General features: G+C 43.6%; 1 protein-coding gene across 1 annotated transcript; it reads left to right on the top strand.

Annotated features, from left to right (window-relative positions):
- The first annotated feature begins 25,570 nt into the window (after positions 1-25,570).
- LOC141102408 (uncharacterized) lies at positions 25,571-57,514 on the top strand. The gene is made up of 6 exons (XM_073591368.1): positions 25,571-25,642; positions 27,486-28,697; positions 33,432-33,607; positions 49,294-49,667; positions 52,253-52,491; positions 56,764-57,514. Exons 2-6 carry the CDS (start codon positions 27,518-27,520, stop codon positions 56,910-56,912), a joined length of 2,118 nt encoding a protein of 705 aa, XP_073447469.1. The 5' UTR covers positions 25,571-25,642; positions 27,486-27,517; the 3' UTR covers positions 56,913-57,514.
- Positions 57,515-72,089: the final 14,575 nt, after the last annotated feature.

Genomic DNA, 72,089 nt, shown 5'->3' with positions numbered 1-72,089 from the left:
GCGAGTCCCATAAATGCAGTTCAAGCTGGTGAGGTGGCAAGCACAAGTAGTGCCCCGCTGCCACCAAGAAGACAAACACAGGCCCGTCGTGTCCATAGTGCCCTTCCTGCTGCATTCGCCAATCCTAATTGGGAACCCACCGCTTCTGCAGCGCCCGTACTTCCCCCATTCACATCCCCAACCAAATGCAGTCGGCTGCATGAGAGGCATTTTCTTTATGTCCTCCCGAGTACTCCTACCCAACGAACCCCCCCAAAAAAGATGTTGTGTCTGCAGCAAGCGCGGATATAGGCGTGACACCCGCTATTATTGTCCCTCCTGTCCTGACAATCCTGGTCTTTGCATTGGTGAATGTTTTGAACGCTACCATTCACTAGTTGAGTATTAGCGTAGGGTACAGCATTGCACAGACTAGGCACACTTTCACAGGGTCTCCCAAGATGCCATCGCATTTTGAGAGACCCGAACCTGGAACCGGTTACAGTTATAAAAGTTAGTTACAAAAAAAAGTGTAAAAAAAAAAAACACAAACAAAAATATAAAATAAAAAAAAAATAGTTGTCGTTTTATTGTTCTCTCTCTCTATTCTCTCTCTATTGTTCTGCTCTTTTTTACTGTATTCTATTCTGCAATGTTTTATTGTTGTTATGTTTTATCATGTTTGCTTTTCAGATATGCAATTTTTTATACCTTACCGTTTACTGTGCTTTATTGTTAACCATTTTTTTGTCTTCAGGTACGCCATTCACGACTTTGAGTGGTTATACCAGAATGATGCCTGCAGGTTTAGGTATCATCTTGGTATCATTCTTTTCAGCCAGCGATTGGCTTTCATGTAAAAGCAATCCTAGCAGCTAATTAGCCTCTAGACTGCTTTTACAAGCAGTGGGAGGGAATGCCCCCCCCCCCCAACGTCTTCCGTGTTTTTCTCTGGCTCTCCTGTCTCAACAGGGAACCTGAGAATGCAGCCGGTGATTCAGCCAGCTGACCATAGAGCTGATTAGAGACCAGAGTGGCTCCAAACATCTCTATGGCCTAAGAAACCGGAAGCTACGAGCATTTTATGACTTAGATTTCGCCGGATGTAAACAGCGCCATTGGGAAATTGGGAAAGCATTTTATCACACCAATCTTGGTGTGGTCAGATGCTTTGAGGGCAGAGGAGAAATCTAGGGTCTAATAGACCCCAATTTTTGCAAAAAAGAGTACCTGTCACTACCTATTGCTATGATAGGGGATATTTACATTCCCTGAGATAACAATAAAAATGATTTAAAAAAAAAAAAAAATGAAAGGAACAGTTTAAAAATAAGATAAAAAAATAATAATAATAAAGAAAAAAAAAAAAAAAAAAAAAAAAAAAAAGCACCCCTGTCCCCCCTGCTCTCGCGCTAAGGCGAACGCAAGCGTCGGTCTGGCGTCAAATGTAAACAGCAATTGCACCATGCATGTGAGGTATCACCGCGAACGTCAGATAGAGGGCAGTAATTTTAGCAGTAGACCTCCTCTGTAAATCTAAAGTGGTAACCTGTAAAGGCTTTTAAAGGCTTTTAAAAATGTATTTAGTTTGTCGTCACTGCACGTTTGTGCGCAATTTTAAAGCATGTCATGTTTGGTATCCATGTACTCGGCCTAAGATCATCTTTTTTATTTCATCAAACATTTGGGCAATATAGTGTGTTTTAGTGCATTAAAATTTAAAAAAGTGTGTTTTTTCCCCAAAAAATGCGTTTGAAAAATCGCTGCGCAAATACTGTGTGAAAAAAAAAAATGAAACACCCACCATTTTAATCTGTAGGGCATTTGCTTTAAAAAAATATATAATGTTTGGGGGTTCAAAGTAATTTTCTTGCAAAAAAAAATTATTTTTTTATGTAATCAAAAAGTGTCAGAAAGGGCTTTGTCTTCAAGTGGTTAGAAGAGTGTGTGATGTGTGACATAAGCTTCTAGATGTTGTGCATAAAATGCCAGGACAGTTCAAAACCCCCCCAAATGACCCCATTTTGGAAAGTAGACACCCCAAGCTATTTGCTGAGAGGCATGTCAAGTCCATGGAATATTTTATATTGTGACACAAGTTGCGGGAAAGAGACAATTTTTAATTTTTTTTATTTTTTTTTGCGCAATGTTGTCACTAAATGATATATTGCTCAAACATGCCATGGGAATATGTGAAATTACACCCCAAAATACATTCTGTTGCTTCTCCTGAGTACGGGGATACCACATGTGTGAGACTTTTTGGGAGCCTAGCCGCGTACGGGACCCCGAAAACCAAGCACCGCCTTCAGGCTTTCTAAGGCCGTAAATTTTTGATTTCACTCTTCACTGCCTATCACAGTCTCGGAGGCCATGGAATGCCCAGGTGGCAAAAACCCCCCCCAAATGACCCCATTTTGGAAAGTAGACACCCCAAGCTATTGGATGAGAGGTATAGTGAGTATTTTGCAGACCTCACTTTTTGTCACAAAGTTTTGAAAATTGAAAAAAGGAAAAAAAAATATTTTTTTTTCTCGTCTTTCTTTATTTTCAAAAACAAATGAGAGCTGCAAAATACTCACCATGCCTCTCAGCAAATAGCTTGGGGTGTCTACTTTCCAAAATGGGGTCATTTGGGGGGGGGGTTGTGCCACCTGGGCATTCCATGGCCTCCGAAACTGTGATAGGTAGTGAGGAGTAAAATCAAAAATGTACGCCCTTAGAAATCCTGAAGGCACTGATTGGTTTTCGGGGCCCCGTACGCGGCTAGGCTCCCAAAAAGTCCCACACATGTGGTATCCCCATACTCAGGAGAAGCAGCTAAATGTATTTTGGGGTGCAATTCCACATATGCCCATGGCCTGTGTGAGCAATATATCATTTAGTGACAACTTTGTGCAAAAAAAAAAGAAAAAAAAAAAAATTTGTCACTTTCCCGCAACTTGTGTCAAAATATAAAACATTCCATGGACTCAACATGCCTCAAAGCAAATAGCTTGGGGTGTCTACTTTCCAAAATGGGGTCATTTGGGGGGGGTTTATGCCATCTGGGCATTTTATGGCCTTCAAAACTGTGATAGGTAGTGAGGAGTAAAATCAAAAATGTACGCCCTTAGAAATCCTGAAGGCAGTGATTGGTTTTCGGGGGCCCCGTACGCGGCTAGGCTCCCAAAAAGTCCCACACATGTGGTATCCCCATACTCAGGAGAAGCAGCTAATTGTATTTTGGGGTGCAATTCCACATATGCCCATGGCCTGTGTGAGCAATATATCATTTAGTGACAACTTTGTGCAAAAAAAAAAAAAAAAAAAAAAAAATTTGTCACTTTCCCGCAACTTGTGTCAAAATATAAAACATTCCATGGACTCAACATGCCTCAAAGCAAATAGCTTGGGGTGTCTACTTTCCAAAATGGGGTCATTTGGGGGGGGGTTTATGCCATCTGGGCATTTTATGGCCTTCAAAACTGTGATAGGTAGTGAGGAGTAAAATCAAAAATGTACGCCCTTAGAAATCCTGAAGGCAGTGATTGGTTTTTGGGGGCCCCGTACGCGGCTAGGCTCCCAAAAAGTCCCACACATGTGGTATCCCCATACTCAGGAGAAGCAGCTAATTGTATTTTGGGGTGCAATTCCACATATGCCCATGGCCTGTGTGAGCAATATATCATTTAGTGACAACTTTTTGTAATTTTTTTTTTTGTCATTATTCAATCACTTGGGACAAAAAAAATGAATATTCAATGGGCTCAACATGCCTCTCAGCAAATTCCTTGGGGTGTCTACTTTCCAAAATGGGGTCATTTGTGGGGGTTTTGTACTGCCCTGCCATTTTAGCACCTCAAGAAACGACATAGGCAGTCATAAATTAAAGGCTGTGTAAATTCCAGAAAATGTACCCTAGTTTGTAGGCGCTATAACTTTTGCGCAAACCAATAAATATACACTTATTGACATTTTTTCTACCAAAGACATGTGGCCGAATACATTTTGGCCTAAATGTATGACTAAAATTGAGTTTATTGGATTTTTTTAGAACAAAAAGTAGAAAATATCATTTTTTTTCAAAATTTTCGGTCTTTTTCCGTGTATAGCGCAAAAAATAAAAACGGCAGAGGTGATCAAATACCATCAAAAGAAAGCTCTATTTGTGGGAAGAAAAGGACGCAAATTTCGTTTGGGTACAGCATTGCATGACCGCGCAATTAGCAGTTAAAGCGACGCAGTGCCGAATTGTAAAAAGTGCTCTGGTCAGGAAGGGGGTAAAACCTTCCGGGGCTGAAGTGGTTAAGTTGTAAGAGTGTTAAAATAGAAGTGGGTGCACTGAAGGACTCGGTGGAATGGCCAGTGAGCGGATTCAGTGGGACAGCCAGTGGGCGGGTCCAGGAGAATGTTGGTGGTCAGGACCAGGGGGGCCAGGCCTAAATTTGTGTATGGCTGTAAAATTTCTGAAGGCTGCCCTGGGACTAGGCAGATGTTATAAACCATTGCCAAGTTTTTATTCCTGCCAGCATCCCTGCTGGGGAGATGTCACTTCTTTTCTTCCATACTGACACCACGAGTGACAGGATGTTGCCAAAACAGGAAGTGAGGGCAATTCCCTTCACCAGACAAAAAAAATGGCAAGGATGCTGACCCTTTTCACCTCTGTCCAAAATTAAATAAAAATGATTCAGCTGGAGTTGGTATTTTAGTAGTGGCGGCTGGTGAAGCTTTAGGATGGGGGGGTGCCAGACCTGCCCCTCATTTTTGACCCCTCCCACTTATAAGCCCCACCCCTTATAGCATCCACCCACTCCGTCCCCTGTATTCCACTTGCTTCCACCCATAGTGTCAGGAGAGCTCAGGAAAGCTCATCACAGGACAGAGTATACAGCCCAGACTCACAGCAGAGTATACAGCCCAGACTCACAGCAGAGTATACAGCCCAGAATCACAGCAGAGTATAGCATATAGCATTTCTCATAAATCCTGGTATATAATGTAGCAATAACTCTCGGTGGAGCTGCTGGTTTAAAGCGGGCTGTTACCGTCACCTTCGTTACCTCAATTTCACCAGAACCGGGTCTAGGGTCCCGTTGAGTTTAATACCAGTCAATGTAGGCACCGGACACTTGAGTATGTTTTCCAATGCTTTAATAAACATAACTGAAGGAAGTAGCAGGAAAGAGGTAGAAGAAGAGTTGCAGGGAAGTTCAAATACCTTTTCTTAGTGTCTGAGCTTTGATGAAGGAGCGCGGCTACCGTGCCATCGTAGCCCGCACGCTCACGAAACGCGTCGCATTCCAGTGACGTCACAGCTCCGCGCCTGCCTTCCATCAGCGTCCCAGGCCTCGCTCTGGAACTCCATCACCGCGGCCGGCTTCAGCGGTGTTCAGGCACAGCCGCACGCACAGCAGGACCCAGCGCTAGTTGTGACGGATCTGACGGACCCCTCTCCTCCTGGACTTTTAGCCACATTACATGCCCAATGTTATTCTACAAAATGTGAGTGTTTTGCACAGAGTTTTTTAATAAATCTGGTTTTAATACTGCACTTAGAGGCGCCTTCTCTCCTTGTGTTCTTTCTTAGTGTAGTATTAGAAATTGGAATCTTGTAGATGAATGTACTTTCCTCTTAGAGTTGAATCTTTGCCCGCCCAGATAGGTTTCTCTCACTAACCTAGCAGCCAGTACGCAGCACGAACAAAAGTCTCTGCCACAGACTTGAATGGAATAGAAACCCGTACGATCCTCTGCCACAGGATGTAATGGTTTACAATGGATAGCAAACACAGCACTAGAACCTTTAAGCCGACCCGGCAGTACTATGCGGTAGGATAACTTTAGGATACGTCCTCCAAATGAGTCACCAGGCCCCTCTCCAGACCAGCACTCTGCATGATCCTTCCATGACGGGTCCTCCCCTGGGATATTCTCAGTTGTCCAGCTTCTTCCCGTAGGACAGACAGCCCAGGACCATTCCCCTGCCGCTGTGGTAGGCCCCAGACAGACTTCTGGGCCCACCCACACGCCACAGCTGTGTAGGCCTCCCGGTCGGAGGATCACGCGGTAGTACTCCTAACACATACCTGTCAGCCAGGAGGGCCAGCAGGTGGAACGAAAAGAACCCTAGAACATGGCGTCTGTCCCATAAATACCCTCTCCCAGAATGCAACTCGGAGGACCACCTCCACCGAGTTATCTCCAGGACAGAGGAGCACTCATACACTTCAGCGTGTTGCCTTTCCAACACCGACCCATGGTGACAACGACACCCACAGGCACAGTGTGAAACTACATGCAACTCAGCCAAGCTGGAACAGAGGCAAATCTGACTATATATGAACAGATAACCCACTAAATTTACCTATAAGCAGTAGATTGAAAAATCTACCAGCGCTACATACTCCCCCCACTACAATAGATGTTGTCCTCAACGTCTGTCAAAATAACTCCCAAGCCTGAGAGTAGGTATTTGAACTTAAAAAAACTTGGATGAAGAAGAAGAAAAGACAGTATGGAAGTATGACAGTTTTAACATTTATAGAACAACATATTCACATCCGCAAAAAGAAATCACATTTAGAACTGTTACAAACCCCACTATCTATCTAGCTGAAAAGCCTAACAGCTTGATAGGAGATCCAATTGTTCCTGAAAAAAAAACAAAGTTAGACACACACTAAATATGTACAGTATCCTCACTAAACAGTTTAGGAGCAAAGCCTCATTCCAAAAGAAGAATGACACTCTCTTCCTGTATCTTTTCCTTTTAATGGAAACAAACTAAAATAACTTGAAAAGTCCATCCCTATCTTTAAGCGAATTACATCCTATCAATCAAGAAAATCCAGCTAGCAAAGAGTCTTTGGATTTGAGAACGCTGGGATGAATATTATCTCTTGAGCACGGAGATCTCTAGACACTGACACTTTCTAACTATACACCCCAAAGTTTTTTTCATAATCACCAATACAACCGGGGATCTGGCAATGTCAATTTCTTTCCCAGTTTATCCACAGTAGTTATAAAGTACACAACATCATCTTTTCCAGGTCTGCAAATGACCACTTTGTCAGCATAGATGTGCTGACCATAGTTCCAGTGTAGGAAACATCCACTGAAGCGTTCATCCATGGCAACAGAATATCCAACTTTCCGGAAAGGTTTTGGCACAGACAAATAGTCCCAAACAGCTTCACTGTACCACTGTTCCCGGTTGGCCTCAATTTCCTGCATAATTTCCTGGGTAACATAAGGCAATTCCAGACCATATTCTGTGGCAACTCGTTTAGTGAGCATTCTTTGCAAACAAGCAAGTTTAGGCAAAGGTCTATTTTTCCCCAAACCTGGAGGCACACAAGAGTTCGGTGATTTATTCACCATAGACCCGACGGGTGTCGGAAGCAAACTAGCAACTTTAGACAATGTCTCTTTGGTAGTACTGTGCGGCTCCACACAAGGTGATGTCTTCCTAGAATCCAGGGCTGTCCACTCTGAGAAAGTAAGGGCAGAAGCAACATCTTCACCCTGGGCCCACAACAGTTCCTGTGACATTGTCTCAAACAAATCATCATCACCGGAGAGATCTGACATAGAATCTATCTCCGAGTCTCTCAACTCTTCTGCTGGCAAATATTTACAAAGAGTCCTAGATATGTTCCCCTTTGATCTCTCACCCGTTCCTGACGTGGACCTCTCCGGATTCAAATACTTCTCCGGCTCCGGTTCGGGTAGCCTCTGGGGTAGGCCTTGACTACGGCCCCGGGAAGCCTTCACATATCCCACCTTCCTCTGGACAGGTGCAACGGGGATAGGTATAGTAGATGTAGAAATGAAGGTGATGTCCGCTGAAGAAGCAGTAACAGCGGCATCTTCCTCAGAAGCACTCAGGGTTGCAGACGAGATCACGGCCTGTTGCTCTCCAGCAGCAATGGCAGTAGTTTCCACTGTGGCAATTCCTGTAACCCAATCCACACGATAAGCACGGGGCGACATGGTAGGTTGCTCCACTGTGAACAAATATTCTCCGCACTGCAATACAGTGAACAAATGGACGGAGATGTATGGCCAGTCCTTCACACTTGTGGCAAAGCATGACCGGTCCTTCGATATCTCCGACTGTGTATAGCACAAACCTCCCCTGCGGCTTCAGATGAATGCCGGTATCTGTCAGCAGGGTTCCAGTCAGCATAGCACCCACAGCGGTACTCGTAGGAAACATCCTGGATCCCATAGTAGACGGTACCAATGGAAAAGAAGACATGGCCACACTCTGATCCTCTTCAGCACGATTACGAGGCCTCTCTTTTCCTCTGGCGCCAAACACACACACGCGTCCCACCCGGTAACAAGTAGATTAGGCTCCTCCCACTTGTTCCTCTGATCACGTAGCTCCCGGACTTTTACTTCTTACCCACAGCCTATGCAGTCAGAATTATAGTCCTGCAATTTAACCCGTTCTTCTCCTGGAAAATGACAAAGTCCAGAAACTTCTTTTAACATAAACTCCCGGTGAAATACTTCTCAGGGTTGCGGGAGGTTGACGGCTAACAATCTAGGACGACACCCCCACATGTAACAATAACTCTCGGTGGAGCTGCTGGTTTAAAGCGGGCTGTTACCGTCACCTCCGTTACCTCAATTTCACCAGAACCGGGTCTAGTGTCCCGTTGAGTTTAATACCAGACAATGTAGGCACCGGACACTTGAGTATCTTTTCCAATGCTTTAATAAACGTAACTGAAGGAAGTAGCAGGAAAGAGGTAGAAGAAGAGTTGCAGGGAAGTTCAAATACCTTTCTTAGTGTAGTATTAGAAATTGGAATCTTGTAGATGAATGTACTTTTCTCTTAGAGTAGAATCTTTGCCCGCCCGGATAGGTTTCTCTCACTAACCTACCAGCCAGTACGCAGCACGAACAAAAGTCTCTGCCACAGACTTGAATGGAATAGAAACCCGTACGATCCTCTGCCACAGGATGTAATGGTTTACAATGGATAGCAAACACAGCACTAGAACCTTTAAGCCGACCCGGCAGTACTATGTGGTAGGATAACTTTAGGATACGTCCTCCAACTGAGTCACCAGGCCCCTCTCCAGACCAGCATTCTGCATGATCCTTCCATGGCGGGTCCTCCCCTGGGATCTTCTCAGTTGTCCAGCTTCTTCCCGTAGGACAGACAGCTCAGGACCATTCCCCTGCCGCTGTGGTAGGCCCCAGACAGACTTCTGGGCCCACCCACACGCCGCAGCAGCGTGGGCCTCCCGGTCGGAGGACCACGCGGTAGTACTCCAAACACATACCTGTCAGTCAGGAGGGCCAGCAGGTGGAACGAAAAGAACCCTAGAACATGGCGTCTGTCCCATAAATACCCTCTCCCAGAATGGAACTTGGAGGACCACCTCCACCGAGTTATCTCCGGGACAGAAGAGCACTCGTACAGTTCAGAGTGTTGCCTTTCCAACACCGACCCATGTTGACAACGACACCCACAGGCACTAAATGCAACTCAGCCAAGCTGGAACAGAGGCAAATCTGACTATATATGAACAGATAACCCACTAAATTACCTATAAGCAGTAGATTGAAAAATCTACCAGCGCTACAATAACATTTCTCACAAATCCTGGTATATAACATTTCTCACAAATCCCGGTATATAGCATTTCTCACAAATCCTGGTATATAGCATTTCTCACAAATCCTGGTATATAGCATTTCTCACAAATCCTGGTATATAGCATTTCTCACAAATCCTGGTATATAGCATTTCTCACAAAGACTGGTATATAGCATTTCTCATTGGTCTCCCCTTCTGCTTGAGTCTGTCGCATGGCTACAAGTGTAAGTTTACCTTTACAGAAAAATCTGCAAGATGAACTTACACAGGTCCCCCTCCCCAGGGCCGATCCTAGGGTCACAGACGCCTGGGTGCAGAAATATTTGTGGCGCCCCCACATGGGCGTGGTTATCTTACCAACTCCTCCCCTTTACAAATGATTCTATGGCAACGACTCAAATACAGAGCTGCTCCCCTAAGAAGTCTTTGTTACCCTGAAATCCTCCCATGATCTCTTAACAATAAAGAAAATACAGGAAGAGAGAACACTAATGAGACCTGGAGGGGAACCTCTCTGATGCACACAGAGAGGGCTTCTGTTAGAAAGCGTCCCCAGACATAATACAGGATACGGTCAAAGACTGCAGACATGATACAGGAGTTGGTCAGAGACTGCAGACATGATACAAGAGATGGTCAGAGACTGCAGACATGATACAGGAGATGATCAGAGACTGCAGACATGGTACAGGAGATGATCAGAGACTGCAGACATAGTACAGGAGATGATCAGAGACTGCAGACATAGTACAGGAGATGATCAGAGACTGCAGACATAGTACAGGAGATGATCAGAGACTGCAGACATAGTACAGGAGATGGTCAGAGACTGCAGACATAATACAGGAGATGATCAGAGACTGCAGACATGTTACAGGAGATGATCAGAGACTGCAGACATGGTACAGGAGATGATCAGAGACTGTAGACATAGTACAGGAGATGATCAGAGACTGCAATAATGGTACAGGAGATGATCAGAGACTGCAGACATGATACAGGAGATGATCAGAGACTGCAGACATGGTACAGGAGATGATCAGAGACTGCAGACATGATACAAGAGATGATCAGAGACTGCAGACATGATACAGGAGATGATCAGAGACTGCAGACATGATACAGGAGATGATCAGAGACTGCAGACATGGTACAGGAGATGATCAGAGACTGCAGACATAGTACAGAAGATGATCAGAGACTGCAGACATAGTACAGGAGATGATCAGAGACTGCAGACATGATACAGGAGATGATCAGAGACTGCAGACATAGTACAGGAGATGGTCAGAGACTGCAGACATAATACAGGAAATGATCAGAGACTGCAGACATGTTACAGGAGATGATCAGAGACTGCAGACATGGTACAGGAGATGATCAGAGACTGTAGACATAGTACAGGAGATGATCAGAGACTGCAGACATGATACAAGAGATGGTCAGAGACTGCAGACATGATACAAGAGATGGTCAGAGACTGCAGACATGATACAAGAGATGGTCAGAGACTGCAGACATGATGCAAGAGATGGTCAGAGACTGCAGACATGATGCAAGAGATGGTCAGACTGCAGACATGATGCAAGAGATGGTCAGACTGCAGACATGATACAAGAGATGGTCAGAGACTGCAGACATGATACAAGAGAAGGTCAGAGACTGCAGACATTATACAAGAGATGGTCAGAGACTGCAGATATAATACAGGAGATGGTCAGAGACTGCAGTTCCTATGGACGTTAGTAGATAATGGCCGATCGGCCCTCTCACCTGACCCAGCGATGGTTCCTCTGATCAGGAGTCAGCTCACTCTGAATTGCCCGTGGCGACTCTGCTGGGTAGCACCCAGATCTGTATTGCAGTGATTCCATTCCTTTCTCTGCCAGGGATGGCGCTAGGCTGTGTGTCTTTCCCTCTGGTGGCGCAGGGCAGTGGGGTTTCCTCTCTGATGGTGTTCCCTCAGCACTGCCCTCTCTCTCTGGAGTCCTGGGTGTACTTCCCTGAAAGCTTTCCCAGGCTCCTGTATCTCTCTCTCTCCCATTCAGCTGAGCATGCTGTGTGGGCTGCAGTTTCTGTGTTACAGTGGGGCTGCCAGTCCTCGGGACTACATGTCCCTCAATCCTATTCTCTGCTCCTTTTTCTATTCTATTTTTTCACTGGCTAATATGAAGGCGGGGGAAGAAACATAGTGGGAGGCTGTGCTGGGCAGCGCCGCTCACTAGTATAGCAGTGCACGTGCGGAGGAGAGGGAGAGGGAGGGGAAGGGGCGAAAGAAGAGCCTGCAGCTGCAGTGACGTCACTAGGGTTGGTGTCACCAGGTGCGGTATAACATGGTGTCACCCCCCTTCCACCAACTTTAGTCGGCACTCAGTACAGACCCCCCTCCACTAAGTATAGACCCCCCTTCGTCAGTGCAGGCCCCCCACTAAGTATAAACCCCTCTCTCAGTACAGACCCCCCCTTCATCAGTATAGACCCCCCAGGACAAACCACCCCCCTCCATTAGTAGACCCCCACCAGGACAACCCCCCCTCCATTAGTACAGATCCCCCCAGGACAAAGCCCCCTCCATTAGTACAGACCCCCCACAGGACAAACCCCCCCTCCATTAGTACAGACCCCCCACCAGGACAAACCCCCCTCCATTAGTACACACACCCCCAGGACACCCCCCCTCCATTAGTACAGACCCCCCCGGACAAACACCCCCCCCTCCATTAGTACAGACCCCCCCAGGACAAATCCCCCCTCCATTAGTACAGACCCCCCAGGACAAATCCCCCCTCCATTAGTACAGACCCCCCAAGGACAAATCCCCCCTCCATTAGTACAGACCCCCCAGGACAAATCCCCTCTCCATTAGTACAGACCCCCCCAGGAGAAACCCCCCTCCATTAGTACAGACCCCCAGGACAAATCCCCCCCTCCATTAGTACAGACCCCCCAGGACAAATCCCCCCTCCATTAGTACAGACCCCCCCAGGACAAATCCCCTCTCCATTAGTACAGACCCCCCCAGGAGAAACCCCCGTCCATTAGTACAGACCCCCCAGGATAAATTCCCCATTCATTAGTACAGACCCCCCAGGACAACCCCCCTTCATTAGTACAGACCCCCCCTGGACAACCCCCCTCCATTAGTACAGACCCCCAGGACAAATCTCTCCATTAGTACATACCCACCAGGACAAACCCCTCCCCTCCATTAATATAGACCCCCCAGGACAACTCCCCCTCCATTAGTACAGAACCCCCAGGACAACCCCATTAGTACAGACCCCCCCAGGACAACCCCCCCATTAGTACAGACCCCACAGGACAAACCCCTCCCCTCCATTAGTACAGACCCCCAGGACAAACCCCTCCCCTCCATTAGTACAGACCCCCCAGGACAAACCCCTCCCCTCCATTAGTACAGACCCCCCAGGACAAACCCCTCCCCTCCATTAGTACAGACCCCCCAGGACAACTCCCCCTCCATTAGTACAGACCCCCCCCAGGACAAACCCCTCCCCTCCATTAGTACAGACCCCCAGGGACAAACCTCCCTCTATCAGTACAGACCCCCCAGGACAACCCCCCCATTAGTACAGACCCCCCCAGGAAACCCCCCCCCATTAGTACAGACCCCCAGGGACAAACCTCCCTCTATCAGTACAGACCCCCCAGGACAACCCCCCATTAGTACAGACCCCCCCAGGACAAACCCCTCCCCTCCATTAGTACAGACCCCCAGGGACAAACCTCCCTCTATCAGTACAGACCCCCCAGGACAACCCCCCATTAGTACAGACCCCCCCAGGACAACCCCCCCATTAGTACATACCCCCCCAGGACAACCCCCCCATTAGTACAGACCCCCCCAGGACAACCCCCCCATTAGTACAGACCCCCCCAGGACAACCCCCCCATTAGTACAGACCCCCAGGGACAAACCTCCCTCTATCAGTACAGACACATTATTAACACCCGGGCGGCAGCTAGAGAGGACAGTGTGCAGCCGCGCCGCCCAGGTGAAGAGCAGATCGAGACAGCCAGGGAGCAGCTTAGGCGGGAGTGAGAGACAGAGTGGAGGAGAGCGGAGAGAACCTGTGTCAGGCTGCAGGCACGGGCCGCCCCCCCCCCTCCCCAGCGAAGTCACTGCGCGGCTGGTCTCTCCCAACACAGAGACCAGCCGCTCCGATCTCCGGCGGCTGCTCTCCTCTGACAGGAGGAGGAGGGAGGGGGGACAGGCTCTAGCAATGTAAAGCACAGCGGCGCGGCCGCTCCGCAGCTGTGACCTGCTGCGGACAGACCTACTTCTGCACACGGAGGGGAGGAGGAGGAGGGAGGGGAGCACTCTGGCTATTCAGCGCTCCCACCTCTCTGGCGCCTGGGTGCACTACACCCCGTGCACCCGCCTGGGACCGGCCCTGCCCCTCCCATTTGTGCCTACTAGTGCCGTCTCATTTGTGCCCACCAGTGCCGTTTCATCTGTGACCACCAGTGTCATCTCATATACAGCTATATATACCAACCTTCCTTCCTGTATATAGAGACCTTCCTCCATCATCACTGACTGCAGATATACATCATTTGTCCTGTATACAGATATATATATACAGTAACAGGACAAATTATGTATATCTACAGGGAATCCCAATAAAAAAACAAAAATAAAACTTTGTGAGAAGTGTGTGTGAATATGAGCAGCAAAACGACTTAATTCTTGTCACATTATAAAGAAGAAGAGAGTGCGCTGTATTAAACCATTTTTAACATTGCAGCGTGACGAAAGTGCTGTATCCATTGCGAACGCTAAGTTTACCAGAACGAGCTGTTCCGTCTTGGAATTTCTTCTGAGCATGCGTGGCACTTTGTGCATCGGAACAGGCCACACATGGTCGGAATTGACGCGATCGGATTTTGTTGTCGGAAAATTTTATCTCCTGCTCTCCAACTTTGTGTGTCGGAAAATCCGATGGAAAATGTCCGATGGAGCCCACACACGGTCGGAATTTCCGACAACACGCTCCGGTCGGACATTTTCCATCGGAAAATCTGACCGTGTGTACGGGGCATAAGTCCTCACAGTTACTCTTGGTGGGCGCAGAAACGGGCCCTGCTGTGAAATATTAGATCAAGAATTCTAATTACATGTCCCTGTTGAACAGGGGCTGAAAAATTGGGCCTTAGGCACTTGTGCTGGTACCACAACGCTGCAACCTCTCACAGATACTCTAGTTGGAGCGCAGTAACTAGCCCTGCTGCAAAGAATTGCATCAAAAATTGTAATTACATGCCCCTGTTAAACAGGGGCTTAAAAATTGGGCCTTAGGCACTGGTGGCGGTGCCCAGAACCAAAAATGTTCTTACAAGCTATCAGCATGATCATTGAGGAGGAAGAGGATAATTACTCAGCATAACAGGATAGTCACTCAGCATCAGCATAGGCAGTCTTTGAATGGATCTGACATTTCAAAAAAAATTATTCGGTTACATCAGCATCAGGTGCTTGGTAGCTGGTGGTGATCCAAGACTGATTCATTTTTATGAAGGTCAGTCGATCGACCGAGTCGGTGGACAGACGCACCCTGTGATCGGTTACAAAGCCTCCAGCAGCACTAAATGTGCGTTCCGAAAGAACGCTGGATGCAGGGCAGGCCAGTAGCTCAATTGCATACTGTGCAAGCTCTGGCCAGTGATCCATCCTCAAGTCAGATCTTGCCCCTAGGTATTCCTACACCATGTAAAACAGACGATGGAGATAGTTGCTGGAACCGATCATACCTTGGGGCTGCGGACTAAAAAATTGTCTGAACGCATCGGTCAGATGGCCACCTTCTCCACCGCTCTTTCTTTGACTGACCGAAGCCTCAGCAACACGTTGTCCAGAAACAGGAGTTTGTAACCTCCCAGTCTCTGGGAATGCGTTGCACAGACCTTTCTGCAAGGCCTCCCGAAGATGTTTCATCCTCTGCTCCCTCTGCGACGGCAAGATAAGGTCCGCAACTTTACCCTTGTAACGTGGATCAAGGAGGGTTGCCAGCCAGTATTGGTCCTTCTCCTTGATACCACGAATACGAGGATCCTTACGCAGGCTTTTCAGGATCAGGGAGGCCATGAAGTGTAGGTTTGCTGAGGCATTCGGTCCGGAGTCCTCTGGGTCACTAAGGACGACATGATCCACAGCCACCTCCTCCCAGCCACGTACAAGTCCATGTGTTTCTTGGGACTCTAAATGATCCCTTAAAGACTGCTGCTGATGCTGAGTGCCAGGCTCCCCCTCCATACTGACACAATCCTCCTCCTCCTCCTCGACCTCTTCCTGTGTGATCGGCGGGCACGCAGGAACACTGTCTGGATAAAGGGGGCCTTGAGAGCTAAGGAAGTCCTCCTCTTCCTGCCTCTGTTCTGCCTCAAGTGCCCTGTCCATTATTCCACGCAGCGTGTGCTCCAACAGGTGGACAAGAGGGACAGTGTCACTGATGCATGCACTGTCACCGCTCACCATCCTCGTGGCCTCCTCAAATGGTGACAGTACAGTGCATGCATCCCTGATCATGGCCCACTGGCGTGGGGAAAAAAAACAAGCTCCCCTGACCCTGTCCTGGTGCCATAGTCGCACAGGTACTCATTGATGGCGTCTGCTGCGTGTGCAGCCGCTGCAGCATGGCCAACGTTAAGTTCCACCTGGTGGGCATGTCACAGATTAGGCGGTTCTTGGGCAGGTTAAATTCCTTTTGGAGGTCTGCCAGCCGAGCACTGGCATTATATGACCGGCGGAAATTCACACAGACTTTCCTGGCCTTTCTCAGGACATCCTGTAAGCTCGGGTACCTGCCCAAGAACCGCTGCACCACCAAGTTAAGGACATGAGCCAAACAGGGCACATGGGTCAGTTGTACCTGTCGGAGGGAGCGGAGAGGAGGTTGGTGCCATTGTCGCAAACCACCATTCCTGCCTTAAGTTGGCGTGGCGTCAACCACCTCTGAACCTGTCCCTGCAGAGCTGACAGAACCTCTACCCCAGTGTGGCTCCTGTCCCCCAAGCACACCAGCTCAAGCACCTCATGGCATCGTTTGGCCTGCGTACTTTCATAGCCCCTTGAACGCCTACGGAGCATCGCTGGTTCCGAGGACAAAGCACAGGAAGAGGCCATGGAGGAAGAAGAAGAGGAGGGGGTGGAGAAGAGAGGTGTGTCACAATCATTAGTAGTGGCATTTTGGAGGCGTGGTGGCGGAACAACCTCCAACACTACTGCACCTTGTCCTGCATCCTTCCCAGCTGCCAGCAGAGTGACCCAATGCACCGTGAAACTTAGGTAACGTCCTTGTCCATGCCTGCTGGACCATGAGTCAGTGGTAATACGAACCTTACCGCTGACCGCCCTGTCCAGCGAGGCCAAGACATTGCCTTCCACATGCCAGTAGAGAGCCGGAATCGACTTCTGTGAGAAAAAGTGGCATTTGGGTACCTGCCACTGAGGAACCGCACATTCCACAAACTCACGGAAGGGGGCAGAGTCTACCAACTGAAAAGGTAGCAGTTGAAGTGCTAGCAATTTTGCCAAGCTAGCATTCAACCGCTGGGCATGTGGATGGCTGGGAGCGAACTTCTTTTGGCGGTGCAGCAGCTGGGGCAGGTAAATTTGCCTGGTACAATCTGACGTCGGTGTACCGAAAGCAGATTGCCCACAAGTACTTGGCTTTGATACGAACCTTACCGCTGACCGCCCTGTCCAGCGAGTCCAAGACATTGCCTTCCACATGCCGGTAGAGAGCCGGAATCGACTTCTGTGAGAAAAAGTGGCGTTTGGGTACCTGCCACTGAGGAACCGCACATTCCACAAACTCACGGAAGGGGGCAGAGTCTACCAACTGAAAAGGTAGCAGTTGAAGTGCTAGCAATTTTGCCAAGCTAGCATTCAACCGCTGGGCATGTGGATGGCTGGGAGCGAACTTCTTTTGGCGGTGCAGCAGCTGGGGCAGGGAAATTTGCCTGGTACAATCTGACGTTGGTGTACCGAAAGCAGATTGCCCACAAGTACTTGGCTGTGACACACCTAATTCTACACCTTCATTCCTCTCAGTGCAGGTCTCAGAGAGGACTGAAGGTATAGTGGGGTTGGAGATCTCAGCTGATGAGGAGCAAGGAGAGTTCCTCTTTGTTCTTTGGTGTGGGTCTTTTAGATACGCTTGCCAACGAACTGCATGGCAGGTCAACATATGTCTGGTCAAGCATGTGGTGCCCAAGCGGGAGATGTTTTGGCCACGCGAGATACACTTGAGACATATGTTGCAAATAGCAGCAGTGCGATCTGATGCACTCGTCTCAAAAAAGGCCCACACCAAAGAACTTTTGGAATAACGCGCAGAGACAGCAGCGCCCTGCACATGCGGAGCTTTGCCGTGTGATGCAGTCAGTGTGCTGCCCTTAGGGCTGGCTCCTGGAGGGCATCCTGCTTTGTTGGTGATGTGCCTCCTCCTCCTCCTCCTCTCTCCTATCAGGCACCAACGTTGAGTCAGTGACCTCATCATCTCCTCCCTCCTCATCACTGGAGCAAACCTGGCAGTATGCTGCAGCAGGGGGAGCATGACTGCCAGATTGCTGTCCTTCTTGGGCTCCCCCTCTGTCCGTGCTCACGTTACTGCCTTCATCTAGCTCAAGGACTCCTCAGGAGGACATGGTGGGGCTAGGGAAGGAGTCACTGATGCCATTGAGCCGAGGGAAGAGGTCGCGTTGGCAGCTGCTTTGCCAGACAAAGTACCCTGAGCATGGGTGAGAGAGGATGAGGAGGATGAGGACGGATTGGTCATCCACTCGACCAAGTCTTCCGCATGTTGCGGCTCAACACGGCCAGCTGCCGAAAAAAAGGCCAAGCGTGTCCTACGGCCACGTGCTGATGAGGATGCACCGTCTCCACAACCAGCACTGTTGCCTCTAGACACAGAGCCTACTTGCCCTCTTTTATTGGCTTGTGACTGTCTGCCTCTCCTTGTTGGCCTTCCAGACATACTAATAGCCTGTAGCTGCACTAAGCTGGGATATATATATATATATATATATATATATATATATATATACTGATACTGCAGCTAGAAAAATTAACTGCCTGCCTGTAGTATGAGAACACCACCAACCTTCTACAGGTAGCTTTAGCTGAACACTGTGCAGAGGTCGCACTACACTAACGTGTAAATAATTTAGCTGCCTGCGGTAGTGATAGGATCAGGAAAACACCACCAACCTTCTATAGGTAGCTTTAGCTGAACACTGTGCAGAGGTCGCACTACACTAATGTGCAAATACTTTAGCTGCCTGCGGTAGTGATAGAATCAGGAAAACACCACCAACCTTCTACAGGTAGCTTTAGCTGAACACTGTGCATAGGTCGCACTACACTAACGTGTAAATACTTTAGCTGCCTGCGGTAGTGATAGGATCAGGAAAACACCACCAACCTTCTACAGGTAGCTTTAGCTGAACACTGTGCAGAGGTCGCACTACACTAATTTAGCTGCCTGCGGTAGTGATAGGATCAGGAAAACACCACCAACCTTCTACAGGTAGCTTTAGCTGAACACTGTGCAGAGGTCGCACTACACTAACGTGTAAATAATTTAGCTGCCTGCGGTAGTGATAGGATCAGGAAAACACCACCAACCTTCTACAGGTAGCTTTAGCTGAACACTGTGCAGAGGTCACAGTACACTAACGTGTAAATACTTTAGCTGCCTGCGGTAGTGATAGGATCAGGAAAACACCACCAACCTTCTACAGGTAGCTTTAGCTGAACACTGTGCAGAGGTCGCACTACACTAACGTGTAAATACTTTAGCTGCCTGCGGTAGTGATAGGATCAGGAAAACACCACCAACCTTCTACAGGTAGCTTTAGCTGAACACTGTGCAGAGGTTGCACTATACTAATGTGTAAATAATGTAGCTGCCTGCGGTAGTGATAGGATCAGGAAAACACCACCAACCTTCTACAGGTAGCTTTAGCTGAACACTGTGCAGAAGTCGCACTACACTAACGTGTAAATAATTTAGATGCCTGCGGTAGTGATAGGATCAGGAAAACACCACCAACCTTCTACAGGTAGCTTTAGCTGAACACTGTGCAGAGGTCGCACTACACTAACGTGTAAATAATTTAGCTGCCTGCGGTAGTGATAGGATCAGGAAAACACCACCAACCTTCTACAGGTAGCTTTAGCTGAACACTGTGCAGAGGTCGCACTACACTAACGTGTAAATAATTTAGCTGCCTGCGGTAGTGATAGGATCAGGAAAACACCACCAACCTCATACGGGTAGCTTTAGCTGAACACTGTGCAGAGGTCGAACTACACTAACTTGTAGTTTTAGCTGAACACTGTGCAGAGGTCGCACTACACTAACTTGTAGCTTTAGCTGAACACTGTGCAGAGGTCGCACTACACTAATTTGTAGTTTTAGCTGAACACTGTGAGGAGGACACACTACACTAACTTGTAGCTGTAGCTGAACACTGTGAGGAGGATGCACAAGACTAACTTGTAGCTTTAGCTGAACACTGTGCAGAGGTCGCACTACACTAACTTGTAGCTTTAGCTGAACACTGTGAGGAGGACGCACTACACTAACTTGTAGCTTTAGCTGAACACTGTGCAGAGGTCGCACTACACTAACGTGTAAATAATTTAGCTGCCGGCGGTAGTGATAGGATCAGGAAAACACCACCAACCTTCTACAGGTAGCTTTAGCTGAACACTGTGCAGAGGTCGCACTACACTAACGTGTAAATACTTTAGCTGCCTGCGGTAGTGATAGAATCAGGAAAACACCACCAACCTTCTACAGGTAGCTTTAGCTGAACACTGTGCAGAGGTCGCACTACACTAACGTGTAAATACTTTAGCTGCCTGCGGTAGTGATAGGATCAGGAAAACACCACCAACCTTCTACAGGTAGCTTTAGCTGAACACTGTGCAGAGGTCGCACTACACTAACGTGTAAATAATTTAGCTGCCTGCGGTAGTGATAGGATCAGGAAAACACCACCAACCTTCTACAGGTAGCTTTAGCTGAACACTGTGCAGAAGTCGTACTACACTAACGTGTAAATAATTTAGATGCCTGTGGTAGTGATAGGATCAGGAAAACACCACCAACCTTCTACAGGTAGCTTTAGCTGAACACTGTGCAGAGGTCGCACTACACTAACGTGTAAATAATTTAGCTGCCTGCGGTAGTGATAGGATCAGGAAAACACCACCAACCTTCTACAGGTAGCTTTAGCTGAACACTGTGCAGAGGTCGCACTACACTAACGTGTAAATAATTTAGCTGCCTGCGGTAGTGATAGGATCAGGAAAACACCACCAACCTCATACGGGTAGCTTTAGCTGAACACTGTGCAGAGGTCGAACTACACTAACTTGTAGTTTTAGCTGAACACTGTGCAGAGGTCGCACTACACTAACTTGTAGCTTTAGCTGAACACTGTGCAGAGGTCGCACTACACTAATTTGTAGTTTTAGCTGAACACTGTGAGGAGGACACACTACACTAACTTGTAGCTGTAGCTGAACACTGTGAGGAGGATGCACTAGACTAACTTGTAGCTTTAGCTGAACACTGTGCAGAGGTCGCACTACACTAACTTGTAGCTTTAGCTGAACACTGTGAGGAGGACGCACTACACTAACTTGTAGCTTTAGCTGAACACTGTGAGGAGGACGCACTACACTAACTTGTAGCTTTAGCTGAACACTGTGAGGAGGACGCACTACACTAACTTGTAGCTTTAGCTGAACACTGTGAGGAGGACGCACCACACTAACTTGTAGCTTTAGCTGAACACTGTGCAGAGGTCGCACTACACTAATTTGTAGTTTTAGCTGAACACTGTGAGGAGGACGCACTACACTAACTTGTAGCTTTAGCTGAACACTGTGCAGAGGTCGCACTACACTAACTTGTAGCTTTAGCTGAACACTGTGCAGAGGTCGCACTACACTAACTTGTAGCTTTAGCTGAACACTGTGCAGAGGTCACAATAAACGAACTTGTAGCTTTAGCTGAACACTGTGAGGAGGATGCACTACACTAACTGTAAATAGTCTAGCTGCCTGACTGTGGTACTAATAGGATCAAAAGAACACCAGCAATTTTCTTCAGGTAGCTGTAAATACTGTAACAAGACAAGCCTGCCTGTCAGTAGGAAGATAACAGGAACGGATCTAGCTAAACTGAATACAGTGTATATATATATATATATATATATATATACATATATATATATATATATACAACACCTGGGATGCATATATATACACAATACACTGTAAGTGCAGCTAACTGACTGACTGTCCTGTCTAATCTATCTAACTTAAATCAAATGACACTGTCTGTCTCTCTCTCTCTCTATGAACGCCAGAACACACTACACGGGGCCGCCGTGTAGGCGGTCTTATATAGTGTGGGGCGTGTTCTAAACCCCTGAGCCATAATTGGCCAAAGCCACCCTGGCTTTGGCCAATTACAGCACTCTCTACAGACGGCGCTGTGATTGGCCAAGCATGCGGGTCATAGTGCATGCTTGGCCAATCCTCAGAAGGGCAATGCACTGCGATGCCGCAGTGAATTATGGGCCGTGACGCGCCAAACGAATTTGGTGCCAACGGCCCATATCGTTCGCAATTCGACGAAAGGTCGAACAGACGATGTCCGAGTCGAACATGGGTTCGACTCGAACACGAAGCTCATCCCTACTCAGGACACACAGGGGCTCCCCCATTAAATGAAGTAAAGCCCCCACACACACATACATACAGGGTCTGCTACCCCTCCATGTTCCATCAAACATGTTGCATTGCTTCACCCACTCTGCTCTCTTGTTCACCATTGATGGTAAACAGGGATCAGTGTACACAACTGTGACAAAAGGGGCCACTGGCTCTTACCCCTCTTGCTCCAGCAGACATTTTATTCTCCAGGCTGCACATTGTACTCCCCAGCACAGCCTGGACTTCAGGTGGTGACAGGTGCAGAGCTGAGTAACAGGGCAGCAGACCAATCGGCTTCCAGCTGCATTTGGGTAAAACAGCAGCCAGACCTCCTGCTGGGAACTATGCAGATAGCAGTGTGGGAGAGACTTTAACATCTCTGTTCTCACTGACATGAGGGAGATGAATAAAACAAGTCACACATGCAGCCTACTGCCCACTGGTCCCCCCTATGCTCCTCTTTTCCCCCCATGCTGCTCTGGTCCCCCATGTGCTCCGCTGGTCCCCCGTGTGCTACTCTGGTCCCCCCTATGCTGCTCTGGTCCTTCCCATGCTGCTCTGGTCCCTCATCTGCTCCGCTGGTCCACCGCATGCTCCTCTGGTCCCCCGTGGGCTCCTCTGGTCCCCCCATACTTCTCTATTCCCCCCATGCTGCTCTGGTCCCCCATGTGCTCTGCTGGTCCCCCCTATGCTGCTCTGGTCCCCCTATGCTCCTCTATTCCCCCCCATGCTGCTCTGGTCCCCCGTGTGCTCCGCTGGTCCCCCCTATGCTGCTCTGGTTCCTCGCAAGCTCCTCTGGTCCCCCCATGCTGCTCTGGTCCCCCATGTGCTACTCTGGTCCCCCCCTATACTCCTCTATCCCCCCTCATGCTGCTCTGGTCCCCCATATGCTCCTCTCTCCCCCTCCATGCTGCTCTTGTCCCCATTATGCTCATTTCCCCCCCCCAATGCTGCTCTGGTCCCCCATATGCTCATCTCTCCCCCCCATGCTGCTTTGGTCCCCCCATGCTCCTCTCCTTCCCCATGCTGCTCTGGTCCCCCATTATGGTCATCTCTCCCCCCATGCTGCTCTGGTCCCCCATTATGCTCATCTCTCCCCCCCATGCTGCTTTGGTCCCCCCATGCTCCTTTCCCCCTCCATGCTGCTCTGGTCCCCTCATGTTCCCCCCCATGCTGCTCTGGTTTCCCCATGCTCATCTCTCCCACCATACTGCTCTGGTCCCCCCATGCTCCTCCCCCCCATGCTGCTCTGGGCCCCCATGCTCCTCCCCCGCCATGCTGCTCTGGTCCCCCATTATGCTCATCTCTCCCCTCCATACTGCTCTGGTCCCCCATTATGCTCATCTCCACCACCCATGCTGCTCTGGTCCCCCCCATGCTCCTCTCTCCCCCAATGCTGCTCTAGTCCCCCAGGCCCCCCCCATGCTGCTCTGGTCCCCCCATGCTCCTCTTCCCCCCCATGCTGCATTGGTCCCCCATTATGCTCATCCCTCCCCCCATGCTGCTGTGGTCCCCCCTTGCTCCTCTTCCCCCATGCTGCTCTGGTCCCCCCATGCTGCTCTGGTCCCCCCATGCTCCCCCCCCCATGCTGCTCTGGTCTCCCCATGCTCATCTCTCACCCCTATGCTGCTCTGGCCCCCCCATGCTCCTCTCCCCCCATGCTGCTCTGGCCCCCCCCATGCTCCTCTCCCCCATGCTCCTCCCCCCCCATGCTGCTCTGGTCCCCCCATGCTCCTCTCCCCCCCATGCTGCTCTGGTCCCCCCATGCTCCTCTCCCTTCCTATGCTGCTCTGGTCCCCCCATGCTCATCTCTCCCCCCATGCTGCTCTGGTCCCCCCATGCTCCTCTGGTCCCCCATTATGCTCATCTCTCCCCCCCATGCTGCTCTGATCCCCCCATGCTCCTCTCCCCCCAATGCTGCTCTTGTCCCCTCATGCTACTCTGGTTCCCCCATACTCCTCCCCCCCATGCTGCTCTAGTCCCCCTATGCTCATCTCTCCCCCCATTCTGTTCTGGTCCCCCATCATGCTTATCTCTCCCCCCCATGCTGCTCTGGTCCCTAAAATGTTTCTCTCCCCCCCCCACAGCGCTCCTCCTGTCCCTATCTAGTTATACAGTGCGATTAAATAATAAGGATGAGCTCCGACGTGTTCGCACACCCCACGTGCACAGCCCGTCAGGAAGTCGGAACGGCGCTACGCTAATCAAAGGCAGTGAGACATTGTCCCGATGCGCGGCTGCAGAGGTCAGGAAATGTTTCACTGCCTGTGATTAGCGCAGAACAGTGCCGACTTCCTGACGGGCTCTGCACGTGGGGTGTGCGAACAACGCCGGAGCTCATCCTTACTGAATAATACGTGAGGTGACGTAATCCTGCTCTTTCCTTCCCCCGCTCGCCATCTAGATTCTCTGTGGCAGCAGACAGGATAGAGAGGGGGGAAGGAAAGAGCAGAAGAACAAGTGCCAAGGAAGCTTATGTTACAGCTGTGTGTGGCTGTCCTCCTTCCGGATCGTATGATGAGCTTCTCAGTGCTGCCGACTCCTGAGCATCATGTCATTATTCATTCGCACTGTATAACTAGACAGGGAGAGGAGGTGAGCGCTGCGGGGGGGGGGGGGGGGGGGGGGGGGGTGGGACAGAGGAGTGGAGGAGGCAGTGGTCCGCTGTTATTGAGCCATCGGAAACTCCCAGTAGTCATGATGGCCAGTACATGCACTTACCTTCACCGCACGCACACCTACTCCACCCCCACTGTGGCCGGGAAACCGGAAATGAAAATACCACCGCCCAGGCGCCCACTGTCCTCTCCCAGTCGACTCCACCCCCCACAGTGACGCAAATAGTACAGCCCACTGTCCTCCCCTCCAGTTCCCGCCGCACCAATCCTAGCCACAACTATAGGCAGACTGACGAATCCCAGTAGAGTGGGAGTGTGTGCGGGCGCACAGCTAGGAAGCTTCCCATAGACCACCGTATGTCCGGCGCCTGGTCACTCTTAAAGTGACATTTTTTTTTTTTTTTTTTAACAGCTTGGGGGGCAGTGCCCGAGCGCCCCTATGGACGAGCCACCACTGTATTTTAGTATATGTTTACATGTTTGACATGTGTCTTTATATGAAGCTTTACAGATAAAAAGCTAACATTTAGTAGAATTTAAATTTTAGAAAATTGTTTTGCTTCTGTCGATGACTTAAATACAGATTATAGAATGACATTAAAAGTTTGTTTTTGCTTTTTTTAATCTCTGCAGATACGACTTTTTCACTTCCTGTTGAAACCCGGAGATGTATTTCCAGACCAGGTTCAGTATTTTCTGTGTTACCATAATAACAATAAAAATTGAGGTTGTGATGGGTCAGCACTAGTAATAAGGAAATCAGTTAACTACATTATTTTAAAAGAAAAATAAAACTAAAAAATAGTTAAAAACTATAAAAACAGATTTCACAAAACACTTCACATCACCACTCCACCATTTCCAGAGTCCCCCTATAACCATATACCCAATTTTTCTAAAATATTAAAGCTATAGCCCTCATTTATAGTTGGGTAATAACTGGCCAGTGGCACCACAGTGCAAAGAAGCCTAAACAGGAACACGTAGCTGTTTTTCAATAAAAACAGGCCATACACTAGTGGATTTTCCAACAAAGGTTTGCACAAACATTTATATGAAATTCTTATAAATACATTTGATGATGTGGCAAACAAAAAGTGAATACATGACTGCAAGCAAAATATATCAACTAAAAATATTTTACAGTAGCGCTAATTAAAAACACCAGTAACAAAAAGTTCAGCTAGTTGTGAAATATTTTTAGTGTATATATTTTGCTTGCACTAATTTAGCTAGGCCTGTCTACATTTTTCTACACTTACCAAAAATCTAATCTAACACCTACCTAATGTAGAGGGTGCTACAGAAGGATATGCTGGAGCTGGAGAGAGTCCAAAGAAAGGCAACGAAACTGATAAGGGGACTGGACGCCCTTAATTACGAGGAACGACTACCAGCACTAAATTTATTCTCGCTGGAGAAGAGACGCTTCAGAGGGGACATAATAGAAATCGACAAATACCTCAATGGTGATCCCAGCATAGAAAAATAACTATTCAGTCTCAGGGAGTGTACGAGAACACGGGGCCACACAATGAGATTGGAGGAGAATCGGTTTAACCTTAAAGGAGTTGTAAATCTTCATGTTTTTTCACGCTAATGCATCCTATGCATTAAGGTGAAAAAACACCTTGCAGTGTCCGGCCCCCCAGCCCCCCGTTTTATTTACCTGAGCACTGAATTTCCATGAGCCACGGGTTCTCGGCTCTTCATTGGATAGATTGATAGCAGCGCAGCCATTGGCTCCCGCTGCTGTCAATCAAATCCAATGGTGCGGGGGGCGGGGCCGAGTCATGCACTCAGCGTCTATGGATGCCGAGTGTATGACACAGGAGCGCGCCCGCAAGGTAACCCCCTCGGGAGAGAGCTTCCCAGAGGGGGTTAGCTAATGCAGGGAGGAGCCACGAGAGCTGCCGTGGGACCCCAGAAGAGGATGTTCGGGGCCACTCTGTGCAAAACAAACTGCACAGTGGAGGCAAGTATGATATGTTTGTTATTTAAGAAAAAAAAACCCTGAACCTTTATTGTCACTTTAAACCGCGCAGGGGGTTTTCAATGTCAGGGCAATAAACACAGAGAAGCCAGCTTGAACAATAGCAGTGAAAATATCATTAATGTCATGCAATAAAGTACTTGGAACTGTAGCAAAAAATTACATTTTACTACTAAAATGTAAGTCTACTTTGCACTTTCCTTTTGTAAAGTCCTTATGATTTGGTAGCTCTTGAGCTGGTCATACACATGGGAATCTTAAATCAATTTCAACCACTTTCCATCAACTTGTCAATTGTGAAGTCAAAACTGAGCTTCAATACACCTTATTGTAAGATCGAATTGCAAATAGTGGCACTTTTTGTGAAAGCGGTCCATCCAAAACAGTTATTTTATGTCTTTGATTGCTTTGTAATTTTGAAAAAAAAATTTATTTGAAAGTTCAATTGTTCTATCAAATTTTTACATGTAAAAGAAAAGGGTCCAGGTTAACACTGAACCAAAATTCTCTAATATTTTTTTTCCTCTTTTTAAGGAACTGGGCAAAGGAAGTTTGTAGCTGTGCCTATGTACAGTCATCATTCAGATCAAATAGCTGAGCTGTATATTGTCACATGCGGTAAAGCTGCTACGGTAACAGTCACAATTTCTTATCCAAGTTTTATTAAGACGGTGTATGTTTCAAAGAACAGCAGTGCTGCGGTGACTTTGAGCTCCTCTTATATGGTGCGCGAAGGATACGTGACTAACAAGGCTGCGCTGGTGACTTCAGATGTTGAAGTGTCAGTCTTTCTATATCTCCATGCTTCTGGCAATGGTGATGCCATGGCTCTTCTTCCATTAGAGGACCTGGGGACTGAATATTTCATACCTAGTTTATCAACATCTGGAGCAAATAAAGAGTTTGCGGTGGCCAACGGTCTTCAAGAGAATGTTCAGTTGACTATAACAGTTTCAGGACATATCACATATAATGGAGCGAATTACTATACTGGTTCTAACATCTCCGTGACGCTTGGAAGGCAGCAAGTTATCCAGTTATATAGCGCCGGTGACCTTACTGGAACCAGAGTCCTGTCTACTGCTCCAGTTGCTGTTTTTACTGGTCATAGTTATTATTATGGTTCCTCTGGAAGTTATGACCCAATCTTTGAACAGCTCCATCCCGTGCGGAATTGGGGAACATTCTTTGCCATCTTCCCATTGTTTAACCACACTCGAGACATTGTAGATATAATAGCTGCAGATCCAGGTACTGTGGTGAATGTCACAGATCTAGGGAAGACGACCCAGCGCAGTCTACAGAGAGGATCCCGTGTTCAGCTCAGTTTAAAAAATGAGATCACAGTGAAGTCTTCCAAACCCATCATGATCTCTTATGTCTTCCAAGATTCAAAGCCAAGGACCTTTGTGTCAGCCTACGACCCTTTTTTGACCACTGTTCCTCCATCGTTACTGGGATTAAATTACTACCAATTTTATACAAAAAATATCTACTACAGCTTCCTCATGATCATATCCCAAACTTCCTCTGTCTCTGGGTTCTACCTGGACCAGAAGCCCCTCAGCTCATACAGTTATTGGGTGAAAGAGTCTGGCGGATTCTGGGCCTGGGAGGTCTCTTTGGGTAAAAGCGAAGGAACACATGAAATATACCACAAGTACTTAACGTTTACAATCTATGTTTATGGTGTTGAAAGTTATAAGTCTTATGGATATTCAATGGGCCAGGAGACCCACCATCCAGGTAAGATATATATTTTTTGCCAGACACTCGATACAGGGACAACTATCCTCATGCACACCCCCACATACCACAAAAAAACAAAATGATAATAACAGTAAGGCAGTTGTCACACACAGCTACTGGGTAACTTTGTACCTATATTTATAATATGTATAATATAATATCTGAAAATTTGAGAATGTATAGACTTTTTAATAATTAAAAAAAAAAAAAAAAACATCTTGATGTAAATAATCTTATTAATGTGATGTACAGTGCATGTAGGAAGACATTTGTGCTCATTACATTTGCAGATTTTGCTTTCTAGTTTGCAGTGCTACCCAATATTTGCATTTTACTGCTGCCTCTGACAGTGCAGGCCTATGCATTAGGTGATTTATCATAATAATTAAAAAAATGCGTTTTCTGTGTGGCTGATATATTATCTCACCAGCTATGAATCAGTCATTGTAGTGGATAATCAATCCTGCCTTTAGTGGTTTGTCTACGACTTTCTATATTTAAAGCCCAATCATGGGTTCTGACCACCACCCCCAATTGACCAACATCCCTCATATATGTTACTTTTTTTTACATATTTACCTTCTACAGATGTCTTATAAATCGTTAAAGTGGTGTTCCAGCCGCAATTTTTTTAAAATCAAAAGTCAGCAGCTACAAACACTGTAGCTGCTGACTTTTAATAAGGACACTTACCTGTCAAGGAAGCCTGCGATGTCGCCCCCCCATCAGCTCGGGTGCAGGCGCCACCATTGTAACTAAGGGAAACCGGCACAATGCGAATGTTATCCCCGCACAAGGGTAAAACTGCCCAGGTATGAAATGGAAGTTGCTCTCCAGAGACAAGGATCCCCAGGTGCTGGCTAATGCTAGTTGAAGCTGTGTGCAAACAGGAAAATCCGGACAGCCGCACTCCAGGAGTTTATAATCCAAGTTGCTTTATTATAAAATCAGGAACATGTCATACAGGACATCATTGACAGGGTGTACAGGCAATCAGCTAACGCGTTTCGCACTATGCCAAGTGCTTACTCATTACTCATTACTCAAGGGAAACCGGCAGTGGAGCCTTCGGGCTTCACCGTCGGTTTCCTACTGCGCATGCACGAGTCGCGCGGCGCTTTCTGAATGGCCTGTTGTCTTCTGGGACACACCCAGGTCCCAGAAGGCAGCAGGGTGAAGGAGGAAATGATGTCCTGAACCGCGGCCCAGGTGGGACAGAAGTACACTCAGTACTTCACATAAGGTAAGTAAAAGAAAAATTCTTTATCCAAAAACGAGTGGTGGAGGAGTGGTCATTCCTTTAAGCACAAGTTGTAAAATAGGGTGGAACTCCGCTTTAAGTAACATGCAGGGTTCTTTTCCTTTTTATCTTTTCAATGGCACTAGGTGGCCTCCAATGTTAAATAATAACACCAGTTCCATTTATTTTCCTTGCACGTGTAGCAATGACCCCCAAAGGAGCTGCTGATATCTGATTTGGTCTTTGCCGTCACCCCTCCTACTCACAGTTCACCATATCAGAGACTTATGCCGCGTACACACGAGTGGACTTTACGGCAGACTTTGCCCGGCAGACTTTGCCCGGCGGACTTTTCGACGTACTTTACGACGGACTTTCTGAATGAACGGACTTGCCTACACACAATCCACCAAAGTCCGTCGAATTCCTACGTGATGACGTACGACCGGACTAAAACAAGGAAGTTCATAGCCAGTAGCCAATAGCTGCCCTAGCGTGGCTTTATGTCCATCGAACTAGCATACAGACGGCGGACTTTTCGACCGGACTCGATTTCGACGGATTAATTTAAAACATGTTTCAAATCTAAGTCCGTCCAACTTTTGAGAAAACAAAGTCTGCTGGAGCCCACACACGATCGAATTGTCCGACCAAATCCCGTCCGCTGGGCAAAGTCTGCCGTAAAGTCCGCTCGTGTGTACGCGGCATTAGAGTTTAAATTAGATCTTGAGCCACCAATGTATACACCAGTCACTTAGTTCTGTTTCCAATGCTTTAATATAAAACTTTGAAGAAGTATTAGTAAAGAGGTTGAAGGGGAATTGCAGTCAAGTTCAGATACCTTGTGCAGATCACTGAGGAACTTGAGAACCCGGAGACAAGTACTCCTTTAGTCAACGGATCTTGCTCACCCGGAAAGGCCTCTCTCACTGACCTAGCAGCCGGAATGATGCATGGACAAAGTCTCTGCCACAGACTTGGTGAAAACAATGGTTATTGAACAATCCTCTGCCACAGGATTTAGTTTCAGTTATCAAACACAGCAACACAGTACCAATAATTCCTTTAAGCCACCCGGCAGTACTGTGAGGTAGGTTGGTTAGGATGCATCCTCCAATTGAGTCACCAGGCTCATCTTGAGATACCAGCCTTTCGCTCGGTCCTCTCCAAGATGAGTCCTCCCCCCGGATCTTTCAATTGCTTGGCTTCTTCCCGCAGGACAGACAGCACAGGACCACCTCTGAACCTGGTAGACCCCAGATAGCTTCTGGGCCTACTTGTAGTCTCATAGCCTCGGACCAGCCGGGCCCCGAGACAGAAAAGAAGTTGTCACATACCTTAGGCCAGGAGGGCCAGGAGGGCCAGAAGTAGAGAGACCGAAAAAATGGCGTCTGCCCCTTAAGTATCCTTTCCCAGAATGCACAGCAGTGAACCACTCCCACTGGGCTGTTTATGGGAAAGAAGGACACTCAATACACCTTAGCCTGTTGCTCTTCCATCACTGACCTGTGGTGACAACGACACCTACAGACGACAGTGTGGAACTGCACACAACACAGCCAATGCTGGAACAGAGGCTAATTTAGCCATAACATTAAATCTGAACTATATACAGAACAGATAACCCACTAAATTCACATGCAAGCGCCTGGTCAACAGAAGCAGGGCGCTACACAAATATTCTGTGACGCTTTGCCTCATTTACTAAGCTCTGGAGCAACTGCACTTTGCAAAGTGCACAGTCTATATGACTATTTGCCTTTAGTAAATCAACCCCTTAGTGTCCGATTTGTCTGCCGCATCGTCGCAGTCCCACTGAAAATTTCTGATCGCCGCCATAAAAATATCCCATAGTTTGTAGACGCGATAACTTTTGCACAGACCAATCAATATACGCTTATTGGGATTTTGTTACCAAAAACATGTAGCAGAATACATATTGGCCTAAATTGATGAATAAATTAGATTTTTAAAATTTTTTTATTGGATATGTTTTATAGCAAAAAGTTAAAAATATTGTTGTTTTTTTCAAAATTGTCTGTCTTTGTTTTGTTGATAGCGCAAAAAATTAAAACCGCAGAAGTGATCAAATACCACCAAAAGAAAGCTCTATGTGTGGGAAAAAAAAGAACATAAATTTCGTTTGGGTGCACTGTCACATGAACACGCAATTGTCAGTTAAAGTAAGGCAATGCCGTATCGCAAAAAATGGACTGGTCATGAAGGGGGTAAAACCTTCCGGGGCTGAAGTGGTTAATCACCTCTGGGTTTTTTATTTTTTGCTAAATAAATAAAAAAGATGTTTTCTTCCTTTCTTTTATAACATTTTGCAAGTAAATAATCTTTCTTTATAAATTTAGGCCAAAATGTATTTCTTTGGTGAAAATTTATTTTTTTATATTTATTTTCTTTTTTTTATTAAATTCTTTTCTTTTTTTACAATTTTTTTTACATACAGTGACCAGAGCAATACAGTGTTGCCATAGTAACACTGCACTAGTCTGGGGAGGCGATCAGGATTTTTTTTTTTTTTTTACACACTATGATTGCTTATAACTGACTTTTACAGTTGTAAGCAACCATTTTTTCTGAATGAAAACTATTCATCCAGTGTTTACTATTGTTATTAGCTGTAATTGGCCACAGCTAATCACATGGTACAGGTGAGTTGTGATTGGCCCTGTCTTAACCATGTGATCACTGAGATCAATTAGAGCTCATCACAATAGTACACAATGAAAGGCATGAATTCCTTTCATTGCGTACAATTTGATAAGGAAAGGCTGGCTGTAGTGAACATTATACTGCCAAAATACCAAATATACTGGACAAAAACTACAGAAAAACACCCCTTTGGGACTTTATGGGCAGAACCACACATCAAATAGAACATATATAAAAGTTGAATGCCAATTTTTATTTGAAACAAGACATAAAAAGGACCAAGGGTCCTGATAAAATAGTGTCAAAATTCTACAAACATAATAGCATTCAAAGAACAATCTCATATAGTGATGTGAATACCCTATTACATCAAGGCACACCCAAAAAGACTGCCAGCAGAAATACAGCTTGGTCAGTCTTGGTGAAGTCCTTTAGATAAATCCCAACATGTTTCGGACGATAGCTTCCTTCTTCAGGGAAAATGAAATCAAGCTTTAGCAATAAAACCTGGAAGCTGATTGGTTTCTTTGCAGAGCTGCACCAGATTTTGCACTCTGCAGTTTTAGTAAATAACCCCTATAATGTGGTATTTTCCTAATTCACTGTATTCCTATGAATGAAGAACACCTGACCTGAAAGGAAAATTGCCTAGTGATGTTTGATTTTTGTCAGCATTCACACAAAACAAATGCACATGCAGTTTCACAAGATGGACAGCTTTGAGAATTTTTTTTTATAATTATACCCCAAAGTTGCAAAATTACCTAGGTCTAAATGAGCAGACTATTTTATCACAATGTATTCTAATATATTTTTTTTCTTTTCAGCATCACTACAATGTCTCTCACGTGGAGCTGAGTACAGCCTTCCATATCATTTATTGGCTGCAGCCAACCTTAAAGTACTCGATATTCACCTCGAAGATCCTCAGTGCCAAGGAGACCTGGAAGGGAGTGCACTACTTTTCAAAATACCATTCACTCAATGTGGATCCACTCTTCAGGTGAGAATTTGAACCCCTGCAATAACTGAATTATGCGCATAGAGAGGGAAGACACATCCGTGTCTATGTGAGGCAGTGCAACCAGCGCAATTGCTAAACAAAGGCTGTGAGCAGATAACATATATGTCAGACTACATAAGTTGTGTATTGTATAGATGGAGTTCTCTATATGCTTTATCTTTACATGAGCCACATAGGGCATGCTGCAAAGTGCACATACACTATATTTTGCTTGCCTTGTGGTAAGCGCAATATTTGTGTGGTGGCGGATCTCTGAGTGTGGTGTCTCTCTCATCTTTACCACCAAGTCTGGTTGTGTCCATTCATGGGTCTGGTCTGGATTTTTGGGGGGACCCCACGCCATTTTTTTTTAAATTTTGGCGCGGGGTTCCCCTTAAAATCCATACCAGACCTGAAGGGTCTTGTATAGATTTTGAGGGGGACCCCACGCCATTTTTAAAAAAAATTTTGGCTGGGGTTCCCCTTAATATCCATACCAGACCTGAAGGGCCTGATATGGAATTTAGGGGGACCCCACATGTCATTTTTTTAAAAATTTTGGTTCGGGGTTCCCCTGTGGGGAATTCCTATGCTGTTTTTATCAATGAACTTGTATGTGTATTGTCGGACCGGCAATTCATTAATAACCGCGAGTAGTTTTAAATGACTTTTTTTCCTTTGAAATGTCATTTTGCTGTCAGACTGTTCTAAACACAGGAAACATGCGCCCCTTTACAGGCATACTATAGACACCCCCCAGGTACGAAATTTAAAGGAATATTATACTTTTATTGTTTGACTTTAAGCATTATTAAAATCACTGCTCCCGAAAAAACGTTCGTTTTTAAAACTTTTTTTTGCATTGATCCATGTCCCCTGGTGCAGGACCCAGGTCCCCAAACACTTTTTATGACAATACCATGCATATAAGCCTTTAAAATTAGCACTTTTGATTTCTCCCATAGACTTTTAAAGGATGTTCCGCGGCTTTCAAATTTGCCGCGAACACCCCAAATTGTTCGTTGTTCGGCGAACTGGTGAACAGCCAATGTTCGAGCCGAACATGAGTTCGACTCGAACTCGAAGCTCATCCCTACTCCTAAGCTGTTATAGCTGTAAAGGGTGGGCCAACTCAATATTGAACCCTACAGACTTAGGCTTGATTCACACCTATGCATTTTTAGTGCTTTTGGCATTTTGCAGATTTGCAGTACAGAACATGTTCCATAGGAAACCATGTTAATTGGACTGTAGTGTAAATCTGCAAAATGCAAAAAGCACTAAAAATGCATAGGTATGAATCCAGCCTAAGACTGGGATGCAATTAAAGTTCATGTGCGTGTAAAGGCAGGAGCCCCAAAACTTTTGGTAATATAGTGTATGTTAGAATAATTACTAGTACTATAATTGTAAGAAATATATTAATATTGTTGTTTATATAATCCCACATACAGCTCTTTAAGCAATATACATGTAGATAATGCAAATAGATCTGCTACCACTTCTAAACTACTCAACCTAACCTCCTCTTTTAACCTAACACAATGGACACAAACCACCACTCACTCCAACGGCAACACTCTCGACCTCGTATTCTCCCATCGCTGCACTCCCTGCAATCTCTCTAACACACCCTTTCCTCTCTCTGATCAAAACCTTATCCGTTTCACACTCTCCTTGTTTCCTACATCCCATGCTGCTAACCCACAAACCACTACCCGCAGGAACCTTCGCAACCTCAACCCTTCCCTTCTTCACTCTGCTACTGATGGTACTTTATGACAAAATCGCACCCCTGTCCTGCCCAGACCTAACCACTTCCATCTATAGCTCCACGTTGTCATCCTCCCTAGACGTACTTGCTCCTCTTTCTATATGCAGAACGAGACCCCATCTGCCACAACCCTGGCAAACAGATGACACCAGAAGTCTCAAGAGACACAGCCGTGCTCTTGAGCGAGCATGGCGTAAATCTAAATCCCTGCAAGACTTTACCCTCTACAAATCTGCCCTTCTCAAATACAACTCATGCCTCCACACTGCTAAACAAACCTATTACAACACTCTCATCAAAACCCTCTCATCCAAACCTCGTCAACTCTTTTCTCCCCTTAATTCCTTAGTTCACCCCCCACTGCCCCCACCCACCAACTTGCTTACCGCTCATCAGATTGCCAACCACTTCAATAGCAAAATCAACACAATTCGCAAGGAGATATCCAGCATTCAAATTCCTCCCCTACCCAACATATCAGGTCCAACACCACACTCAATACTCTCCTCCTTTTGCCCAGTTACCACAGATGAAGTTGATAAACTCCTCTCCATGGCCCACCTCACTACCTGTACCCTGGACCCTGTCCCCTCTCAATTACTGCGACCACCTTCCCACTCTAACCTCAACTCCCTAACCCACATCTTCAACCTCTCCCTCTCCAACTTTCTTTCCCCGCTCAAACATGCACTGGTTACCCCCATACTCAAAAAACCCTCACTAGACCCCACCTGTTTGAATAACTTAAGACCCATCTCCCTGCTCCCTTTTGCCTCCAAGCTCATTGAACGCCTTGTTCATGACCAAATGAGTAGCTACCTCATGGACAACAACCTTCTCGACCCCCTACAGTCTGGCTTCCGCCCACAACATTCTACTGAAACTAGATTAAAAGGAAAAAAACGCGCTTAGTCAAACAATGTTAAACATTGAAAATAAGTGATGAAAATAAAAAATCACAAATAACTCAAAACCATAAAGTGTAGTCCAAAGAGCAGCAGCTTGATGTGTGATAGCACAATTAGGATATAGAAAGAGATAAAGGAAGCCGCGCTAATAAATGGAAAGTCCGTACAATTACTTGTGGATAAATCAGTAAACAGTTCAATCTAATAAATCAAACACCAGGGTAAACCAAATCAAATCAAACGTGCCGCCACCCTAAGAGAAACCTGCTTACCAGCTGGCAAGCAAAGTCGGGCAGATGGCTTAAACCCAGCCAGGGCCTTTGCTTGTACAGAAAATCAGCTGATGGGCTAAAAGCTGGATGGTTAAATGATGCTCAGAACGCTCCTGACATCATATGACTTTGATCAGAGCCCCGGGACACAGCTATAAACAGAGGAAAGAAAACCATCCATAGCGTAATATTGTCACTAATAATTACTTAATGGATTAAGTATTGCACTTACATAAAAAGGCTTAAAAAATTGCATATAAATAGCAGAGCCCGCCGGCTGCAAACGATATCCCGTCCTCCTAACACGAAAGCGTGGTGAAGTCAGCACGTATCCTCCTCCAGACGCGTTTCGTCATAAACATCGTTATCTAAGGGGAACGGGAAGCGTGCTGAACCACCACCTTATAACAAACTACCAAGCCTCGTTCTGAGTCCCATAGGCAGAGTCTCAAGACGCCATCTTAGGCATGGGCAACCCATCCTAATTTACATGTAGTGTGTGGGAAACATTTTTTTATTGTAAATAAAAAAAAGGAAAAGAAAAGGAAAAAACTTAGCAACAAAAAGATGCCAATTCAAACTAAGTGCCAATGTTAGTAGTGCAAAAATGGCGAAAAGATCGACTTGCACTATATAAATCTTAATGAATGATAGATGTGAAAAAAATAATATATACTAAGTAGTACCAGAAAATAGATAAATATCCCAGGTGAACCCGGAACTCATAAAAATTATTAAATATATGGGATCCATAATGAATTAAATGGAAATCCAGTATATAAAGGATGAAGTGCATATTTACACACAACCAATAGTGAAAAAAATTTTTAGATTTAAAGTGTAAATAGTTCTCTGGTACGTGAAATCTCCAAACTTGAAATGCTGTGGATTCAAAGGGTTAAAACATATACACCTTATGGGTTAAACATACAGGTCGATGTTAATGCCTTTATAGACAATTCCTAGCTCCCCTGCTTGTTATATTCTGAGTTATGTTAGTAAGTTATTAATGTGTGAGGAGACTGATGGAGTGAGCTGAGGGGCGGAGAGACAGATTTGGGTGTCATCAGCTGAAAAACTATATTGAAAGCCATGGGAGGTTGTCAGCTGACCCAGGGAAGAGGTGTAGATTGAAAATAGGAGAGGTCCAAGAACAGAACCTTGGGGGATGCCGACGGAGAAAGAAAGAGGAGAGGAGGAAGTAGAATTGTAAGTGACACTGAAGGTGCGGTGGGATAGGTAGAATGAGAGCCAGTGAAGAGCACAATCACAGAGACTGAGGGAGTAACATTTTTTGAGGAGAAGGGGTGGTCAACCGTATCAAGGGGAGCCGAAAGGTCCAGAAATAGGAGTACAGAATAGTGTCCATTGGTTTTTGCCGTAAGTCATTTGTGAGTTTTAGAAGAGCAGTTTCTGTGGAGTGTTGAGGGCGAAATCCAGGCTGAAGGGGATCAAGAAGGTTATTCTTAATGAGGTGATCGCTCCATTGGTTGTAGACCAGGCGCTCAAGGAGTTTAGAGGAAAAGGGGAGCAAGGAGATAAGGCGTAGATTGTTAAGATTGGTAGGGTGCAAGGAGGGCTTTTTAAGTATGGGGGTGACCAGTGCATGTTTTAGTGCATTGCAGAAGATGCCAGAAGAGAGGGAGAGATTGAAGATGTGAGTTAGAGAATGTAGGATAGAGTGGGTAATGGCAGAGCAATACCCACTCAACATGCAGTGCCTCAGCAGGTTGCGGTGGAGCAGCCTTTTAATAGGGTCTGGGTCCTGCTTCTCCACCCAATAGGGGGTGCGCTCCCACTTGGGTTCCAGATTGCTGCTTCTTTTGCATTTGATGTTCTTTACCAATACCCAGGCAGTCCAGATGCTGGATGATTTCTCAAATGATTTGGAAAAAATGATGTCATCAACAAGGTACACTAACACAGTTTCAAAATTGAAATCTTCCCAAACACCTTTCCATGTACTGGGTGTGTTGCTCAGTCCGAAGGGCATGCGATTAAATTTGAATAGTCCCAGGGGTGTGATAAAGGCAGTCTCTTCCCAGTCTTGTTCCCTCACCGAAATTTGCTAGTAGCTGCTTATGGCTGTCTGCATGTCTGATAGGGGAGATGAGGCTAAGGCTTCATCTTTGAGGTGTTGCAATTCTTGCCAACTTCCTGTTTCTATGCCACTGCATCCACTACTTTCTCATTGAAGGAGAGGGCAGGCTGAGCTTTTATTTATTCCCTTAAGGCTCTTCTGACTGGCCCAGCCTTCATGCCCACCACAAATTAGAGTTTCAGTAGTGTGTCTGAGGCAGTTACTGTATGTTGGTACAGCCGTGTACATCCTTTTTCTCTAGGTGCTTCCACAGATTCTGGAAGGCTACCGCAAAGTGGGTGAGGCTGTCATCTTCTTGCTGCCTACGGACAAAGAACCTCCACCTTAACTCTGGAACTGTCACATCATCTCCAAACAGACCCTCCAGGCATGCTGCAATTTGTTCCAGGCAGGACTGATCTTCTCTGGTAGCACTATCACTGCTCAACGGGTATCATCCTCCAGGGAAATGGTGGCAAGCTCTGCAATCAGCCGGGTCAGAACCTGGTACAGGCGTGCAGTACCCTCTAGTCTCTCCTCTCACTAACCAAAACAAAAACATATTTGGGGGGCACACCCTAAAATGCGTTTAAATTCAAGATGCTGCTATAAGACCAACAAACAGTATAAAACAGATTACAGCGCACACTTTCAAGAATGACATTTCCTGCAAGGCTAGTTAAAAACACCTGAACGTATTAAAAAAAAATATGGGGGTTTGGTCACACTATATGGTCATATAGTGCTAAGCCCACTTACTGTGACAAAGTACCCCGAATTAGTGGGTCCTACCATAGTAATAGAATGGAAGATCCTGCGTCTCAACCATGGGAGCTAAACTCCTCTATGTGGGAGAACTGAAGGGGATTCCTCCTATGCACTGGTGGCCACTAAATAAGAGGTAATGAAGAGGGGGAAGGGTGCTCCAGCCCAAAAAAATGTGGTCAGGGTCTATTACAATATACAAAAACATATTTGGGGGGCACACCCTAAAATGCATTTAACCACTTCAGCCCCGGAAGGATTTACCCCCTTCCTGACCAGAGCACTTTTTACAATTTGGCACTGCGTCGCTTTAACTGCTAATTGCGCGGTCATGCAATGCTGTACCCAAACGAAATTTGTGTCCTTTTCTTCCCACAAATAGAGCTTTATTTTGATGGTATTTGATCACCTCTGCCGCTTTTATTTTTTGCGCTATAAACGGAAAAAGACCGAAAATTTTGAAAAAAAATGATATTTTCTACTTTTTGTTATAAAGAAAATCCATTAAAATCAATTTTAGTCATACATTTAGGCCAAAATGTATTCGGCCACATGTCTTTGGTAAAAAAAATGTCAATAAGCGTATATTTATTGGTTTGCGCAAAAGTTATAGCGCCTACAAACTAGGGTACATTTTCTGGAATTTACACAGCTTTTAGTTTATGACTGTCTATGTCATTTCATGAGGTGCTAAAATGGCAGGGCAGTACAAAACCCCCCCAAATGACCCCATTTTGGAAAGTAGACACCCCAAGGAAATTGCTGAGAGGCATGTTGAACCCATTGAATATTTTTTTTTTTTTGTCCCAAGTGATTGAATAATGACAAAAAAAAAAAAATTACAAAAAGTTGTCACTAAATGATATATTGCTCACACAGGCCATGGGCATATGTGGAATTGCACCCCAAAATACATTCAGCTGCTTCTCCTGAGTACGGGGATACCAAATGTGTGGGACTTTTTGGGAGCCTAGCCGCGTACGGGGCCCCGAAAACCAAGCACCGCCTTCAGGATTTCAAAGGGCATACATTTTTGATTTTACTCCTCACTACCTATCACAGTTTTGAAGGCCATAAAATGCCAAGATGGCACAAACCCCCCCCAAATGACCCCATTTTGGAAAGTAGACACCCCAAGCTATTTGCTGAGAGGCATGTTGAGTCCATGGAATATTTTATATTTGGACACAAGTTGCGGGAAAGTGACAATTTTTTTTTTTTTTTGCACAAAGTTGTCACTAAATGATATATTGCTCAAACATGCCATGGGCATATGTGGAATTACACCCCAAAATACATTCTGCTGCTTCTCCTGAGTACGGGGATACCACATGTGTGGGACTTTTTGGGAGCCTAGCCGCGTACGGGGCCCCGAAAACCAAGCACCGCCTTCAGGATTTCAAAGGGCATAAATTTTTGATTTTACTCCTCACTACCTATCACAGTTTTGAAGGCCATAAAATGCCAAGATGGCACAAACCCCCCCCAAATGACCCCATTTTGGAAAGTAGACACCCCAAGCTATTTGCTGAGAGGCATGTTGAGTCCATGGAATATTTTATATTTGGACACAAGTTGCGGGAAAGTGACAATTTTTTTTTTTGCACAAAGTTGGCACTAAATTATATATTGCTCACACAGGCCATGGGCTTATGTGGAATTGCACCCCAAAATACATTCTGCTGCTTCTCCTGAGTATGGGGATACCACATGTGTGGGACTTTTTGGGAGCCTAGCCGCGTACGGGGCCCCGAAAACCCAGCACCGCCTTCAGGATTTCTAAGGGCGTAAAGTTGTGATTTCACTCCTCACTACCTATCACATTTTTGAAGGACATAAAATGCCCAGATGGCACAAACCCCCCCCAAATGACCCCATTTTGGAAAGAAGACACCCCAAGCTATTTGCTGAGAGGCATGATGAGTACATGGAATATTTTATATTTTGACACAAGTTGCGGGAAAGTGACAATTTTTTTTTTTTTTTTTTTTGCACAAAGTTGTCACTAAATGATATATTGCTCAAACATGCCATGGGCATATGTGGAATTACACCCCAAAATACATTCTGCTGCTTCTCCTGAGTATGGGGATACCACATGAGTGGCACTTTTTGGGAGCCTAGCTTCATACGGGGCCCCGAAATCCAATCACCGTCTTCAGGATTTCTAAGAGCGTTAATTTTTGATTTCACTCCTTACTACCCATCACAGTTTTGAAGGCCATAAAATGCCAAGATAGCACAAAACCGCCCCAAAATGACCCCATTTTGGAAAGTAGACACCCCAAGATATTTGCTGAGAGGCATGGTGAGTATTTTGCAGCTCTCATTTGTTTTTGAAAATGAAGAAAGACAAGAAAAACGTATTTCTTTTTTTCTTTTTTCAATTTTCAAAAGTTTGTGACAAAAAGTGAGGTCTGCAAAATACTCACTATACCTCTCAGCAAATAGCTTTGGGTGTCTATTTTCCAAAATGGGGTCATTTGGGGGGGGGTTTGTGCCATCTGGGCATTACATGGCCTCCGAAACTGTGATAGGCAGTGAAGAGTGAAATCAAAAATTTACGCCCTTAGAAAGCCTGAAGGCGGTGCTTGGTTTTCGGGGTCCCCTATGCGGTTAGGCTCCCAAAAAGTCTCACACATGTGGTATCCCCATACTCAGGAGAGGCAACAGAATGTATTTTGGGGTGTAATTTCACATATTCCCATGGCATGTTTGAGCAATATATCATTTAGTGACAACTTTGTGCAAAAAAAAAAAAATAAATTTGTCTTTTTCCCGCAACTTGTGTCACAATATAAAATATTCCATGGACTCGACATGCCTCTCAGCAAATAGCTTGGGGTGTCTACTTTTCAAAATGGGGTCATTTGGGGGGGTTTTGAACTGTCCTGGCATTTTATGCACAACATTTAGAAGCTTATGTCACACATCACCCACTCTTCTAACCACTTGAAGACAAAGCCCTTTCTGACACTTTTTGTTTACATGAAAAAATTTTTTTTTTTTGCAAGAAAATTACTTTGAACCCCCAAACATTATATATTTTTTTAAAGCAAATGCCCTACAGATTAAAATGGTGGGTGTTTAATTTTTTTTTTTCACACAGTATTTGCGCAGCGATTTTTCAAACGCATTTTTTGGGGAAAAAACACACTTTTTAAAATTTTAATGCACTAAAACACACTATATTGCCCAAATGTTTGATGAAATAAAAAAGATGATCTTAGGCCGAGTACATGGATACCAAACATGACATGTTTTAAAATTGTGCACAAACATGCAGTGGCGACAAACTAAATACATTTTTAAAAGCCTTTAAAAGCCTTTACAGGTTACCACTTTAGATTTACAGAGGAGGTCTACTGCTAAAATTACTGCCCTCGATCTGACCTTCGCGGTGATACCTCACATGCATGGCGCCTTTGCGCGAGAGCAGGGGGGGACAGGGGTGCTTTTTTTTTTTTTTTTTTTTTATTAGTTTTTTGATTTTTTATCTTATTTTTAAACTGTTCCTTTCATTTTTATTTTTTTTAAATCATTTTTATTGTTATCTCAGGGAATGTAAATATCCCCTATGATAGCAATAGGTAGTGACAGGTACTCTTTTTTGAAAAAATTGGGGTCTATTAGACCCTAGATCTCTCCTCTGCCCTCAAAGCATCTGACCACACCAAGATCGGTGTGATAAAATGCTTTCCCAATTTCCCAATGGCGCTGTTTACATCCGGCGAAATCTAAGTCATGAAATGCTCGTAGCTTCCGGATTCTTAGGCCATAGAGATGTTTGGAGCCATTCTGGTCTCTGATCAGCTCTATGGTCAGCTGGCCGAATCACCGGCTGCATTCTCAGGTTCCCTGTTGGGACAGGAGAGCCAGAGAAAAACATGGAAGATGGTGGGGGGGGGCATTTCCTCCCACTGCTTGTAAAAGCAGTCTAGAGGCTAATTAGCCGCTAGGATTGCTTTTACATGAAAGCCGACCGCTGGCTGAAAAGAATGATACCAAGATGATACCTAAACCTGCAGGCATCATTCTGGTATAACCACTCAAAGTCCAGCAACATACCAGTACGTTGCTGGTCCTTGTTGGGCATATATTGTAAACTTTTTTTTCATGCAGCCTGTGGGCTGAACGAAAAAAAGATATTGATCGGTGGGTATGCCCACCATTAGAATACCTCCCTTCATCCACCCACTTCTAATGATGGGCATACATGCACCATTTATATATGCCGAAGCATGGGGGCATCCTCCCGCAAAAGGCAGGAGCAAATTGCTCCTCCACCCACTGCCCCCACGTCTCGGCATATATGCTGAAGTATGTAACTGTGGTGGTGAAATCACCTCCGACAGCGTTGGAGTCACGGCTTTATGTATCGTGGGAGCAAACGCTGTTGCTGTCAAGATAAATAAATCCGCGCTGCAACTGAATGGCGTACCTGCTAAGCAAATGATGGTTAACAAAAAACAAAGTAACATTACAGTATAACAGTAATACTTACCATACCTGCAAAGCAAATACAAAAAAAAAATAGTAAAAAATAAAACATTTAACGCAACCTGTGCCTACCTAAAATATATATATGCCGAAGCATGGGGGCATCCTCCCGCAAAAGGCAGGAGCAAATCGCTCCTCCACCCACTTCTGCCCCCACGCTTCGGCATATATGCTGAAGTATGTAACTGTGGTGGTGAAATCACCTCCGACAGCGCTGGAGTCACGGCTTTATGTATCGTGGGAGCAAACGCTGTTGCTGTCAAGATAAATAAATCCGCGCTGCAGCTGAATGGCGTACCTGAAAACAAAAAAAATGTTTAAAACACAGTAAACTATAAAAAAATTACATACCTGAAAAGCAAACATGATAAAACATAACAATAAAACATTGCAGAATAGAATACAGTAAAAAAGAGCAGAACAATAGAGAGAAAATAGAGAGAGAGAGAACAATAAAACGACAACTATTTTTGGTTTTTTTATTTTATATTTTTTTTGTGTATTTTTTTTTTTTTTACTTTTTTTTTTTTTTATAACTGTAACTTTTAAAACTGTAACGGTTCCAGGTTTGGGTCTCTCAAAATGCGATGGCATCTTGGGAGACCCTGTGGAAGTGTGTCCTAGTCTGTGCAGTGCTGTACCCTACGCTAATACTCAACTAGTGTATGGTAGCGTTCAAAACATTCACCAATGCAAAGACCAGGATTGCCAGGACAGGAGGGACAATAATACCGGGTGTCACGCCTAAATCCGCGCTTTCTGTAGACACAACATTTTCTTTGGGGGGCTCGTTGGGTAGGGGTACTCTGGAGGGCATAAGGAAAATGCCTTTCATGCAGCCGGCCTACTGCGTTTGGATTGGGAAGGTGAGGTGGAGCACTGTCTGGAAACAGAAGGGCTCTGACGATCTCTTCCTGGAATTTAAGGAAGGATCCAGTCTGTCCTGAAGCTCTGTATAGCACATGAGCGTTCAGCAAAGCCAATTGAAATAAATAAACAGACACTTTTTTGTACCAGCGTCTGGCCTTACGGGCAATTAGGTACAGCGCCAACAACTGGTCGTTGAGGTCCACCCCTCCCATATTAAGGTTGTATTCGTGGACACAGAGGGGTTTCTCCACAACACCAGTCGCCGTAGTAATTTGGGTCGTCGTGTCTGCATGAAGGGAGGTGAGAACGAAAACATTCTTCTTATCCCTCCACTTCATAGCGAGCAAATTATTATACTTGAAGCAGGCTCTCTCCCCCAGCCTAAGACGGGACTCTACAAGCCGCTGGGGAAAGCCCCGGCGATTAGGTCGCACGGTGCCACATGCTCCAATCTGCTGATCAAACAAGTGACTAAAAAGTGGCACGCTCATATAATAATTGTCCACGTACAAGTGGTACCCCTTTCCGAATAAGGGTGACACCAAGTCCCACACTATCTTGCCAGCGCTTCCTATGTAGTCAGGGCAGTTTATCGGCTCTACGTGACTATCTTTGCCCTCGTAAACCATAAATCTACATGTATAGCCTGTGGCCCTGTCACAGAGCTTATACATCTTGACCCTGTATCTGGCACGCTTGCTGGGAAGGTATTGTTTGAAGGACAAGCGGCCAGAAAACTTAATCAGGGACTCATCAATGCAGACAACTTGATGGGGGGTAAACAAGTCTGCAAAACGTTGGTTGAAGTGGTTTACGAGGGGCCGAATTTTGTAGAGCCGATCGTATGCAGGGTCTCCACGAGGACGACAGAGTTCATTGTCGTTGAAGTGCATGAACCGCAAAATCTGCTCGTATCGTGCCCTGGTCATGGAGGCAGAGAACACGGGCATATGGTGAATTGGGTCAGTGGACCAATATGACCGCAACTCACTCTTTTTGGTTATGCCCATGTTGAGGGAAAGGCCCAGAAAGATCTTAAATTCGGAGACCGTAATTGGTCTCCAATCTCTGGCAAGGGAGGACTGGGGATTAGTGGCGATGTGTTGACCAGCGTACAAATTGCTTTGGTCCACAATAGATCTATAGAGATCTTCGGTGAAAAACAGTGAATAAAAATCCAGTGGCATAAAGTCAACTGTTTCCACCTGAATTCCGGGTTGGCCAGTGAAAGGGGGAAGTACGGGTGCTGCAGAAGTGGTGGGTACCCAATTCGGATTGGCGAATGCAGCAGGAAGGGCACTATGGGCACTATGGACTTGCCACCTCGCCAGCTTGAACTGCACTTATGGGACTCGCCACGTCACCACGTGATACTGCAGTGCTGGATGTACGACCAGGGTGTACTAGGCCGCTGGTGCTTGCCAGTTCACCAGAAGGAGTAGCGGCACTAGTACCTCTCTGCTCCATACGAGAGCCCTGCGGTTCTTGCACTTCAAGGACAGAAGAAGAAGATCAGGGTCTGGTACGCCTGACCCTAGCAGGGACCACAACTCCGTCGTCAGAGCTATCTGTCATGGAGCCGCTGTCCTCTACAGGTTCGTATTCTGAGCTTGAACTTGACAGATGAGTGACTTCCTCTTCACTATCTGTCATGCTCAGAAACGTGTAGGCCTCTTCACTAGTGTACCTTCTATTTGCCATTTTGGGCTCTAAATTTAGGGGTACACTAGTGAGACTCACAGGCAAAAAAGCTCCTGACTGTCAGCGACTGATTCAAAGCGCTACCAAAAAACTGTTAGCGATCGCAGGGATCAGGCCTGACTCTGCGAACGCTGCAGTTATGTGTGCTTAGTGTTTTGTGACAGTTATCGATCGATACTGCACTTGGGTGGGCTGGGCTGGGCTGGGCCGAGGAGCAAAACGCAGGAGCTAGCAGGTATCTGGGCTGATCCCGCTAACACTGCGTTTTTTTGGGGGACCCTAAACTGCTGGGGAGTATAGATCTGATCGGATCAGATATCGATCCGTTCAGATACTATAGCACTAAGGGAGGTGTATGCTGCGTGCGTGGGTGTTAGCGGTACTGGCGCTAACCTGACGCTGCCTGGGGCGACGCAGACCTTATCTGATCCTAAAAACTTAACTTCTATCACCGGCAATTAGGGGGTTAAACCTTTATAGGGTAATAAACGGCGGGTGCCCTAAAACTGTAATAAACTACAATAAACTACAAAAAACAAACCAACTAACCAGCGTCACCTGTAACAATTATATGGTGATCGCTGGTGAAAGGGTTAACTAGGGGGCAATCAAGGGGTTAAAACCTTTAGTAGGTAGTATATGGGGGTCCCTGTCGCTATAAAACACTGAGAGCAAACCTATATACTTACCTCCCTAACTAGCGTCACCTGTGTCACTAATACAGCGATCAGAAAAACGATCGCTTAGTGACACTGGCGACGGGGGGTGATCACGGGGTTAAAACTTTATTAGGGGGGTTAGGGGGGTACCCTGGACCTAAAGGGGGGTACCCTAGACCTAAAGGGGGCTAACCTAACTGCCCTAACACTTGTAACTGACACAAACTGACACCAATGCAATAAATCAGAAAAAAAAACAACCTGCTATTGGTGTCAGAGTGACAGGGGGTACAGGGGGGTGATCAGGGGGTGACTGGGGGGTGACAGGGGGGTGACAAGTGTGCCTGCGTGTTCTACTGTTAGTGTAGTGTTGGTGCACTTACTTGGATGTCTTCTCTCCTCTGCGCCGGACGAAAAGACCGGTTTGAGGAGAGATGACATCACTTCCTCCGCTTCTGTTTACATTCACAGAAGCCGAGGAAGCTTGTCATTGGCCAGGAGCGATCGCGAGGGGGGGGGCCACGAATGAGTGGCCTCCCCCTCACCTTTGATCGACCCTGACCTCGATCCGACCGCCTCTGGCACCGGGGGGGGGTCCGATCGGACCCCCCACCCACGGGCAGGCAAGGACGTACAGGTAAGCCCTTTTGCCTGCCCGTGCCGCTCTGTCGACGTATATAGTCGTGCGGCGGTCGGCAACTGGTTAAATTCAAGATGGTGCTGCTATAAGACCAACAAACAGTACAAAACAGATTACAGCGCATACATTCAAGAATGACATTTCCTGCAAGGCTAGTTAAAAACACCTGAACATATTCAAAAAAATACGGGGGTTTGGTCACACTATATGGTCATATAGTGCTAAGCCCACTTACTGCGACAAAGTACCCCTAATTAGTGGGTCTCCTCTCACTAAGACAGGGAGATATTGGAACAATTAAACTTTGGCACTTAATGTATAGAGGGATGTTGATACCCTCCTTTTTCTACGGGCAATTTTCTCTGTTTTTGTAATGGTAAATATTTTTTCAAATAAAAATTAAAAAAAAAAACAAAAAAAACTTTCGCACCAGGGCCAAGGCCGCTTCCAACAGTGCCATGATAGTCCCTGTTCCCCCTTCCGCACCAGCAGCAAAGAGGGGCATATCCTGCCACCAAGTGTTAGGTCTAGTGTAGTGTGCTAGGCAGTAAACACACAGAATCCTGGTTTGCAAAGATCGATGGATGGAAACAGCAGGTTAACAACACAAACAGGCTTGGCAGGGAGGCTCACCCGTCCGGTGTCACTTACAACTGTGCAGCAGAGAGACAACAATCTGAGGACAAGGGATGCTGACAGTATCTGACAAGAGGAGTGATTTGTAGTCTTGTTGGTATAACCCAAAAGGAAAGCTTCCAGAGGAGGTAGGCATGATCCCTACTCTCTCTCTACTACACCGGAACCTCTCCCTATCACTGGCACTGTCCCTGACAGGTGGGGAATCTGTCCCTACCCTGTCCACTCGCATAAAGTGTGCCAAACCCAGAGGTCAGAGTCTTAAATAGACTCAGCTTGACCTAAGATAGCCGCTAGGGTCACATGAGGCATGTGTATCCAATTGGATCACTGCCCTGGGTGATCAAGGAAGTCATAGAGAAACCCAGTTACTTTCAACTTCCTCTCCCATCTGAATTCCCACTGAGGTCGAGTGCCACCTGCAGTGGAGAATACAGACTGCACCTGAATACAGGTACACTGTGTCAAAGACAGCAGAAAGGTCTAATTTTAAGTGTACAGAGTAATGGCTAATAGTTTTAGCTGGTACTGAAATTCCAAGTTATACTATGTCAATAGTATCCAAAATATCCACGGTATCCCAGCCAGTCTGTTCAGTCTATAGCAAAATAAAAAGTGGAATGTTTAGGTCCATTATTTTTCCATTTCAGATTATTTTATTTAGGAATATGGAACTGTTTATGTGTTTTACATTTACTGTATTTTAAATTGGTCCATTGTAGTGTTACAAAACTCTCTTATGTCAAGGGGTATTTTACATTTGGATTAATCTCATATTGTAGTAGACCAATGCTTTATAAAGCGACCACTTAGTCAGTCTAAAGTGTGCACCCAATAAGTTGTTTTGTTTATTTTTCTTTCTTTCTTTTTTTTTTTTACAGCACGATGAGAATGGGAAGTCATACTATAAAAACACCATTTATGGAACCATCCCCAACACCAACGTCCATCGTGTTGAGATCCCAGTGAAATGCGAATTGGACAGCAACCAGACCCTCAACTTCAACCTGTTCCCGCAAATTGCTAGTTCTGTTTCTAGAGGAGGCAACTTCAACGTCTCACTGAAACTCTACAAGAGTGACAGCTTCACTGAACCAATTACAGAGTTCCCAGTTGAAGTTGACCTTCACAGTATCCTTTATGTGGAGTTGGTGGTTGAGTCACATGACAAGGATCTGCAGATACTTGCTGAACATGTCAAATCATCTCCAATATTAAATGGCACAGAGAAATCCTACAACATCATCCAGCATGGGTAAGAATTACATATTTTTAAGATAGGAAAGGTACAGGTTACAGCCTAGTTTAAGGACTGGGGTATCTGGGGCCCAAATGAGGAAACGAAATTGAGGGCCCACTCTGGGGAAAGGCTGTGGGAAGTGGGTGTGGCTTAGTAAAAGGTTGGTATGGTTAATAGGTATAGTTTATCAACAGATTTATTCTTAACATTCTGCAATAAGGACAGTTAAAAAAAAACATGTCATAGGTAAGGTTGTGTTTCAGTCTTCCAACAGCCGAACCTACCCTATTACTGTGGCTACTTCCAAAAGACTGCTATGGTGCAAGGTGCAATTGACAAAAGAGGGCCAGATAGTCATCTTAGTAGTCCATATGAATTTATTGTTGATGCAATTGCGACACGCCGAAGAATAATGTACCCAACACATTTTGGGGTCAGAAATGACTTTTTTTATCAGGACTGAAACCAGATCTATCAATAATCATGATAAATATGAAAAAAAGTCCATCATGGTCATAAATAGCTGAAATAAGAGTATTACCACTCAGAAAATCCAGAAACTGCAGTGCTAAAAAGGAAAAATCAATAATCAAGGTAGATAAGAAAAAAATCATTATGGTCCTAAATAGTAAAAAAAAAAAAAAAAAAAAGAGTATTACTACTCATAAATTCCATCACAAATATAGAGTAAATGTAGCACCCTCACAGTTGCTAGTATAGGTAAATTTTGTTTGGCTCCCTTGTAAACAGAGGAGCATGGGTTAATTGAGTTTAGGAGACTAGGCAGTGCTTCACAGGCTGTGGCTCTGTTACCTCTCCCTGTCTTCTGGAACTCACTGGAAACTTCCAGAACATAGTGGGCGGAGGGACAGAGGCTGCAGTCTAACTATATATGGAGTTTCCACCAATCCCTGGGAGGCAGACCTAGAAGATGGGGAAGCAGCCCATAAATATTCTGAAGCCAGGCAGTCTGAGAGCAGGGTCCAGGGTCCAGTCGCCTGGGGGTGACCCCTGTGCTGGGAGAAGGAGTGAGAGAAGAGGAAAGAGAGAGAGAAGAAGCTCCAGGACATCACTTGATAGGGAAAACCCAGAACTCAAGGGTTTCCAATAACACATTGACTGCTGAACCACATTAAAAAAGATGTATTTAATATGCAAGCCTATAGTTTTAGCCATAGGCAGGGGAGCAAACAATTATAGTACATGGTTATATGTTCAAAATAATTGCTCTGCCCAAGCTGAGAGCCTCATAGTACAATTTATACATTCTGAAGGGGGTGGCATCTTGAATGGGACTCTTTGGTGATATTCATTGATAAACAGATGGTCATTTAACATACACGTCACTTCCCCAGCTCCGTGGGCAACCAAGAGATAGACATTTTCACAGATGAAGGTGTGACTGTCATTTGAGCACAACCAAAACAGTTGTTACATCATATGACTGCTGATATATTTGTACCAAGTATATCTGCTTAGTCAGAAACACATGTTTTGATACTTATAACTAAATGTTTAATGATTTTATGCATGTAGAAAATGCATTTGTTGCAAAACAGTGAAAGTAATTAATAGGGGTGTGACTCAAATTACTAATGCGGATAATGAAACGTTCAGGATTAGAGAATTTATAACATGCAATTCCTCTTATGTAGTCTATCTTTTATGGTGCCCGTGTGGGCTATTTTATGTGGGCCGCACGAAGAGATTACTGAGAGTGCGAATCGCAGAACATTTAGCTAACATCCAAAAGGGTTTCCAATACCACAGTGTGTCTCTCCACTTCAAGGAGAAACACAATCAGGACCCAAGTCTTTTACAATTCTGTGGTGTGGATGTAGTTTATCAGTCCTGGAGAGGATCCAATCGGGTTAGGGATCTTTCTCCTAAAATGTTTGTTCCCTAGAGGTATGAACATAGAACTGGACCTCAACTGCTTCATCAGTAACAGCTAACTATTTTAAACATATGGGCATAGTTTAGAAGTCAGGGGGACACATAATGGGTACATTATTGGTCCATCCACAATTTTTTCACTATTGTTGAGATATCCACAAATTATTTATATATTTTTTCATTATTGTTGAGATATTAGAATGCAGTTTGCACATACATATATTATACACATTAATTAAATAGTGGTATCACGGATTTACAATGGTCACTTTTCACGAGAGACTATGTCACACATGGGGAAATTGAGAGACGTGTATGATATAATGTAGTAGTTCATATTTAAATATGATTGCACACTTATAATGTCATATTATGATTTGCACTGTACTTATGTCTTTTATGCTTACACCTTCATGCATGTGTATTTGTATATGCAGATGTCTATATACATGCATGTTTTTCACTAGGAATTATTTCAGAGGCGACTTGCAAAACAACTTCTGTATAGAAGTCAATGCAAGTCGCCTGAAGTCGCCCCAGAAATACTACAGGAACCGTTTTCTAAGTTGGAGCGACTTGCGTCGCTCCTATTAGAACGGTTCCGTAGTACAGAACGGGAGGCGACTTGTCAGTCAGCTAGGTCGCCTGACAAGTCGCCCCTGTGTGAACCGGCAATTATGTTTTTCATGATTTTTTTTTTCCAGGTGTCTCCAGGACTCTACCTTGCAGACCTATCCGACTACAGACAGGCGATTGCAGAGATTCAGCTTTCACCTATTCAAGTTTAAAGATGTCCCGGGAGTTTATCTCTCCTGCGATGTTGTCATCTGCCACAATCGAACTTCTGCAAACCGCTGTGCTCAAGGCTGCCTTTCCTCAAGACAAAAGCGTGATATTCACAACTCAGATTCAGCCAGTTTGGCTGCGGGTCCCATCCTCCTCAGTAAGTTAAATCAATTTTCCAAATTCCTCTCCATATCTTTATTCTGTGTTGCCATAAAGCTGAACTCCAGTTGTGATTTTTTATTGCTTAGTTACAGGCGGGTCAAGTCCTGGGAAAAAAAGTGTGGGAACTCACCCAAGACCCCCCCCCCACACCTCAAAAATAAAAAGTGTGTGTGTATATATATATATATATATATATATATATACACACATATACATACACACACAAAAGGGGATGCTGATAAGTATTGAGCCTTACCCAGGTATGCAATATTTATACTTACATTACCTGCAGGAACACATGGGAACGGCGTTCCTGTATTTTTTCCACAGCAGGAACAACGTTCCCTTTGTGCTGTGGCTGCAGCAGCGCCCAGGGCCGATCCTGGGAGGCTTAGGTGCAGTATTGAGCCTTACTGAGAAAGAATTGAACTAGGTAGCTGTAAATTGCAGGGTTTACTGGCCGATTTGTCTATATTCAATGGTGCAAAAATCAACTACCTATGATTTTAACTTATCTTTCTTTTTCAGGTCAAAAGTGAACATGGCAGCACCTCCAGAAAAAAAATCAATGTGGAAGAGTGTAGGACCATAATCAAGTTCCTGTTTCTCCAAGGGAAAGACCACTGTCAACCAAAGTTTGTAACATTTCATCATGGATCTGCTTCGCACCTTTCCCCTGGAGAAACAGGAACTTGATTATGGCCCTATTCTCTTCCACATTGAATTTTGAGGTACTGCCATGTTCACTTTGGACCTGAAAAAGACAGATAAGTTAAAATCATAGGTAGTTGATTTTGCACCATTGAATAGAGAAAATTGGCCAGCACAAATTTCTTCCCACCACCATAAAGGCCAATAACCAACACCCAGAAAAGATGTCCTTTTACCCGAGGTCAAGGACCCCTTGAGAACAAGCAGGTCATAGGGGCTTTTGGGGACTTTCTCCCTGAAACGGTGCTTCAGCTTATTTCAACCAATCACAAGAACGCCTCAGAATATCTCATGATAGATACCACTGACTGAAAAAGTGTAATAAATATGAATAGAAAAAAAACAAATGTATAGAAAAGATTTATGCGCATGTCAACAACAAGCAATCCCGGGCAGGGAAGATGGCATCCGCTTCCACTTCCGGGTGATGCGATCAGTACAGTTGTCCTCATTTAAAAATTTCCTCCATACTCCTGCCTTGGTGACAACCATAAAATATTCAATTACCCTTCACTTTCTGTCTTGATGACCATGGTCATCAGAAAAAAAAAAAAATAATAAGAATTGATATATTAACCCTTTCATGCCTAAGCCTTTTTCTGACATTTGTTGCTTACAAGTTAAAATCCATATTTTTTGCTAGAAAACTACTTAGAACCCCAAATCATTATATATATATATATATATATATATATATATATATATATATATATACAGTCAGGTCCATAAATATTGGGACATCGACACAATTCTAATCTTTTTGGCTCCATACACCACCACAATGGATTTGAAATGAAACAAACAAGATGTGCTTTAACTGCAGACTTCCAGCTTTAATTTGAGGGTATTTGCATCCAAATCAGGTGAACGGTGTAGGAATTACAACAGTTTGTATATGTGCCTCCCACTTTTTAAGGGACCAAAAGTAATGGGACAGATTAACAATCATCCATCAAACTTTTACTTTTTAATACTTGGTTGCAAATCCATTGCAGTCAATTACAGCCTGAAGTCTGGAACACATAGACATCACCAGACGCTGGGTTTCATCCCTGGTGATGCTCTGCCAGGCCTCTACTGCATCTGTCTTCAGTTCCTGCTTGTTCTTGGGGCATTTTCCCTTCAGTTTGTCTTCAGCAAGTGAAATGCATGCTCAATCGGATTCAGGTCAGGTGATTGACTTGGCCATTGCATAACATTCCACTTCTTCCCCATAAAAAAACTCTTTGGTTGCTTTCGCAGTATGCTTTGTCCATTGCACTGTGAAGTGCCGTCCAATGAGTTCTGAAGCATTTTGCTGAATATGAGCAGATAATATTGCCCGAAACACTTCAGAATTCATCCTGCTGCTTTTGTCAGCAGTCACATCATCAATAAATACAAGAGAACCAGTTCCATTGGCAGCCATACATGCCCTCGCCATGATACTACCACCACCATGCTTCACTGATGAGGTGGTATGTTTTGGATCATGAGCAGTTCCTTTCCTTCTCCATACTCTTCTCTTCCCATCACTCTGGTACAAGTTGATCTTGGACTCATCTGTCCATAAGATGTTGTTCCAGAACTGTGAAGGCTTTTTTAGATGTTGTTTGGCAAACTCTAATCTGACCTTCCTGTTTTTGAGGCTCACCAATGGTTTACATCTTGTGGTGAACCCTCTGTATTCACTCTGGTGAAGTCTTCTCTTGATTGTTGACTTTGGCACACATACACCTACCTCCTGGAGAGTGTTCTTGATCTGGCCAACTGTTGTGAAGGGTGTTTTCTTTACCAGGGAAAGAATTCTTCGGTCATCCACCACAGTTGTTTTCCGTGGTGTTCTGGGTCTTTTGGTGTTGCTGAGCTCACTGGTGCGTTCTTTCTTTTTAAGGATGTTCCAAACAGTTGATTTGGCCACACCTAATGTTTTTGCTATCTCTCTGATGGGTTTGTTTTGTTTTTCAGCCTAATGATGGCTTGCTTCACTGATAGTGACAGCTCTTTGGATCTCATATTGAGAGTTGACAGCAAACGATTCCAAATGCAAATAGCACACTTGAAATTAACTCTGGACCTTTTATCTGCTCCTTGTAAATGGTATAATGAGGGAATAACACACACCTGGCCATGGAACAGCTGAGCAGCCAATTGTCCCATTACTTTTGGTCCCTTAAAAAGTGGGAGGCACATATACAAACTGTTGTAATTCCTACACTGCTCGCCTGATTGGATGTAAATACCCTCAAATTAAAGCTGAAAGCCTGCAGTTAAAGCACATCTTGCTCATTTAATTTCAAATCCATTGTAGTGGTGTATAGAGCCAAAAAGATTAGAATTGTGTTGATGTTCCAATATTTATGGACCTGACTGTATATATATATATATATATATATATATATATATATATTTATATATTAGCAGAGAGCCTAGAGAATAAAATGGCGATTGTTGCAATATTTTATGTCAGACGATATTTGCGCAGCAGCCTTTCAAGCTCAATTTTTTGGGAAAAAAGACACTTTCATGAATTAAATAAAAACAAAACCGTGAAGTTAGCCCAATTTTTTTCTATAATGTGAAAGATGATGTTACGCCGAGTAAATAGATACCTAACATGTCACACTTTGAAATTGCGCAACTCGTGGAATGGAGACAAACTACGGTACTTAAAAAGCTCCATAGGCGACACTTTAAAAAAAAATGAACGGTTACCAGGTTAGAGTTACGGAGGAGGTCTTTTGCTAGAATTATTGCTCTCACTCTGACGATTGCGCCAATACCTCACACGTGTTATTTGAACACCGTTTACATATGTGGGCGTGACTTGCGCATGCGGTTTCTTTGCTGCACGCACTCGCGGGGACGGGGGCGCTTTAAAAAAAAAAATTTACTTTTTTTTTCTTATTTATTTTATTTTTTATTTTTTACATGTCACTTATCACTTAAAAAACTTTTATTGCTGTCACAAGCAATGTAAACATCCTTTGTGACAGTAATAGGTGGTGACAGGTACTCTTTATGGAAGGATCGGGGGTCTAAAAGACCCCAAATCTCTTCTTTGCACTTTAAAGTATTTAGATCGCAAAAAAAGGTGACTCTGAATACTGTAATTTTTTTTAAATCGGGCGCCATTGGCAGCTGAGTGAACCGGAAGTGATGAAGTGACGTGACTTCCGTCTTTTTACATAGGAGACTGGCTTTGTTCCAGCCTCAGCCTAGCCGGCAGAAGTGCCGAATCGTGGATCGGGTCTCCAGGTGGGACATGAGGCCCGGGAAGAGCGGCAGGAGGGGGGGACGTCTTCTCCCGCTCCTTTAGGATAACAGCCTAGCAGCTTTTAGCTGCATCGGTTGTTATCCCTAAAGAGCCAACCGCCTGCTCTAAAAAACAGGACCGGGGTGATGCCTGCAGATGCAGGTATAACCCCTTAAAGCCGAGGCCGCAAATGTGCCTAGGGGGGGATAAGAACCCAAATGTGGACAGCGATAAGAACCCTTTAACCCCTCACCCTTCTATACCAAAGAAAAAATTAGTTGGATTTACACCCTAAATTAATAATGTTCTCTCTTTCCGCAGATAAAAATAAGTCCAGTCCAGGCGTGCCACCCTCGCTTTTCGTGGCCGCGGTCTGTGTTGTCGGGGTCATGGCAGTGATGGGCCTCGTGGTACAGAGACGTTACTATAAGAAGCAGCAATACATAAAGTTACACAACGGCAATGAGTGACCGAGCCCTGAAGGGGTCACTAAATCCTGGGATGGGACAAGGACTGCGCAGGAAGGGCAATGAGCAATGTGCCAATGTATGCATTTACTTTTGTGTCTTCTGTGTCTTTGATAATTCGTTTGGAATTAATTATTTCTGATCAGAATTTATTTATTAATTTGCTCATTTCTAAGAGAATTTATTATTACATTCATCTAATCACAAAAATGCTAAAAAAAAAATTACAATGTATTAAAAATGGGACATTATGTGAATAAAGATTATGGATATAAACATTTAAAAAAAATAATAATAATTTTGCTCTTTACAAATGTACTCTTATGATTCGCAACTGCCAAAATGTAGCCTAGTTTGTTTAAATTTTGTTTTTAGTCTGTTCATGTCATCTCCAGCAGTATGAGACCCTGCAGTACCAGCAAGTGATCACTAGGAGGCTTACCACCATCGGGATAATGGTCATAGTCATTATTTGACTTATAATTTTGTAAAAAATCAAAGCATAATTGTAAGATGATCATGCATCAGTAGATTGTAGTTATAAATGTAATGCAATTAAATGAGATTCAAATAAAAATAAATCATAAGCATAAAAATAACTTGTTGTCTGTTTACTAATAAATTATTACTAATAATATAGACCTTTTAGAAACCTGCTGATTCTGTGTGTCATTTAAAGGTTAACAGTAATAGTTTGGAGCTAATTTTATTCAGTTTAGTTTCAGATCAATGTTTTATATTATTTTACGTGTGACTTGTTTTTTTTTTTTTTTTGATCATTGGTTATGCACCTAATTACACTCTTGGGGAGTGTTTATAAAAATAATAGATTTATGAAAAAAAATTGCTGTTCACGCATCAAAACTGCATGTAAATTCACTCTGTGCAAAATGGGTCAAAACTGAATGCTCTAAAGTCCCATACACACTATTAGATTTTCTGCAGATTTTTGTCTTCAGATTTACCAAAACTATATAATATGAGGTCAAACCTTAGGAGTTTAAATTTGTATGCAATCAGGCCGGCCCTTGCACTATATGGTTTTGGTAAATTTGAAGACAAAAATCTGCAGAAAACCGAATAGTGTGAATGGGGCCTTAGGCAAACATTTCTGAAGATAAAATGTGTGACTGAGGAAAATTCAGCAGTATAGCCACTAGATGGAGATGAGGAGCATACTTACCCACTTGACCTCCGGAAGATTTCCTGACCAGGCCATTCTTTGCAATACGGCACTGCGTTATTTCAATTGATAACTGCGCAGTCATGTGACGCTGTACCCAAATAAAATGCCTGTCCTTTTTTTTCCACAAATAGAGCTTTCTTTTGGTGTTATTTGATTACCTCTGCATTTTTTATTTTTTGCATTACAAACAAAAAGAGAACGACAATTTAAAAAAAATATACAGGCATACCCCACTTTTAAGTACCCAATGGGGTATATTTACTAAAGCTGGAAAGTGCAAAATCAGGCTCACTTCTGCATAGAAACCAATGAGCTTCCAGGTTTTATTACCAAAGCTTAATTGAACAAGCCAAAGTTAGAAGCTCGTTGGTTTCTATGCAGAAGTGAGCCTGATTTTGCACTTTCCAGCTTTAGTAAATAAACCCCATTGTGTACTTAAAAGTGGGGTATGCCTGTACAGTATATATTTTTTACTTTCTGCTCTAAAACCTATCAAATAAAAAAATGTAAAAATCTAATTTATTCATCAATTTAGGTCAATGTGTATTCTGCTACATATTTTTTGTAAAAAAAAAATCCCAACAAGCATATTTTGATTGGTTTGTGCAAAAGTTATAGCGTCTACAAACTATGGGCTATATTTATGCATTTTTATTTATTTATTTTACTGGTAATGATGGCGATCAGCAACTTATGGCGAGACTGCGATATTGCGGCAGACAAATCGGACACTAACTGACACTATTGACACTTTTTTGGTAAGAAGTGACACCAACACAGCGATCAGTGCTAAAAATATGCACCTTCTAATGACACTTGCTGGGAAGGGGTTAATATCAGGGGCGATCACAGGGTTAACTGTGTGCCTAGACTGTGTTTCAGTGTAGTGGGGGAGGTGCTTCTACTAGGGGAAGGCATAGATCCATGTCCATGCTTTACAGAAACACAGAATCCATGCCTTCTGTAAGGACAGAATGGCAATCCGGCTTTTTACATAGGCATACTACCGTTCTGCCATATGTAACGAACGATCAGCGGGTGCCGACAGACATCGGATCAACGGGTCCTGCTGTGATTCTACACAGCAGGACCCGCAGACCCGATGTCTGCCGACACCGGTGCCCGATACCCTGAAGTGGCTCGACCTTTAAAGGCGTAGGGGCAACGCGCCCCCCTATCCATGCGTCGGGCCCCCATGCAGGACGCCGGATGCATTAATTCCAATCAGGGGTGGGGTTTGTGAAGCACGTGATTAGAGCCAGAGGCCCTAATAGACTTCAAAAAAGGGTGGGCTCGGGTCACAGAGCACTGCAAACCGAGCCCACCCACTTGTGTGACAATAGCAAATGAATATTCGCTATTCTTACACTGATTATTCTCCCGGACAATCAGGAAGTGGGTCTGAGACCCATTTCCTGATTGGCCGAAAGGAGAAGCGTTCCGATTGACCACTGAGGAGGGAGGAGGAGGTATGAGATGGAAGCCGCTGTGATGCCCATAGAGGAGAGAAGGGAAAGCCACTCTTGATGCCCGCTGCCTGTGATGCCCGCCGCCTGTCGTCCGGGTGAAGCACTGCCCGCCATAGATGGGGTAAGTGCTTCGGACCCGACCGGCCGGACGGGGGGGGGCTGTAGGTGCAATTTTTGCCGCCCCCCTCAAAACAAATTATTACCAGCCACCACTTAGGATCACGTATATATACACGTGATCCTGCGCAGCACGGCCACCCTGTAGCAGTAAATTTTCTATAGGGCGGTCGGCAAGTGGTTCATTATGATGATGGTCTATGCCATCTAGTGCCCATAATGCAGTATTTTCTGCATTCATACATTCGATCTGCACAGAATATAGCCTGAGAACATTTAATTTTGCCCTGTTTGCATAGAACTAGTTTAAATGGATGTACAGATATGCAAATTTTTTATAAGTACATCCTTGGTGTTTATAGGACTTCTTTCCTCTGTGCTGTAACCTTGTCATGTACATCCCTGGTGGAGACCTCAAATGGCTATGCCAACACATATAATGGGCATAGTCCATTTGTCATTAGCAGCATATCTCTCAACTTTATGAGATGAGAAAGAGGGACAACTTTTCCATAAACTATGAAGGCTAAATGCATACCCCTGCTATACCCTCATTTAGGCAGAGCTTCGAGATTTAAAGCGGGGGTCCCGCGAAAAATTTTTTTTTAGATGTCAGCAGCTGCCAATACTGCAGCTGCTGACTTTTAAAATAAGGTCACTCACCTGTCCCGGGGTCCAGCGATGACGGCACCCGAGACCGAACCGTCCCTCGATCCTCGGGTGCTGCCGCTGCCATTCTTAGTGAGGGAATCAGGAAGTGAAGCGTTGCGGCTTCACTTCCTGATTCCCTACTGCACATGCGCGAGTCGCGCTGCCCTCTCTCAATGGTCCCCGCTATCTCCTGGGACCTGTGTCTTTCCCAGGAGACAGCGGGGGAGTGCGGGAGGGGGCGTGACTCCCATGGGAGTCTATTCCCAGAAGTGGGTGCAGATACCTGTCTTAGACAGGTATCTGCACCCCCCTCCCCCCTGAAAGGTGCCAACTGTGACACCGGAGGGGGGGAGGAATCCGATGAGCGGAAGTTCCACTTTTGGGTGGAACTCCGCTTTAATAAGTAAAACTGATTGGTTAAACCCAATTGATTTTCCACCACTAGTTTTCCTTTGCAAAGTCTTTCCAAAGAAAAGATGCAATAATTTTGAGCTTGGATAAAAATATACTATAATGCCGCGTACATATGACCGGACTTTAAGGCAGAAAAGGTCAGACGGAATCATTCCATCGTATATTCCGGGCTTCATCTGACTTTTTCTTTCGAAAATTATGACGGACCTAGAAATAGAACATGTTTTAAATCTTTCCGACGGAATCAATTCCCATCGGGGAAACCGTTTGTCTGTATGCTATTCCGACGTACCAAAAACGACGCAAGGGCAGCTATTGGCTACTGGCTATTGAACTTCCTTTTTATAGTCCCGTTGTATGTCATTCTAAATGATCGTACTTTGGTGTGATCATGTGTAGGCAAGTCCGTTTCAGCGGAACTCCGTCGGAACTCTGTTGGAAAAAGCGTCAGAGTTTATTCTGACGGAAAAAAGGAACGTGTGTACACGGCATAACACATGTGGCTGTTAAATATCGAATTGTCAATGGAGTTCTAAACATCAGACCAAAAACAGCCAGAACTAAGGAAAGTGGGGCAGAGAGATTTGGTTCCAAAAGAGGGATAGTTACTCATACAAGAGACAGCTAGGTCCAGCTCAATGATGTGCAGCCAAAGCTGGAGCGAATGCATATAGCAACACTGAGATGCAAAAAAAATATATAAAAATAATATAAATAAAATAATAAAATAAATTACATAATATTAATCGTCATCCAACTAGGGTTTAGATCTACTTCAATACAGGGTGCAGCCATAAATCAGGATTCACAAAGTATTGTGAGTTTTCCAGAGAGCGAACGAACCAGAAGCTGTTTGCCTTCAGACTGTCTTTCTAAGACTGAAACTTACTATAGCCAATTCTTATATCCCTGCTGCTACTCTGTAACCGATAATAAGGATCAATGGTAAAAAAAGCATATGCTCAAGAATGAAGCCAATCTAGACTAGAACATGGGTATGACCAGTGGCTGCCCGTCCATAGAGCCCCCACCCCCTCCAGGCAGTCAAAAAAAAAAAAAAGTAAAACATTTTTTTTTAAAGCTGGCCCTTTAAAAAAAGAAAAAATACAAAAAACGGTCCTTAAAGCGGTAGTAAACCCTCAAAAAATCATTTAAATTTACATATATTCTCAAAGGCATCATCACAGATAAACGATTGATAGCACTCTCGCCTAGCAGTAAGAAGGGTCACTGGTTCGAATCCCAACCACGACACTACCTGCTTGGAGTTTGCATGTTCTCCCTGTGCCTGCGTGGGTTTCCTCCGGGTACTCCGGTTTCCTCCCACCCTCCAAAGACATGCTGGTAGGTTAATTGGATCCTGTCTAAATTGTCCCTAGTATGTATGAATGTGAGTTAGGGACCTTAGATTGTAAGCCCCTTGAGGGTAGGGACTGATGTGAATGTACAATGTATATGTAAAGCGCTGCGTAAATTGACGGCGCTATATAAGTACCTGAAATAAATAAATAAATAAATAAATATTTTGTTTTCTAAAACGTTTCTCTTACTGTATAAATTTCTTGTTCTATCGCCGTTTATTTGGTGTCCTCGCCGGCGCCATCTGTACTGTGGGTCTTCCGCGTCTGCTGTGATAAGCGCTTCCGCCCACAGTACCTATTCGACGTCTTAATCCCGCGCATGCGCAGTAACAAATTAGCCAAGCCTCTTCTTCAATTCAGATTACTATGGAGACAAGGCATAGCGAGTCACAGCTTTCTCCAGAAACGAGGTTATACCGAAGTAAATGGCCATACCTCCTGGAGAAGGCTGAGTGGCTGAAGGGTGAAAAAAACGTTATACATAGACATCTAAATATCTCTCCCTATATATATATATCTATATTTATAGATATATTGATATATATCTAGATCGATCTATCTATATATTTATATAGATATATATATCTAAATAGATATATATATATATCTATATAGATATATATCTATATAGATATATATATATCTATATAGATATATAGATATATAGATAGATAGATAGATAGATATATAGATATATATCTATAGATATATATCTATAGATATATATCTAGATATATATAGATATATATATATAGAGATTTATATATATAGAGATTTATATATATATATATATATATATATATATATATATATATATATATATATATATATATATGTTTATGTGTAGATGTCTCTCTCTCTCTATATATAGATAGATAAATATACATAGATATATATCTATATATAAATATATCTATCTTTCTCTCTTTATCTGTATTTTATAGATATCTATATATATCGAGCGATCTCTATCTATGTATACATAGATATCTATCTCTCTCTCTCTTACTCTATATATATATCTATATAGATAAATATATTTATCTATCGATGTGTATATATATATATATATATATATATATATATATATAGATCTATCTATCTATCTATCTATCTATCTATCTATCTATCTATCTATCTATCTATCTATCTATCTATCTATCTATCTATCTATCTATCTATCTATATATAGAGATATATATATATATCTCTATAAATATATATAATTAGTTATATATATTGATAGATATATGTATAGATATATCTATATATTTAGTTATATATCTATATATTGATATATATTATTATACTACTGATGGACATAGTATTTCCCTGCAAAATCCCATTTGTTTTGGAGAAAGAGGTTCTCCTCTTCTTTCGCTTTTTTATGATATATATATATATATATATATATATATATATATATATATATACACATACATATATATATATATAGAGAGAGAGAGAGAGAGAGAGAGATATATAGATATATATATTAATATATAGAGATCTATATATATATATTTATATATATACATATATATATATAGAGAGAGAGAGAGAGAGAGAGAGAGAGAGAGAGAGAGAGAGAGAGAATTTTGATATGTAAACCAATTTTTTTTGATAGGTAGCTAATTATTAAATGTGTGTATATATGTATATATATATAGATATCTATATATATAGATATCTATCTATATATATAGATATCTATATATATATATATATATATATATATATATATATATATATATATTAAAAAAAACAATAAAGTGCAGCGCAACAACATGAGAAAAAAAGTCCTCCATCTGCTTACCAGATGGAGGATCAAAGTAGGCATAATTATCACCAATGCTGGATACACCCAGCATTGGTGATAATTATGCCTACTTTGATCCTCCATCTGGTAAGCAGTGTATTTGTTCAGTTACTGTGAAGAACCTCAAGTGTGTTATAGTAAGAAGATTTACCACAGAGGAGAAAATTTTTTGCCTTATTGAGGACTTTTTTTCTCATGTTGTTGCGCTGCACTTTATTGTTTTTTTAGTATGTTATTTTGGGCTTGGTGTTAACCCTTAAGTGTTCAGCTTGCATTTGATTGATCTCTTTCTCTTTCTTTTGTTTGCGCTGATTGTACTATTTTGGCAAGTTATATATATATATATATATATATATATATATATATATTGATCTACACTAAGATACATGTTTATTTTATATTTTCAATCTAAAAAAATGTATCAAAAAATAATGTCATTGATTAAAAAATAGAAGTACAAGAACTAAATTAAAAAACAATTTTCCATTTGTAAATCTTTATAAATTAATATACTTTGTATATATATATATATATATATATATATATATATATATATATATATAAATAACAATCATTTTATGTAATAATAACTAATATTTTTATTTTTAAAATAAATTCCTGATAATTAAAATAAATGCATTCATTTTTAAATTATTTAACAATAAACAACCAGTTAAAAATAATCAACTTCAAACATTTGTTATAAATATTTTTATTGATATTGAAGACAACAGAAGAATCTCAAGAAAGTATGGGGACAATGGAAGAGAATCAGGCAACAAGCATAAGATCTGCAGAGGAAAGGGTAAATTTTAATCAAAAACAAGACTGACTATAAACTTCAAAATTGTACTACAAATTTATTAACAATGTTTTTTCACTTTATGTAGAGAAAAAATCTTTTAGCTAAAATGTGGTCCAAGTATCCGACAGTTGAAGAGGACCCAAGTTTTCCATTCAATCCACCTTCACAAGTTTCATTGCGTTCAAACTCAGAAACAGCCGAAGAGCGTAGACTGCAAACAAGAATAGGAAAAAATGATTGGTGTGAATGTGGAAATTGTCTTGCAATGCCTACGGCCAGAGAGTCAATTTGCTGCCATGAAATATCCAATGTTACGGAAAATATTGATGAAGGTTCATTGTGTATAATTGATTCAAACATTTTTAAAAATATGGTTGTTGACAGACTCAATACTACAATTATATTGACGATTATACACCAAGGAACTTCACATGCACCCAATGCAGATGATAATAGGTATATTATTTTATTTACATTTTCATCAATTATTGTTATATACATACATACATATTTCTTATGATTTAGGAACTGTAAGATTATTTTTTTAAAGTAGACCGAAGCGCCCTTCCACACCCCAAAAAAAAATATATTATGTCTTTATAAAAAAAAATAATGAATAAACATTTATAGACCATTTTTTTGGGTCAGCTCTAAATGCCTTTTCTTATGGGGTCTCTCGTAGTCTGACTCCTTCAGTGCCTGGACTCCTAACGTCACATTCCCTCAGGGCTGGAAGGGAGATCAGCTCTCTCCCCTCCCTCTAGTCAATCATCTTTGACATGTGACAGGTCCTAGATGATTTCCCTTCCAGTCATGGTGCGTGGCGCGGTTCACGCGTGTGCAGTGGGTTCCCGTCTGTGAAGCCACAGCCCAGCGCCCAAAGTTAATATGCCGGTGCCACCGAGCGGAGGGGATGCGGAGCCGGGCTTCAATCCCTCCACATCGCTGGACCCTGGGACAGGTAAGTGTCAGATTATTAAAAGTTAGCAGCTGCTGTATTATTAGCTACTGACTTTTTAACTTTTTCGGTAAATGAAAAATACACTTTAATTAATTTTTGGATTTTTAAATTTAATGATTTTTTTTGTCTCACTACCCAAAAAATAAAATACTTTAATTTTTTTTATAACTAATGTTGCACAAAACTAATATTATATTTTACAGAAACTTACGTAAAACCGCATACAAGTCTTTTACTGCATGGATACATGGCTATCTAGGCAAAGGGAATCGAAGGCCCATACCTTCTTGTGCAGTTCATGCAGTTAGAACAGCTTTTCCAGACCCAGATGGTGAATACGTTGGATTTAAATATTCAAATGATTATGACGCTGGAGACATGGCATTGGAATTTTAGAATAAAAAAACTTCTTCACTTCATTTGTAAAAATAACCAAAATTATTATTTTGTATTATATATCTGTGCAATGTTATTTGACAAGTGCTTTAATAAAAAAAATTAAATATTAATTTATGTGTTTTTTTTATAGTATTAGTAATTTTATTTGATAAGTTTTTAAACAAACTGAATATTTTAAAATCATATATATATATATATATATATATATATATATATATATATTTTTTTTTTTTTTTTATCTTTATTTAAATTTTTCACAAACCATACAAAACATGAGAGAGTAGCCAAAAAAAAAGATTGACAAAGACATTCAATGATCTCAACATCCTCTCTCGGAGACCGCCCCCCTGCCCACCCACCTTTCCCCATACCCTTCCCCCCTTCCCCCCGGCAGACATCAGTTACTTTTTCCTTTACTCGGGTGAAGCTACTGGATAACCCCGTGGGTCGGCTTACTTCGTCATCAGTTCGGCATAGGAGAGAGAGTTCCTAAAGGTCGTCCAAGTTGCCCATCTTCCACCCCTCGATGCATCATCTTTAAATGACCCCTCTTTCTCCCCTTTCTCTAAAATATATATTCCCTGTATTTTAAGCAACCAGTCCCTGACCTTAGGGCCTTCCGTATTCTGCCAATTCTTGGGAATTTCACTTTTTGCTGTATTTAATAGTACTGGGATTATAGACGTATTGTACTCCCGCTTGCCTCCTTCCGAGCTGTGGAACAAACATATCCATGGGTCATATGGTACTGATTTGCCCGTTATCATCTTAATTATTTGAATTACTTTCTCCCAAAACTTTTTGACCACAGGGCAGCTCCACCAAATATGAGCCATGGATCCCGGCATCCCACATCCCCTATATATATATATTTTTTTTTATTACATTTGATTTTAATATTAATCATTAATTTATTATGATATGACAATAATTAATTGTTAAACTATGTAAATGAGTCTTTGAAGAAAAAAAAAATTAAATGAATAATTTTTCACCTATACATCTTAGTTACAAAAAGAAAATACATTTTCTTGGATTAAATTACCATTTTTCTTATTTAGAGCCTTAAAAGAAAGTTATTGAAATTAATTTATATTGTCTAAAAAATTTAAATTTTTATAAATAAACCATTATTTCAACAAAAATTGTTCCTAAATTCAAACCTAAAATGACAGATAAATTATTCATATATGTTGGATAGATTATAACTTTCAGTACATAAAATATACATTTTATATTAATCTAATACTAACCAGAAAAAAATAAGATACTGTAATAATGTAGGAATATCTAGAAATAAAAAAAAATATATTATTAACTTAAATATTTTTAAAATTATTTTTGATGAAGTATATAAGTAAAAAAATTACGTTTATTTTTTAACAGATGGGTTCATGCCATCTAATCTTCCTCCCTATGCAAGGGAAATCTTGACTTTTTACAGGCATAAGCTCCTCTTTAGATTTCCATGTCGGTGTTATTTTTCCAGCAGCAACCAGAACAATTGTCTTCATTAGTTTTGTAAAATGATCATGGCATACAGGGGCGTATATTTTACGCACTATCCATTTCTTCCTCGAGCGGGGGTGCTCTAAAGAGGTTCTCTTTGTGCCAAGCTCTTCACTTTTCTTTGTCGGTCTACGGACAATGGCTTGTGACTGACCAACATTATTGTTGTGTGACAGAATGGCCAACTTTGTTCGTGCCTCCATTGAGTTCATCCGGTAATGTAACTGTTTGCTTCGATATTTAAGAATACTGGAATGAAAAGTTTCGATAGCACCATTACGGCAGTACAGCACCAAATGAGGGACATCGTTTTTCAATTGTGTGGACAGTACTAATTCCTCAAGTGCCTTGAATGCTGCACTGGGTTTGATTAACCATTCCACATGGACATCAGAGTCACTTATCGGTGTATGCTTACAGTACTTTGTTTCACCAGCCTCCTCCCACTCATGTATGTTGCGAACATGGTACAGTAGGGATGTCCATGTGCTCCAAAATAATTCTGTATCTCCCTTACAGTGCCTACTGCACCAGTAAAAATGGTTTATTACTGCCGATAGCCAAAATTGCAACTCTTTACAATTAGCTTTCTTGCTGGCCTCTACTAATTTTTTTTTAAAAGATTTCACATAGTGCCACAGGTCGTACTGATGGGAAATGTGGCTATATTCTTCTCGCATTTTTTTCTTTATGCCCACATGGCGATCCGTACCAAGAACTTGCACATCATAATTATCTTCTATAATGCGTTCCAGACAATTTTGAAATGCCATTTTTTCCATGGCAACGGACGAGGTGGTTTGAGTCACCTGCACTGTTTCAAAATCAATTATAATTTCAGACTCCAGTTCCATCATGGTATATGTGCAGTATTTCGCTGAAAAGCCTGGGCTATCACATTGCCCATCGCCAACTAAAAAAACCGAATCCTGTTGCAAATTAGTTTTTATTTAATTTTTTTCATCAACCCAGGTATGATCAATTCCACTATAGATGAATCTTGACAAATATTTGTGATATGTTGCCTTTGAAAAAATCGGTATATTGCATAGATCCATCATTTCCTTTACAGTGGTGAATGATGCTCCACTGCAAGTAATGGCCGACGCAAGAATTACATTGCCAGCCGCAAAATTAGCAATTTTTGGTTGACTTTCCCAAAGAAGAATTTTGTGGTTTTCTTTGCATGTGGCATAAACTTTGAGTAAGCTGCCAACCATTACTTTTTCTAAATTAATTATTCTTTCGAAACATTGATCGTTGGGGCAACGTATCTGCTCAAATGTTGTTGCCTTTGAAAAAATCGGTATATTGCATAGATCCATCATTTCCTTTACAGTGGTGAATGATGCTCCACTGCAAGTAATGGCCGACGCAAGAATTACATTGCCAGCCGCAAAATTAGCAATTTTTGGTTGACTTTCCCAAAGAAGAATTTTGTGGTTTTCTTTGCATGTGGCATAAACTTTGAGTAAGCTGCCAACCATTACTTTTTCTAAATTAATTATTCTTTCGAAACATTGATCGTTGGGGCAACGTATCTGCTCAAATAATTTATCCAGACTAGATTCAAAAACAATGAATTTTCTTTCCTCAACACATAAAAATTCATTGGGAGGTGTCATAATATCAGCGTTTAATCTACTTTCATCCCTAGAAATATCGCTTTGAGACAGTTCTGAAAAATCTGGTGCATAGTTTTCATTGAGGGTGGTATTTTGATCTAATTAGCTATTCATTTGATCATTAGTATCCATACTCTCAATGGGATCATCTTCCAAATTTGGAACATCAATTACAGAAATAATAGTGTTATCTGCTGATTCCAAACTAAGTGTTTTAGAGACACGAGAAATTTGCTGTGGACCAACACTTTGTTCAGCGGATAAAAAAATATGTGTAGCACTAGTCGAGCTTTCAGTAAAGTCACCATCTGACTGTGTAACTGCAGACTTTATTGGGGTCATTTCCAATTCTGCCATTCCATGTTTAGTATTTATTTTTACGGGAGTAGATTTTAATAAATCAGTGTCTAGTATAGGACAAAACACAGAGTAATCATGATCTTGACAAATGTCACGATAACTGGCAATACATCGATATGATTTCTCGGAAATAAAAGAAGTAAAATCTTCTTCCATTGTTTGGGTAGCCACATCACATTTACTAGTTTGGTTTTCCAAAATTGATTGATTACATTGGCTGCAACAGGGAGTTTTCCTTTTTTTTTTAACCAAAATTGATCTGTCATCGGGAAGATATGACGGAACAGCATCGTGTTTCAAAACTTTTGTTTTTTTTTTCTTGTCATATGACTCTTCAGAAAAATGGACAGAGCACATTCTAAAACGATCTCCGTTTTTATCTTTTAAAATTTCTTCTGCCAAAAATATAAGGTCTTCATCTCTCAAACAAGATGAGGCAATCCATTGTTTGATCATATCCAAATTTTTGGGAAAGATGTGGAGTTTTATGTCAGGATATGTAGATTTAAAGCCCGTCCGATTTGGGCAGGAATTAAAAATGCACTTTGGCATTTTTATGTAATCTGAAAATAAAATAGAGTAAATTAATTACTTTTATCATAATAATTTTGTTAACAGTTATAACATGCACAATTTATTAAAAATAGTTAATTAATTCCATTAAATATATTAAATATATTATATAAACACTTCCTTTTGTACATGTGACCATCTGTGATTGGACACAGACGATCACATCTTTAAAGAGCTGCGTGCGCGGCTCTTTATACAGATAGGGGTTGCGCCATGTCCTAGCAACACGGCACAGGCCACAGGCGTGCAAGAGCGTACATTCTGGACCGCAGTCCCGAACTACATGGGCATGCGGCAAAAGGTTAAATGAATATATAATAAACTTATAAGTTTTAATATACATTCACTTTGCATTCGATACGGTGACCTTTTTATAAATTAATTTTTTAACCGGTTCAATACAGGGCAATTTCACCCCCTTCCTTCCCAGGCCAATTTTTAGTTTTCAGCGCTGTCGCACTTTAAACGTCAATTGCGCGGTCGTGCAATGTTGTACCCAAAAAAAATTGACGTCCTTTTTTCCCCACAAATAGAGCTTTCTTTTGGTGGTATTTGATCGCCTCTGCGGTTTTTATTTTTTGCGCTATAAACAAAAGAAGAGCGACAATTTTGAAAAAAACACAATATTTTTTACTTTTTGCTATAATAAATATCCCCATTTTTTTTAAAAAAAACTAATTTTTTCCTCAGTTTCGGCCGATACGTATTCTTCTACATATTTTTGGTAAAAAAAATCGCAATAAGCGTATATTGATTGGTATGCGCAAAAGTTATAGCGTCTACAAAATACGGGATAGATTTATGGCGTTTTTAAAAAAAAAAAGTGCCACCATGGAAATAGGTTCTATAATGCCGCGTACACACGGTCGGACTTTCTATCCTACTTGGTCCGGCACACTTTCCGACGGACTTTGTCCGCCAGGTGCGCCGGACTTTAAAACGGACGGACTTGCCCACACACGCCCGGACTTTCCGGCGGGCTAAGTCCGCCCGTCTTTCCGACGGACTTTCGCCGGAGTTCCGGCGGACTTTCAGAATGAACGGACTTGCCCACACACGGACAAGTCCGTTCATTTTGAACGTGACTCAGGTGCGACGGGACTAGAAAAGGATGTCAATCTTGCCGCTTTTATCGGCGAGATTGACACCTTGCGAGCCCCGTCGCGGGGCATACCAGGCCCTTAGGTCTGGTATGGATTATAAAGGGAACCCCCTACTCCGAAAAAACGGCGTGGGGTCCCCCCTAAAATCCATACCAGACCCCGATCCGAGCACGCAGCCTGGCCGGTCAGGAAAGGGGGTGGGGACGAGCGAGCGCCCCCCCCTCCTGAACCGTACCAGGCCACATGCCCTCAACATGGGGGGTGGGTGCTTTGGGGGAGGGGGGCCGCCCTGCGGGCCCCCCCCACCCCAAAGCACCTTGTCCCCATGTTGATGAGGACAAGGGCCTCTTCCCGACAACCCTGGCCGTTGGTTGTCGGGGTCTGCGGGCGGGGGCTTATCGGAATCTGGGAGCCCCCTTTAATAAGGGGGCCCCCAGATCCCGGCCCCCCACCCTATGTGAATGAGTATGGGGTACATGGTACCCCTACCCATTCACCTAGGGAAAAAGTGTAAGTAATAAAACACACTACACAGGTTTTTAAAATATTTTATTAAACAGCTCCGGGGGGGGATCTTCCTCCGGCTTCGGGGGTCTTCTTCCGGCTTCGGGGGTCCCTCCGCTTCATCTTCTCCCGGCGTCCGGTTGGTTCTTCTCCGCTCTCTTCTCTCCAGTTCTTCGGCCGGCTCCTCTGCTGTCTTCAGGTAGCTCTCTTGCCAGCAGAGGTCCGGACTTCTTGTCTTCTTCTCTTCTCCAGATGTTGACACGACGCTCTCTCCGGCTAGACTGCTCTCCGAGGGCTGCGTTGTGACTTATATAGGCGGAGACC

The sequence above is a fragment of the Aquarana catesbeiana genome, linkage group LG07, assembly GCF_042186555.1.
Source record: "Aquarana catesbeiana isolate 2022-GZ linkage group LG07, ASM4218655v1, whole genome shotgun sequence".
NCBI classification, from domain to species: domain Eukaryota; kingdom Metazoa; phylum Chordata; class Amphibia; order Anura; family Ranidae; genus Aquarana; species Aquarana catesbeiana.
The sequence above is the reverse complement of the archived record's forward strand: the minus strand, read 5'-3'. Positions and strand labels throughout refer to the sequence as shown.

Excerpts from the sequence above, each read along its gene's own strand:
- LOC141102408 (XM_073591368.1), top strand. The coding sequence starts at position 27,518 with ATGTACAGTCATCATTCAGATCAAATAGCTGAGCTGTATATTGTCACA. Across the intron at positions 33,608-49,293 it reads AATGTGGATCCACTCTTCAG|CACGATGAGAATGGGAAGTC; the intron begins GTGAGAATTTGA and ends TTTTTTTTACAG. Across the intron at positions 49,668-52,252 it reads TACAACATCATCCAGCATGG|GTGTCTCCAGGACTCTACCT; the intron begins GTAAGAATTACA and ends TTTTTTTTCCAG.